Source organism: Rhinolophus ferrumequinum, chromosome 4 (genome assembly GCF_004115265.2).
Source record: "Rhinolophus ferrumequinum isolate MPI-CBG mRhiFer1 chromosome 4, mRhiFer1_v1.p, whole genome shotgun sequence".
Taxonomy (NCBI): domain Eukaryota; kingdom Metazoa; phylum Chordata; class Mammalia; order Chiroptera; family Rhinolophidae; genus Rhinolophus; species Rhinolophus ferrumequinum.
The window spans coordinates 69,992,503-70,064,591 of NC_046287.1; positions in this window are offsets into that span (position 1 = coordinate 69,992,503).

Sequence of the window (72,089 nt, forward strand, 5' to 3'; positions counted from 1 at the left end):
GACCTGAAACAATGAACTGCATAGAAGAAAACATAGGTACTAAACTTATGGACCTTGGGTTCAAAGAGCATTTTATGAATTTGACTCCAAAGGCAAGGGAAGTAAAAGGTAAAATAAATGAATAGGACTATATAAAACTTAAAAGCTTCTGCACAGCAGAAGAAGTCATCGACAAAATAGAGGGAAACAACTGAATGGGAGAAGATTTTTGCAAACAGTGCCTCCGATAGGGGCTAATATCCAAAATATACAAGGAACTCATGCAACTTAAGAACAAAAAAGCAACCAACCCAATTGAAAAATGGGCAGAGGACCTGAAGAGACATTTCTCCAAAGAGAACATACAAATGGCACATATGGAAAAATGCTCAACATCACACTAATCAAGAGAAATGCAAATAAAAACCACAATGAGATATAACCTCACCCCTGTTAGAATGGCTATCATCAACAAGACAAATAGTAACAAGTGTTGGAGAGGTAACAAGATTATCAATTACTATTAATAATAATAGTAACAAAAGGTGGAGAAAAAGGAACCCTCACACACTGTTGGTGGGAATGCAGACTGGTGCAGCCGCTATGGAAGGCAGTGTGGAGGTTCCTCAAACAATTATGAATAGAATTACCATATGACTCAGCAATCCCTCTCCTGGGTATCTACTCAAAAAATCTGAAAACATTTATACATAAAGACACGTGTGCTCCAATGTTCATTGCAGTTATGGTGGCCAAGACATGAAAACAACCAAAATGTCCTTCGATAGATGAATGGATAAAGAAGTTGTGGTATATATACACAATGGAATACTATTTGGTGGTAAGAAAAGATGAAATAGGACCATTTGTGACAACATGGATGGATCTTGAGATTATAATGCTAAGTGAAATAAGTCAGAAAAAGCAGAGAACCATATGATTTCACTGATATGTGGTATATGAACCAAAAACAACAAAAGAACAAGATAAACAAATGAGAAACAAAAGCTCATAGACACAGACAACAGTTTAGTGGTTACCAGAGGGTAAGGGGGGGGAGGGGGACGGTAGATGAGGGTAAAGGGGATCAAATATATGGTGATGGAAGAAGAACTGACTCCGGGTGGTGAACACACAATGTGATATATAGATAATTAATACAGAATCGTACACCAGAAATCTATGTAACTTTACTAACAATTGTCACCCCAATAAACTTTAATTAAAAAAAATAATAATGGTAGTTGAAATTTAAGGACTGAAAGAGTGTAAGTGAAATTAGCTTGGATAGAGTCTTTTTAAAGAAAACATTATAAATAGCATTTTTTGGGTCCATTATTTTCTTTTTAGTATGAACTGAAAAAATCAAATAATTTGAAACATACTTTTAAAATTTACTGTATTTCTCTCTTTATTTTTTAAATTTTTTATTTTAAATATAGCCAACATACAATGTTATATTAGTTTTAGGGGTACACCATATTATTTAACATTTATGTACCTAAAGAAGTGATCAACATGATAAGTCCAGCAACCATCTGACACCGTACCACACTTTCACAATATTATTGACTGTATTCCCTACGCTGTATATTACATTGCCATGACATTTATTTTATACCTGGAAATTTGGACGTCTTATTTCCCTTCACTTTGCCCCCTGCAACTTTTTAAATTTGTCAATTATAGTTGACATTCAATATTATTTTATATTAATTTCAGATGTACAGCATAGTGGTTAGACATTTATATAATTTAAGAAATGATCACCCTGGCTAGTCTAGTACCCACCTGATACTATACATAGTTATTACCATATTATTGACTATATTCTCTATGCTTTACATCCTTATGACTATTTTGTAACTACCAATTTTGGTTCTTAATATTCACCTTTTTCACCTTACCCATAAACTCTCTTCCCATCTATCACACTGATAAATCTAGTGATAAACCTGATAAACCTATCTGACATCTCACATAGTTAGGACGGTATCATTGACTACATTCCTCATTCTATACCTTACATCTCCATGACTACTTTGTAACAACAATTTGTACTTCTTAATCCCTTTCCCTTTCTCACCTCCCTCAAACCATCAAAAGTTTCTCTGTATCTATGAATTTGTTTCTGTTTTGTTTCTTTATTTTGTTCTTTAGATTCCACATATAAGTGAAATCACATTGCATCATCTTTCTCTGTCTGACATACTCTACTCAGCACAATACCGTCCAGGTACATCAATGCCACCCCAGATGGCAAGAACCTATTCCCTTCAATGACTGAGCAATATTCCATTATATATTTGTACCACCTCCTCTTTATCTATTCATCCATCGATGGATACCCAGGCTGCCTCCACATCTTGGCCATTGTAAACAATGATGCAATGAACATATGGATACACACATTCCTTTGAAGTAGTGTTTTGGTTTCTTCAGATAAGTATCAGGAAGTGGGAGTACTGGGTCATTCTTTGTCTCTTGTTAAAGCCTTTGTTTTAAAGTCAATTTTGTCTCATGTAAGAATTGCTACTCTAGCTTTTTGTTTGCTTGTTTCTCTTTTCATGAAGTATCTTTTTCCATCCCTTTACTTTCAGTCTGTGTGTGTCTTTAGATCTGAAGTGAGTCTCTTTTAAGCAGCATATGTTTTCTTAACCATTCAGCCACCCTATGTTTTTGATTGGATCATTTAATCCATTTACATTGAAAGTAGTTTTGGACAGATATTTAGGTATTGATATTTTATTATTTGTATTTTTTATTTTTTTCTTTCATCTTAAAGATGTCTCTCTAAGATTCCTTGTAATACTGATTTGGTGGTGATAAACTCCTTTAGCTTTTTCTTGTCTGGGAAGCTTTTTTTCTGTCTTTCAATTTTAGATAATAGCCTTACTGGGTAGAGTAATCTTGGTTGTAGGCGCTGGTTTTTCATCACTTTGAATATTTCCTGCCAATCCCTTCAGGCCTGCAAAGTTTATGTTGAGAAATCAGCTGACAAATTTATGGGAGTTCCCTTAAAGTAACTAGTTACATTTCTCTTGCTTGCTTTTTTTTGTCTTTAACCTTTGCCATTTTAATTATAGTGTGTCTTGGTGTAGGCCTGTTTGAGTTAATCGTCTTTGAGACTCTTTGCATTTCCTGGGCTTATATAACTATTTCCTTTGCCAGATTAGGAAATATTTTAGTCATTATTTCTTTAAATATGTTCTCAACCCCTTGCTTACTCTCTTCTTCTTCTGGCCTCCCTATGATGTGAATGTTGATATGCTTAATGTCCCAGAAGTCTCTTAGACTATTCTCATTTTTAAAAATTCCTTTTTCTTTTTGCTGCTCTGAGTGGATGTTTTATGCTATCTGGTTTTCCAAATTGCTGATTTGATCCTCTTTTGTTGGTAATTCCTTCTAGTGTATTCTTCATTTCCATTATTATATTCTTCACTCTGACTGGTTCTTTTTCATGATTTCCATGTCCTTTTTTATGATTGCTATCTCTTTGTTGAAGTTCTCACTAACTTCCTTGACCATCCTTATAACCATTGTTTTGAACTTTGCATTTGGTAAGTTGCTTGCCTCCATTTTGTTTAGTTCTTTTTCTGGAGTATTCTCCTGTTCTTTTATTTGGGATGTATTTCTTTGTTTCCTCATTTTGGTTGCCTCTCTGTGTTTGTTTCTATGTATTAGGTAGTTCTGCTATGTCTCCCAGTCTTAGGCAGGTGGCCTTATGTAGTAGGTCCCCTGTGGGGCCCAGTGGCATAATCTTCCTTGTCACCTGTGCTGGGTTCTCCAGGAGTGTCCTTAGTGTAGGTTGTGTGTCATCCTGTTATAGTTGAGCATTATTGGCACATCAGTAGGAAGGACTGACCTTCAGACTGACTGTCTGTGGGGTTTGGTCATGTCCACAGTTTAGGGGCTGCTGTGTGGGGGCCTCACCCCACTGAGTGGGATTTGCCTCAGTGGGCTCTGGTGCATGTTGAGACCACCTCTTGGGTGTGCCACTTATGGGGTTAATGGGTGATCTTTGTTGTAGTCTGAAGCCAGCTTGCAAGTATGTTTGTTCTCCGGTATCTTGGGAGGGCCTCTGGTGCAGGCCCAGGTCACCTATTGCCTGTTACCAGCTGAGGACTATCTGATAGGAGCTACAAAGCAATCCGTAGTTGGTCACTGCCTGTAGCAGACCTGGGAGGCCACTCTACAAACTAAGGATGGCTGCCACCAGTACCAGGCCTGAGGTAGCTCTGCAAAAAGCCAGGACACTCTGAGGCCTGCTGCCACCTACCGGCTCCTGTGTTTCAGCTGCTGAAAAGACCTCATGCTGTGTGCTAGTTGTACAAGGCAAGGTCTCAGAGAATCATCAGGGCAGGATGAGTTGTGTTTACCAGGTTAATGTAGATTTTGGTTTGGTGCCAGTGCTGAGCCTGGAGCTACTCAACAAAAGTCTCAGAGCACACTGAAGCCTGCTGTTGCCCACTTGGGGAGTGTGGACATTCAATAATTGTCCAAGAAAGAGTGCAATGTGGGCAGGACTGGCTGCTCACCAAGAAAGTACCTCTGGCATTGTGAAAATTGTATAGGGCAGGGTCCAAGGAAGTTAGCAGTATAGAGCAATGGAGCTCACCAGACCCATTCAGATTTAGATTTGGCTCTTTGAGGTAGGGCTCAACACAGGAAAGATGGCATCTACTTGCCGGGTGTATGGGAGGAGGGTTCTACACAAGAAAAATGGCAACTGTCCCTCCAGTCCTTGCTCTGAAGCCACACAGCTCAGTCTTTGCCCATAAGTCTCTGACATCTCCCGAGTCACTGTTCCTACCCGGAGCCCGGGTTGAGTATCTGCGAGCCACTGAGTTGTGAGTAGGCCCTTTAAGAAGACATCTTGGTTTCCCACAGCCTTTTGTCCCACCCGGATGGTTGAAATACCCACTGTTTTTCACAGTCAGATGTTGTGTGGGCTACTCTTCCTGGTACCAGTACTCTGGTACCAATAGGCTGGGGAGCCCATTGTGGGGGTGTGGGGTACCTAGCTCCTCTGGGGGGATATCCAGGACTGAGATATCCCTCTCAATTTCCATCCACTATACACAAGTGTGGGCTCAACAAGTTCCCCATCTCTGCCTCTCCTACCTGTCTCACTGTGACTTCTTTTTTATATCCTTAGTTATAGAACTTTTCCTTAGGTAGACTTCAGATGGTTCTCCAGATTGATTGTTCTATAATTTAGTTGTAATTTTAATGTGTTCATGGGAGGGGGCAAACACAGTGTTTATCTACTCCTCCATCTTTGATCTGTCTCTTTCTTGTTTTATTTCTTATATTCAATATGATTATATTAAAATCTCTTTCCCAGCCCTCTCCTCTTCTAAGCTTTGATATATCCCTAGCTTTTGACTTGATTATTCCACTCAAATTTCAATGTGTCTAAATATAGGCAAATAATATTTCCCTCAAATATGTGTTCTTCTCATTCCTATCTGTTTGGGTTGAAATTTTAGATTTCCTTTGACTTCTCATCACTTTCATCCACTCATTTCCAAAAAGTCAGTATGTCTTACTACTTCTAATATATCTTCTTGGCTGTCCTCATAGTCTTCATCAACTCACCTGAATCCTGACCAGATATTCTAATACTTTCTCTGCCCTTACTCTGCCATTTTAGTCCATCTTTATGCTACTGAGAAACTTATTTTAAAAACATGATTTGAATAAGATCATGCTTAGAATAAAATCTTCAAATAACTAGATTTTGAACATGAATCCTGGAGTTTTCTAAATTTACCTCTGCTCACACATATAAAATTCCACCAGTGCATCATTTTTCTCAGAAATCCTTGATAGTCATCTCCGTTCTTGCACCACGTCTCAAATGAATACTCTGCCTTACTTTCTTACTTTCAAGACCTTATACTGTGCTCTTCAACTCTAGTGTTATAAGAGCAGATTTCTGGTGGTGAAGCTGGAGATGACAAAGGGAGAGGGGAGGGAGGAGAGAGAGAGAGAGAGAGAGAGAGAGAGAGAGAGAGAGAATGAATTGCATCATCAAAGCTATATCTCACCACATTTTCTACATGTAATCATGTCACTACATATAATCATGTCTCTACATATAATCACATGCTACATATAATCATGTCACTCTCCAAATCCAGGAAACCCATTTGCATACAAAAATAAAATATCTTCCTTCCTGTAAAAGGATGAGGTATTAATAACATTCACAAATGGGGTACGTGTGTTCTTAGGGCTACCCAAGAACTTTCTAAGGAGTTCCAGGTATGGTGAGGAACATGAGATGAGCAACCCATATCTCCAATCAAGGAAAATCTTGTTGCCCTAATCTTCTTGGGAGTACTTTCAACAGAATGACTTTAGCTGTCAGCTTCCTTACTCAATTTTCCTATCAGAGTCATGCCTTTCCCAGGATTGACAAGAATTTTGACTCCATCTGAGACTGCTGTCTGACGTGAATTGCATTGAATGTCTCCCTCGCTCCAGTGTGGTTTCCTTCTGTGGTACTGATATTTTGATGAGGACACCAGTCATATTGGATTAGAGGCAAACCATATTTCAATATGACATAATTTTAACTAAATAAATATACAATGAAACTTTCTAAATAAGGTCACATCCTGGGGTACTGAGGGTTTGAGGGACATAATTCAACCTGTAACAATAAGCATAGCAATTGTACTTTCTTACATAAAGTTGTGCTATAATAAGGTAGCTTTGGCTCCCTGGGCCTCTTTCATGGCTGTGTGATCCTCACTTCTTCCTGAGGACCAACTTGGGAAGCTGTATCCAACCCCCTATTTTGCTCCCTCACTCTTCTCTGGGTCATTGCTTTCCTTCAGAGTACTGAATAGAATATAATAGGATATTGTCCTGGGTGTTAGCTCTGATGTTACCCTGGGTTTCATTTTATTCTCTGTAAAATTGCATTATGGAGCTAACTGAGCTCTAACATACCTTCCAAATCTGATATTCTATGATTTCCAAGCAAATGTTATAATTTACTGCACTCTGAATATGTTCCTGGTCTTGCGTCCTTGAATATATTGCATAATGTTTATGTCATAATGTGTATAGAATGTTAGGTTAAAATCTGTATTGCTGCTAATGGAGAAATATGAATTGTATAAGAGAGAATACCTGTAGCCTCTCAAGTTGCTTTACATAAAGAAATTTTGAAAGGTTGCTATTACTTTGCAATTATTATGAATCCTTTTATACTACCATGCAGGGTTTAATTGGAAATGTCATGGAAGGTTGTGCAAGCATATTCTTATGTATAGCAATTATCTAAACCATATAAATAGTAATGAGGATATTTCTAAGAAATTTAGGTTTTTAAGAAATTTTTTATGAAGAAAAAATATTTGCAACTGTATATAAAGACACTATTATGAAAAAATAAATAATTTATTTGTATATATAACCTGTAGGTTAAGGCAGCTTATTCTATGCTTGAGTTATATGATTTTGAAGGGGAAGATGCAAATATTGTTTTATTTTCTATTCCACGGGAAGATATTTGTAGTAGATACCCTTTGTATTTTCTTCCTAGTTCATAGTCACCCTCTCTTCTTTAACTGTGCCTTTTGAGCCACAAGGGTACTGTGGTATGTATGTGCATACGTGTGTGTTGGTCCCAAAATACATTTTATTCACCATGTCTCTGCCTCAATCACTGGCCACAGCTGACTGTAACAAGGGTGGGCACTTGACCCAATTCTTTCATCAGAATTTGGGAATTTACAGTGAGCATAAAATAGGAGAAATTGAGAAGAGAGAGAGAGAGAGAGGAGAGACGAGAGAGAGAGAAGAGAGGAGAGAGACGAGGAGAGAGGAGAGAGAGGAGAGAGAGAGAGAGAGAGAGAGAGAGAGAGAGAGAGAGAGAGGAGAGAGCGAGAGAGAGAGAGAGAGAGAGAGAGAGAGAGAGAGAGAGAGAGGAGGGGTGGAGAGAGAGAGAGAGAGGAGGGGGGAGAGAGAAAGGAGAGGGAAAGAGCGAGAGAGAGAGAGAGAGAGAGAGAGAGAGAGAGAGAGGAGGGGGGAGAGAGAGAGAGAGAGAGATAGTAAGAGAGAGAGACATAAAGACAGAGACAGAGAGACTTACCTTTTGGGGTGGTAACCTTTGGCTCAGGAACTAAGGGGGTAGTTATGTCTCATCTATTATGTGTAGTAGATAATCAGAGTGTTCTTGAGTGAGTCCTGATGCCTGTAAGAGAAATCTCACTTAATTCTAGATTAATCAATACAAATATTTACTATATCACATACTGGGACATTCAGGAAGTGTCCCCCCAAAAATGAACATCAGGATTGTTTAACTGTACATATTAACAATATCTTGAAGGACCCAGTTCTTTTTCTCTCTCTGGTTTACCATCTTCAATGTTGCCTTTATCCTTGGGTTCTTGAAAATATGACTGCAGCAATATCAGTTATGGTACCACCCAGAGTGGTACCACCTAAAAAAAAGATATGGTACCACCCAAATCTTTTCCCAGAATCCCTCAGGCAGATTATCCTGGCACCTCATTAGCTACAACTGGGTGATATGACTCTCCCTGGGCAATTATTGTGGAGGGGAATGAGATTACTTTTGGTGCCATACAGCCCATGTTTGGTTGTAAAGGTGGCCCAGCTTCTCCTGAGACAAATTGCTATATAGGGAAGAGGAAGATTTGAACAAAAAGAGGTATGTTAAGGAAGAAGAGTGTTGGTTACACAACAAAAGAAGCTGGCTCACACAGAATCAAAATAAAGACAGAAAAAAAAATGAATGATATGGAGAAAAGTCAGATCACTTTTGGCTTAACTAGCTAATGTGGGTCTCAATTATTTTCTATCAAGAGTCCTCACTAAAATAAAATCTTAAAAGTTAAAATTTAGAAACCTTTCAAAGTCTTTGGAGAGAAGGCTGTTGTTTAGTTTCACTCAATCTAGTTTTAGAATGGTTTGCAGGTAACCAATGTTGGTATTTTTATGCTATATATTAAGTTAGTCAAGGCTCTTCATCCAGGGACCATTAAAAACTCTCCTGTAGTTGAGCAAATTGGGCTTATTACTAGATTGCAGCAAGGGAAACAGATACCATGGGGAACTGTGGGGGCACCTTAATCAGAGGTGTTATAGAATTTGAGGTTGTGTTATGTGAATTTAAAGAAGGATGGCTTTGTTCTGAACAGGCTATTGTCAGGAAGCAGGGCATCTTAACAAATCTTTTCTAGAAGACACACTATACATGCTATATTCTAATACACACACACATACACATGCGAAAGCTATACATTTTTTAAATTGTGGGACTAATAAGCACAAATACCTATGTAGTGGAGGTAAGCGTAGAAATGGGGGAAGAATGCCTAGATAGAAAAGATTTTGTCAAATATTCTAGACTCCATGTGGATGTTTATTCTGTTATTGAATATATGCATTAATTTTGTTATTAAAAATAAATGAATATTCCCATGTATTCATGCACATATAATTTTAATATATTCATATATGCATATATAAAAAGAAACTCATTCATGAACTATGACAAGCATGTGTCATGAAAAAAACAGAGCTTGCTTATAAAAGGATTTCCTCATTTTGGTCATTTTAACTTCAGCATTTTCTACTTTGCTTTCTGCTTGATGATTTCCTGAATCAGATCCATAAGATCATTTGCCATTAATCTTTTACAACTATATTTGTTTCATTCATTGTCTTATCAATATTGTTGGTTAAAGCATTTAGACATTTTATTAAAACTAATGCTTACAGGAATAAACAAGGCATTAAATTAGGATCATTTTATATGTAGGTTTTATACTGTGGTCCTAAAATGAGCTTTTAAGCATTTTATCGCATAGAAGAGAATTACTAGTCCATATCTAAATAAGACACTTAATCAATGCATAATAAGTCACATATAGAGCTTAAAGAGTGATCATTTAAATTTTCCTAAAAGCAATACGTAAGTGAAACATTTGACTTTATTCACAAGTCCCTGCCCCCTCCCCCCAATTTTATCAAATTAGAGAGAATTTTGTCATATTGATTATTTGTAAATGAGAGGCAACAAGAATAAAAGTACTCCTGTAGATGGCAGTCAAACTCTAAATAATGAATTAAAATTTGTACTTGTTACAATTGATTGTTATCCTTGCAAAGGACTTTGAATTTTAGAAAACCAACACAGTTTGCAATTTTCTCTTTAACATTATTTTGCAATATGTCTGAATTATTAATTTTTTTGTACACAGTCATTTAAAATGCATTGTATAAAACCTTTGGAAAACTAAAAATAAGAAATAGGAGATATAATAGGATAGTACTTCTAAATCAATTGGATTAGAAATAAATGTTACATTTCTAATTTATAAGATCATAAGCATTTAAAGTAATATAAGAAATACAGTACAAAAAGGATGTAGTTTTCTTAATATGTATTAAGTATAAAATGTCATTTCTTTTTACAGTACTAAGTAAAAGTTACCATTATAATGCTGCTTTGGAGAGGTATTGACTTAACTTTCAACCTTATGTGTCTGTATGAGGATAGTTATTGTTTTCAGATACTCAGAGCAATATGATCATTTTCTTCCAATCTTCATGTCTTAAAGAAAAAATATAAATACAATTTGCATTTGCAAGTATATTGACAGCTTGATATATGTTGTATATTATATAGTAATAGTGACTGAAAGGAGGGAATTAAGTATTGAAACTTTATAGACACAATCTTCTTACTTTCTCAAATATCCTATATTAATAGATATCATAAAGATTGCCTCAAAATATTTAATAAAGTAAACGTCATGAGCACCAACCAATCAGAAGTGATGCTGGCTAGAAAACAATACGTATGGGTATATTGGTGTGTACTAGACTTAGCTCACCAGGTATTGTTACATCTTTTGGGGATTCTGAAAATAAGGCTCAGAGAGTGTAGCCTATTGGTCACATAACCATTAAAGCTAGACTCTAGGCTGATCTGACTTAGTCCTATTGTGTTTCTATGAAAATTTAGAGGTGTAACATAATACCAAGTACATATATGCAGCAGTAAACTTTTTGGTTGTTGTTGTGATTGCAAAAGTAGAACTAAATTAACCAAGGGAAGTTAAAAACAAATCAAATGACTAATTTTAATCTCTCATGGCTTTAGTCCATTTCCTCAGGTCCATTGAGACAACTTCTGAAATCACAGGGCATTGTATAATAATAGTTAAGAGCCCAGTATTGTTCAAATTATATATATCATGTCGGTTTCTGTTCTCAGATAAAGTTCATAAATTGCAAATATTATTATCATAGTGATGTAGATTGTGATGCAGCAACTGATAAAAATTGAATTTTAGAAAAGAAGAGAAGAAACTAGATTTATTTTGGTAACAACAGCAACAACAACATCAAACTGTGATCCAGGTCGTTAGTGATGATGGTGAGGAAGCAGTTGGAATATTCCGTTGTTACTACAAGAAGGTATGTGTCAGAGAATGTTACACACCTACCTAATGTTCATCGTCTCCTTATTTTCTAACTGAACTCCATTTTTAGCGGGAGTGTTAATATGTAGTCATAATGACACATTTCCGGTTTTCTTTGCAGCTAAAGGGGGCCTTTTGTCCCTTCAAAATAGGAAAGGAATAATTCTGATAGACTTGGACTTCATTTAATATCTACTGACCCTTTAATGTGCTAGTCATTATCTATCTCAGGTATGGTATGTCAGGCTAGATATTAAAGATGTGAATACATTTCCATTGATTTTCTAGAAAATTTTATACTTTCAAGAGATAACAGAGAGTGGGAAAACCCATCTAGTGGTGCAGTGCAGTGACATTTTAGAGGTTTGCCCTTCAGTACTTAAACAATTCATCATTTGAATTATGTTATTCCAGTAAATATGTATTCTGGAAAATATCATCACAATTTGATTCCTATTATTGAGGTTATTGCTGTGTATATCCAGGGGACATAATAATTTAGACTTACAGATATTTTGAGGGCATACCGTGATGTAATATTTCTGGCTAAATGTGTACACTTGTATATGTTTCTTGTTTTTTATTTTCAAATTTCCACAATATACTGTATGACACAAGGAAGAGACAGTAAGCTCTTTAATAATTGCTTCTTACATATACTCTGTATTTTCCATTCTTTTATAGCTGTTCTATTGTGTTGTCTTTGATGATAAAGGGATATTATTAATTCATCCTCTGTGTAAAACTGAGGACTGTAGTGTTCTATTTAAGCTGAATAATCTCCTTAGGTTTAATCATTTTTATAGGTATGATTTTATACTATTTAAGTTGTTGAATCTTCTTCAAATTCCTCATCAGCCTCTTCAGTTTTAGCTCTCAGAAATAAACATTGACCCATTTGTCCATTTTTTGAAAAGATATTGAACAGTAATCATGCTTCCTTATTGGACATTTTCAGGTACTCCCCATACATGCCATGCCCAAAATAAAATGCAATGATTTACATTTATCTGTTAGACTTTTCCCAGAATAATATTATGATCTTTTCTAATCTATAAGCACTTTTATAAGCCACGATAAACATCTAAAAAAATGGCACTTCAATGATTTTTTCTTTAAGTACATTAGGGTATATCTACAATAGACTGACATTTAGCTTTCTACTATTTATTTATTATTCATTTATTTATTTTTATTAAAGTTTATTGGGGTGACAGTGGTTAGTAAAGTTACATAGGTTTTAGGTGTACAATTCTGTAATACATCATCTATATATCACATTGTGTGTTCACCACCCAGAGTCAGTTCTCCTTTCATCACCATATATTTGATCCCATTTATCCTCACCTACCACCCCCTCCTTCCTTATCCTCTGGTAACCACTAAACTATTGTCTGTGTCTATGAGGTTTTTTTTTCATTTGTTTATCTTGTTTCTTTGTTGTTTTCAGTTTTATATACACGTCAGTGAAATCCAGTGGTTCTTGATTTTTTTCTGTATAACTTATTTTGCTTAGCATAATAATCTCAAGATCCATCCATGTTGTTGCAAATAGTACTAGTTCATCTTTTCTCATGGCAAAATATTGTCTTTCCCAAAAAATAAGACCTAGCCGGACAATCATCTCTAATGCATCTTTTGGAGCAAAAATTAATATAAGACCCAGTCTTATTTTACTATAATATAAGACTGGGTATAATTTAATATAACCTAATCTAACCTAACATAACATAACGTAATATAATGTAATATAATATCCTGGGTCATATATTAATTTTTGCTCTTAAAGACGCATTAGAGCTGATTGTCCGGCTAGGTTTTATTTTTGGGGAAACATGGTAGTATTCCATTGTGTATATATACCACAACTTCTTTATGCAATCTTCTATCGAAGGATACTTTGGTTGTTTCTATGTCTTTGCCATTGTATATAAAGCTGCAATGAACTTCGGAGCACATATATCTTTATGGATAAATGTTTTCAGATTTTTTGGGGTAAATATCCAGGAGAGGGATTGCTGGGTCACAATCCAATTAAAAAATGGGCAGAGGACCCGGATAGACATTTCTCTAAAGAGGACATACAGATAGCCAATAAACATATGAAAAGATGCTCAACATCACTAATCGTCAGAGAAATGCAAATAAAAACCACAATGAGGTATCACCTCACACCAGTTAGAATGTCTATCATCAACAAGACAAATAATAACTAGTGTTGGAGAGGCTGTGGAGAAAAAGGAACCCTCATACACTGTTATTGGGAATGCAGATTTGTGCAGCTGCTATGAAAGGTAGTGTGGAGGTTCCCCCCAAAATTAAGAATAGAATCACCATATGACACAGGTTTTCATTTTTACATGTTTTCTTTCCTTAAACTTTTGCCTACACCCTTTCAAGTGCATTAATTTTTTTTTCTTTCTTTTTTATTTTATTTTATTACCTTTTCTAGAACTACAGGTTCAGAAGAATCTCAAATAATGTACTTGGAGCACTAGTCAGCTTTTTAGGCTACAATTTCTTTATCTAGAAGTCTAAAAAGTTGGATTAGATGAGCTTTCAGAATCCTTTCAGGTTTATGTTAGAAAGTGTTAAAAATTAAGAAAACTCATTTTATTTTTTCTGATATGTTAAATTTATTTTTCTCTTTTTTGTCCACATTATACCACATTAATTTTCTTTTTGGCTTTTTGGGACTTCCTTTGTAGTCCTCCTCACTAGTCTTTTTCTAACTTAAAGGCATTCCCTTTTGTACTACAGCTCCTTATATAGTTTTTATGTTCATTGTAACCTTGATACCTTATTCTGTGCAGGATAGCTTTAGGTATGACCCCTGGGCAATGATGAGGAAAAATCAGAGGGTCTCACTTGAAAGAATTGGAATGTTACATTTTATTTCTGAGAGGCAATGATTTTGCCAGAGGGAAGGAGTCATTCTACTTTGGCAGGTTCCTTTTTTTTTTTTTTTTTTAATGTTTTTATTTTTGCATTGTTACCCTTGGATTCTAGTGCCTGAACCTACAAGTCGGCTAAATCCTTCCATGACTTTTTATCACACTACATACAGTATTCTTTCAAATGCAAGGTCAGGGTGTAAGTCTCCTTTGATACCATGGTTGTAAAATGAGAAGTGCTGCTTATTTCAGATAAAACCTCTTTTTAACTTTCCATAAAAGCTTTATTCTTCCACACATAATATCTGAGTTTTTTAGATTTCAGTAAAAAGTAGAATAAAACTGAGGAAATGGAGCAATAATGTTTGTGGCTATTGAAATAATAGAAGTGCATGGCTGGAGGACACATCCACAGATCATTTTTTTCACCCCTCCATCGTCAAATAAATTTGCTGTTAAATCAGCCTGGGAAATGGGTCTGAAATTTTTTCATGTTGCTCTGTGGCATCAAAGTCTAACACTTTTTTTTTTTCAACACACAGAATTGTTAAATTATCAATTTAGGCTTTTAATTATACTTAAGTCATTGAAACTTCAGCATGTAGGAGTTTTTAAAAAGACTGGCAAATATTAACTGGGTGTGGCTCCTTAACATTCAGATTGTGATTTCCTTCATGCATTGAGAACAAATGGAAGAGACTGGACATTTTTTCTGAATCCTCATCTCTCCGAGTTGGTCCTGCTTTATTAAGATATAGGTCTGACTTCCTGCTAAGTGACTCAGATTCATAGTTCAAAGCTTATACAAAATATGGTTTATTTTTGAAATCTGGAGAAATATAAAAGTGGTAAAGACCTTATTTCTTCTTTTCTTAACTGATTTAAAAATAAATTGTATAAAATGTTGTATGTATAATTATATTGCTTGATCTATAACATATAAAAATGTTATTTGCCAATAACAGCACAAAGGAGGTGAGTGGGAGCAAAGTTGTATTGAGCTATGGAAATTATATCATATGGTAACTTGAATCCACAGGGACAAATAAAGAGAACCAGACATGGTATATAAGAAGATATAAATACTAGACTATAAATGCTATAAATATATACTTGCTCTCATTTCTTCTCTCAGTTTCTTTAAATAAAATTATATAAAATAATAACTATAACACTGAATTGTTCAACTTATATCATATGTAGATGTAATATGTATAACAATAATACCACAAATTAGGGGGAAATAATCAAGCTATATAAAAATAATGTTTCTATGTCTCAATGGAATTAATCTAATATAAATCTGAATTAGGTTATAGTAAGTTAATATGCACCTAAAAATCCCTAGAGCAACTACTAAGGAAAGAACTTTTAAAAAGTGAAAAAAAACATAAAAGAAATTAGAAATTACATTGAAATATTAATTAATGGAAAATATTTACTTAGTGTAAAGGAGGAATTGAGAAACAAAAAAGACATAAAACATACAAAAAATAATATGGCAGATGTAGTTTAACTCTATCAATAAAATCATTATATGTGAGTGAATTAAGCAATTCAATCAAAAGGCAAAATTTCCTTTAATATAATAATATAATTTAATATAAAATATCTGCTTCTTTTTGGCCTTAAAAGAATCCTTAAGCTTTGAGAACAAAAATGTTAACAGGAGGAAATTCAGATGGAGTTTATGCGAAACTTCAGATGGAGTTTATGCAACACTTTTGGACATCACTCCTTCTGGTTGGATATGAGGCAAAGTGCTGGCTGCTACTAAACTGAAATCTTCCATAGATGATATCAAAAAACGATAATTAGTTATTCCATGAGCCAAGGGATGCAGCTTGATTGAGTGAAGTTTGGGTAGTTTATGAGCCCAGTTTCTACTCCTGGGGAACCACTTGACCCTTGAACGTCTCTCACGGTAGTCATTGGTTGGTTGCATGCCATCCCTGTAGTATGGAGAGCTCACTACTGCTATGCTGGCATCTTGCTAGATGTGTACCCAATAACCATTTCCTCTAGACTTTCTTGCTATCTATAATTTGTGGTCTAGCATTCTCGTTTTCATTCTTTCTTTTCTTTTTATCCCCAACTCACTGCCCCGCCCTCCCCCAGCCCAGCAAAAAAAAAAAAAAAAAAAAAAAAAAAAAAAAAAGAAGCAAGGACAAATATTTTATAGCCTAGAAAACTCTTTTCTCTTGAATTTACTCCCTTTGGTCAAAACCAAAATTCTTCCAGTTCTCCAAAGTGTTTGGAGTTTGAGGAAAAGAGCCAGAAATGGAAATATTTGGAAGTTACTTTTCTTTTTCTGTATTACCACAGCTCTCCTTTAAGACGGGAAATGCAAACTCAATTTCCAGTTTGCATTGTCGGGAAAGAAAAGGGAAGATATCAGGAGGAAAAAAAAAAACCACAAGTTTTATAATGCTAAATTATATCCCATATAGCTTGGTATTTCAGGTATTGTTTGTGTGTTTCTAATTAGGCTGAAAACTTCATGAAAGGAGGCAGAATGCAAAATAAATATTTCTTTTTAATATTCGATTAAATGTATTCCAAAAGCAACTTTTGCAATTTCTGGGGGCATATGTGCCCCCTTTAAAAGACTCATTGATTCTAAAAGATTATTATAGAAGCAAAGGGATATAATGCAGTTTTGGGAGACTTAAAGACTGCTCTCCTTTGAAAGATTTTGCTATCAACTCATGATATCAGATGTTAATAGGCCATGCTGGAATCATATAGTAATTTTTTACCTTTTTTCCATTGTGATTTTACTTAGAAACCTTTCATGTAATAAAGGTTTGGGATAGCTGCTATGTAATTGGAAATGTAGACATTTAAGCTTTTTGAGTGTTATAGAACTTTAATTTGTAGTTTGTGAAATAGTGCTTGTAATTATCATTAATGTTTTATAACTTGAGGAGTTATAAACTAGAAACTGCAAGATTCAGTATAGCATAATTAAAGACCTGCAGCGTTTTTCATTTAATGGAGTTAAAAATGGTAAAGAAATCTTGTTTCTAAGAAATATTCTGCAAAATAATAAACTTACCAAAATTTAGTATTTCCATTTTTACAGATTGTCTAATGATTGACAAAGTTAACATTATATTTTTATAGTCCATAATATTTTCTTCCTAGTTTTTGATTTTCAATATTACTTTACCATTTCCTGAATCTTCAAACATGTTGCTTTGATTATTTTACAGAATTGTCAGCCTATGAATATTTAGACAAATCTTATGCAGTCCATGTAAGTGAAGAAGTGATATCATTATTTAGATGATTTATTCTACAATTTGTACCATTTAAGACAAAAAAGAAAGAAAAAAGAAAATTCTTAAGAAATAAAGGCTTTCCCAAGAGATATCAAACCAAAATAGTTCTCTTGCCATTCTACCTATCTCATGTCACTGTCTAAAAATGATATAGACTGTCATAGTATAAATAGATTAAACTTTTGTTCTAATTTGTACAATTTCTATCACCAGAAAAGAAACATATATAGACAACAGAGTCATTTATATACAACATTTATCAGTAAGAAGGGAATGTGAGTTATGAAGCTGAATATTTTGTACTAATGTAAATCTATTCACTTTTCTTAATAAGTGCTGTAACTTGGTCACTTCACTCAGATTACCTTCAGAATATATTTGTTTGAAGTTCCCTGTCTGCCTTTAAGCAATTTGAAAATAATCATGCATCAAGTATATAAATACAGAGGGTGCCAAAAAAACGTATACACATTTTAAGAAAGGAAAAACTATTAAAATTGTAATACTTAATATATACCAACAACAAAAGATGTCTACAAGTCACGTTTGACTTCTGCAATTAAAAGAAGTGCTCCAGTGGTTGCCATCAGCATAACTTTAATACAGTTTTTCTTAAAATGTGTATACATTTTTTTGGCACCCTATGTATTTCACAGTGACTGTCCTTCATTTTAGTATCAACTGTTTCCAAACTATATATATATATATATATATGTATATATATATACATATATATATATATACACACACACATATATATGTGTATATATATATATATGCGTATATATATATGCATTTTCAAGCTAATCATTTTTAAGTTCTATTTTTAAACTGAGAAAAGATAAAATAAATTTTAAAAACATATTTTAGTGACATTCAAGAATAACTGTGTAAGTTCTTCTTTCTATGAGGAAAAAAATAAAAGCACTTTGAGAATTTCCTACACATTGAAGTCACTATAGTATTTTAATACAATTTCTGTTAAAATAAAGCATGGCTTTATATAACTGTTGTAGCTTAAATTTAGGAGTTTCTAATAAATATAAAAGACATCACAAAGACAGGTCAGAAAACTATGAAAATTTGCATTCTGGTATTGAAAAACACTATAACCCTATCTTAGATTGTTTTGACACTGGTTAGAAACAAAAAATATCCTATTTAAATATTTAAATTATAGGGCTAGAACACCTTCAGTGAGTCGTAGTAAGCACATTAAAACTTACCCATTTTTTTTTAAAGAAAAGAGGTTTTTTTTATTTTAAACTTTCAATTTATGTCATCTTCACTCTTTCATTTTAATAAAGTTTGAAATTTCACGCATAAAAAATGGAAAGTAAACACATAATGTATATTTCAATTATAGTTCAATAATGCTGGAAAAAAGAAAAATACTATTAATTTTAAAAGATTTCCAGAGGACACATCTTCACTTCTCTGGCCAATCCGGACAAGTGCAGATGAAGCAGCCCTAATCACACCACATACACCCTTTGGCCATTGTTCCTACTCCCTATGGCTGTGGCTACTCCACCTAGAACGAAGCTGTCCAAAAGACAGCTGACCAGGCCAGATCCTTTATGCTTCTTAAACTTTGTGTTACAATAGTGAAGCAAGTATAATAGTCCATGGCTGGGATAGCTCCAGGTAGAACTGTGATGTAGGGGAATTCCCCTCTACTTCCCTTTTTGAAATGTCTTATGCCCTTGAAGTCTCTGTGGCCTCATTTGGTAACCTCATTGCTCAGACCACCCTCCATTCTCTTTCCCTCCCAAACTTTTCATTCTGAAAAATCTTGTTAGCCTTAAAAGCCTTCCTAGGTAGCTGAGTATTTAATAGAGAAACCAATAAAAGCAATGGTGGTGACTGAATGGGTTAAACATTCCCAGTAGTACATATTTTTGAGCTACCAGTGTTACATCCTTGTGCAGTTGGGAAGAAATACACATAATCGACTCTCTTGAATTGGTGCAAACTGGCTCCTTTAAATCTCTGATAGATGTCTGTAGGAAAAGCAGAGAGTCAGGAGACATGGCAATTAGGAATTACAAACAATGCACGTACAAAATCCTTTAGAGTCATTGATGATAAAAGGATGAGAGAGATAGGGTGTGCAGGATAAATTTCGTTTTGCTTTTGGTTGGAGGAGGAACGGAGTAGGTTCAAATGCAAATAATAAGTAGCCAGTAGAGAGGAGAGGGGACGAGTGGTGGAAAAGGGAAGTTTCTAAGGAGCTGAATATGTGTTTAGGGAGTTGTGGGAAATGGGGTCATAAATATAACATGAAAGTTTTGGACAGGAAGTGGGTAAGGTCTTCTCTTATAGAAGCAGAGAGGTAGGAAGGGATAGATGCAGATGCAGAGGGGTTTGTATGCTTGTTGCAAGAATTATAGAAGTAATTCTATGATGTATTGCATGTTTTGCAGCATAACTCTGATAAAATTTGAGGTGATGAGTATTGGAACTTTATAGAGATTCCAGTTAAGATGCAAGAATTGTTGGGAAGTGTTCCTTTGTTAACATCAGTAACTATATATGTATAGAGGTAACAATCTATATGGTAGTGAGATATTCTCCCTCAGCTCTCAGAAATGCAGATGTACAAAGAGAAATCAGACAATTAGACTTAAACCAGGTTGGCTTTTGTGAAGTAGAGTGGTAGAGGTCCATAGGGGTAAGGAAGTTGAGGAAATTGTTCAGAGATAGCTTAAATGGATAGGGTGTGGAATCTTTGCTCTATAGGAAAAGAGGTAACAATAGGTAAGGGCTACTGAATTAAAAAAGGAGATTAAGAGAACTAACCAGGTCAAAAAAACAGCATAAACTAAGAATAACTGATTTAAAATACTGGGAAGAATGGAAATTGTGATCAGAAAGGTGGAGATCTAGATTCTAGTTGTAGAGTTAATTTGAAAGCCATAACTAGAAGGTGGCCATATGTGTGTAGATGACTGAATGGAGTACAGTTGAAGATCGTAGGAGATGAAATCACAGGATTACAAGGTCAGGATTAGGTATTGGTCATTAATTTGGATATTGAAGTCACCGATTATGATATTAGAAATTAATTTACGAGAAAGACCATTTGTTTTCAATGATATGGATGACCGTGGTAAGAAGTATAAAGGGTGTTGTATGAGTAATATGAGACTAAAAGTAGCAAGCATTTGACTTGGGTTGGAAAGGAATGACTCTGGAAGCATCAGTGGCTGACAAGGGATTGGTTTTCTTGTTATGAATGGGAGTAATGAAGCTTCAAGACAATTGATATTTCGGGGGTGGGAATAAGAATGGGAATGGATTCTGGTCTACAAAGTGAAGGGAATGTTTAGTGGAGTGCGATGCTAACTGCTATTTTCTGAAATGCAAATCTTAGAATTTTTCTCTCTATCTGAAGACTTACCTTGTAATTTTAGGTTTGGAACAATCTCAATGGATATATTTTATAACTTAACAAACTGAAAACACCTATATGAAGGGGAAAGATACATATACATTGCATTGTTACTTATTTTATCCTTTGAATAAATAAATGATTCTATTGCTTTTGTGATGAGACTCTGGCTGGAAGAGCAGAGCTAAGTGTTCAAAGACATTAGGCAGCTGTGTGGAAAAGGACAGGCTCGGATTGCAGAAACCAACAGAAGGAGGCACAGGAATTGCTAAAAGGCACATTTAGGTATAATATAATTTTCCTTCGAAACTTAGACTTCCTATATAAGTCTTAGGTCTGAGAGAATGAGCAGAGGTGCTCAAAGATTGAACGCTCTCTCTTAGTTATTTCTAAATTTTAGCCTTTGAGCCTTGTAGCAGTTAATAACTCTACTTTTAGTTGGCCTAAATGATACATTGTTTTTATTAAAGCTGTAATCTATTTGTCTCTTGAAAAGCATGCCTCCTCCTTTTATTATTGCCTATTATCACCTCCCTATAGAAAAACTGGCACCTGCTTTAACACCAAATTCATTCATGCTGCATAAAGCTATTGCCAACTTAGTAAGTTAATATTGATTGCAAAAGGTGTTACCTTTACAAAGTATATGTTTGAGAAGATTGTCAATGCACTTATACATTTATTTAAAGTTAATGGGTGCTTTATTTAATACACCATAGTGAAGAAATAAATGAACTATTAAGTAAAATTAATTATGTAAGGAAGTTCTTAACTTTCACCTGCTGAAATGATTTTTAGAGTACATATGATCCTTTAGATTATTCCTACTTAAGATAGCTTTGTGCATTTTGTGATAATTCATAAAGTCCTACTAATGATGGAGACAACCTAGAGATAATGGGGAGCATGCTATTTGTACTGATTTTTAGGTTTATATGTACAGGCGCACATCCAGAATATGATGGCTGTGAAAGGGGAAGATTTTGATACCATAGGAGAGAAAAAGCATGAAAGGTGTTCAGGAAACATGAACAAATGAGAAAGGAGAATTAAATTTAATGAACATTGTATTTTAAATGAATTATTTTCATTAATCTTAGAAAGCACAAGAAACAAAATTTTATTTAGCCCTGATAAATTATACCTCTATGAGTTAGGGTTATATTTATTTAATGATTGATCAATTTTAATTTTTTAAGGTTGAAAATGAGCTCCAGGTTAAAAATAATCTGAGTTCATAATTTAAAACATGCAGCACTCAGAAGTACGTATGTCTAACACAAAAAAAGCAATGTCAGCTATTATTATTATTGTTGATAACATGAAACAAATATTCATAGAACTTTGTTCCAAATGGCACAACTGAATGTTGAACAATGGGAAAGTTAAAATAATATATTTTTAAAAACTTTCAATATTCTAATATATTTAGAGCAATCCTATCACGTTCACATATTGACCTTTGAACTACACAAGTTTAATTTTCACTTGCGTTTTTAATACATGTGCCTTCCTGCCCAAATAACATAGTAAATCCGTCAAAGACAAAAATGTGTGCTTTATTCTTACTTCCGAACTCATATCTTCTCTAACATATTACACATAAGTGAGAGTCAATACACTTAGCTTATTATCAATATTTGGTTGGATGAAGGTCCTCCCAATAAAGGGAAATTTGGAAGGAGTGATTTGAAATTAGACCCTGAAGTATTTGCTATCATTTAAAAATATAAATCTGTAATTTTTATTTGAATCTTAGAGATATACACAATAATCACAAGACTCCTGTCCTTTCTTTATTTCCTTCTGTTAGAGCAGTTCTCTGCCTTTGAAATCTCTTTTAAAGCAGTCCCTTTGGTTATCTTTTCATATAAATCAGGGTTCTTAGTTGCAAATGACAGTATCCATTCTGACTACCTTAAATAGAAAAGCAGTTTATTGAAAGCATGTTATATGCTTCACAGAAGTGGCATCCTTAATGTATTTGATATTCCTTCTACAATATAACATAATTATTTCTAATAATAATTATGAAATGAAGTAAATAATAATTATGGCCAGTAAAATGCAGACAGTCAAAACTTTTGTATTGACTTTTCAGAATCAATAATGCCAGTAAATTCTTTTTAAAAATCAAAATTAAAAATTAAATATATATTACAGTAAAAAAGGAAAAGTGATAAGTTGGTATCTTTAAAATACATTAATACATTTCTTTAAAAGTTGAAAATTTATGCTTATATATTAATCTGTCATAATAGTGAATAATAACATTACAGTTTCTGTTTTCAAAACTTAACTTTGGAAAAGTTGTCGATGGCTTCATCAACAGGGAGTTTTCTTCGCATATTCATCTTGAATTAGTAGTGTATCACATTTTACAATCCAACTTCACTCGTTATTGATTGAGAAACAACTTGTATCATTTTAATTTTAAAATTTTCAAATAAGACAATAGATGTACAAATGATATACAGAGGGTGCCAAAAAATGTATACACAATTTAAGAAAGGAAAAAACTCTATTAAAATTGTAATACTCAATATATACCGATAACAAAATATGAATACAAGTCATGTGCATACATTTTTTGGTATACATGTACATATATCATATGAATACATGTATATGTATATGTGTATACATATACACATATAAAGTATATATATATATATATATATACTTTAAGTGTGAAGTTTCAGAACTTTGGTACCAGGCTATGTAAGGTCATTTTCACCTCCGATAGAAAAACTACAAGCTATTAAATTTTTATAGAGAAGAATTAAGTGAGGGTCCATGGACCTAGGAGTACTGATTATGTAAATAAACTATTTCACATTTAAAGAGATTATTGATAAAACTTTTTTTAGATATTTTGTTTCATTTTTGTGGATTGGCACAAAAGGATTTTACTGTATCCATTACTGAATATTAAAATTACTTTGTAGTTTAATTTGATACTAAGATCAGAAATAGTTAGGTTCAAATCATTCTCTTTTTTTTGCACCACATCATTGTTATACAATCAAGGACAAATCACTTAATCTCTGTGAGCCTCAGTTTCCTTATCTGCAAAATGAGGGTTTTCAGGATTGATTGAGCTTTATCTAAAATATTTAGTCCAATATCAGTACTAAATAAATACCAATACGAAACAAATGCCAGTTAACATGCCAGTTGTTTTTATGATTTGTATATTTAATGTTTGCTCATAAAAAATAATAAAATATTAGAAATGTTTACATCTTATGACCATGTTCATATTGAGCAGATAACACATTGAAAGGAGAATTCAGGGGACTGCACTGACACCTGCTTAACAAGACACAACACACACACACACACACAGACACACACACCTGAAAATTCCAGCCTGTATGCCTGTATGTTGTGGCTCAAGGTATTGACTGTCCCCATCTGAGAGGAGTCTGTTGAATTCGTGGTCTCTGGCCTCTCAGTACTGTGCTTGGAGTCACTGCTACCATTGGAGAACCTTTTACACTATTTCAAAGAAGCAAAGATTTTAGGATTTAGATTTATTACAGGCCTTTATATTATTACCAGACAAAAAATTATGAATGCAACAAGAAATAATCTACTTTAAAGAAAGATTTAGTTGGATGTTTAGATGATGAAAATAATAACACAGTTGCTTAGATAAACAGGAAAGGTGTTTTCAATCTAACTGACTAGCACCTACTTAACATCAAGGACAATAATTTAATGCTATTCTTCACTTTTGGAATTTTGTCATCCTAAAGAAAGGCAGAGTGCGTATAGTCAAATTTTTGGAAGTTTAAAAAGCCTGGACCAAGTGTCAAATGTGGTTTAGGATATTTTTCTATCACAATTTTAGGATAACACTAATTTGTATATTTCAACAATCTATTCTCGTTAAGTATTAAAAATATGAACTGTGTAATTGTTTTTAATTGCCTCGTTTTAACAGGTATGGGAAGGTGGAATAATTACCTCTTTCTGTTTACCTTTGTATTTTATTTTTTTTAATTCAGTCAAGTTACAGCTATTCCGATGTAGTAATTCCCAAGAGAAGCCTTCCTTGGTGAGTTGCTAAACATATAGAAGTGCCCATGATTAAATTAATAGTGCGTGGCAAAAAGTATTAAACGAAAATGTCACTTCCATCTCTAATCCTGTTTAGATAAACATACCTATTTAGCATTAAACAAACTACGCAATAGAGTATCAGCTCTTAGAAAGACTTTTTGCTTGGATTCCTCTTCAAGTTTTCCTCTGGAGGTTGTCAAAGGGCCCTGGCCAATGTTTCATTCCAGATTGTGTTTTGTTAATACTTTTGTTCTATCAATAATTAGCCATATTAGAATTTTAAAAATATTGTTTCTTTATTGTTAACTGCATTCTTGATAAAATCTCAGAAAATACCTTGATCAACAGGGAAAGGTACATACCAACACAGGACTAAGCCATGTGACTCCAAAGTAAAATTTAATGCATAAAAGTTAATGTGAATAAAGTTAATGTGGATATTTCAACCTGAGCACTTGCCCATAGTTTCTCTGGTGGATTGGGCTTTTTCACAGTATGGCAGCATCAAGGTAGTCCTTATTTGGTGTCTTATGGCTCCAAGTGTGAATACTCCAGTGAGCAAAGAAGCAGCAGCATCTTTTATGACCCAGCTTTGGAAGTCACACAGTGTCACTTCTGCTATATTCTATTGATTCTATTCTACTGAGTCACTAAGACCAGTCTAGATTCAAAGGGAGAGGTTGTAGATACCACCTCTTAATAGAATGAGTTGTCAAAGAGTTTGTGTTTTAAAACCACTACAGGCTATATATACTAGAGATGCCAAAAAAATGTATACAAGTGGACACTTCGGTCAATGTTGCTCAAACAGTAGTTCACCGTAATCAGAAGTGTCTGGACACTGATCGTAACCACTTTGAGCACCTCTTGTAATTGTAGAAGTCAAACGTGACATGTATTCATCTTTTGTTATTGTTATATATTATTATAATTTTAATACAGTTTTCCTTTCTTAAAATATGTATACATTTTTTGGCACCATGTATATGTATATGTATATGTATCAGCAAATGGTCATAAGGCATAATAAATTAACTTACATTATCAATATTATAATTTGATTAAGAAACCAAATGGAATTGCAGTATAGATATACAGAACGGTACACACAGAGCTAAACCTCCGATTAATTCATCACTTATTAGATTCTTACTGATACTAGAAGTCAGAGAAGAGGATAAAAACTCTGAATATGGTTAAATTATATGGTCTGTCGACCAAGTTTTAAGGGATGTTGACATTTTCAACATGAAAAAAGTTTCCAAAGAATTTTAATAGGGTAAGTAAAGCTGGAGAATTGAATCCTTATCCAACTCACAGTGGGGTAGCCCAGTTACCCTCTAAATTACCTGCTCTAGAAGAGTATAATATTTAAGTTACAACTAGCAATTCAGAGACCATTGTAACATTAACTTGGTTAATTGAAATTATGTCAGTTTTGTTCATTTTTAAAATTTTAGGTTTTATAATTGTATGAAAGCTCAAAAACTTATTAGGTTTATGCTTTAACTTGTCTTTATAATAAACAATTTACATTAAAAAGAGAAAGATTGAGGAATGAAGATTATCTAAATTGAATACAAGTGTGCTGAACCATTATAATAAACATTGTTGCCTTCAATGTGGTCTGTGGAAAATTGTTATTAAGAATGGTTCTTATATAGTAAGTAGAAAAAATAAAAATAAATAATTAAAAAATAGTGTCAGGTTTTAAAAGCCTGGCTGGTTATTGAATACGTTTCCTATCTTTTAGCAGGTGTTCATCTAAATCATGCCAACAGAATAAAAATATTTTCAAAAAGATCTCCACTGAAATATATTCTTTAGTTATATAAGTTAAAAACATCCTTATGCACTAATATTTAAAATTTGTCATAGAAACTATGTAATTAGAAATTGCATGATAGAGATATCTTTAGGTTAATGAAAATTTCCTAGAATATATCAGATTCTTCCTGATATTTAACTTTGAATCATTTTTAAAAGATGCATTCTATGATTAGTTAAAAATCATTTAACAACTCCTAAATCAAGTATTCTGCAATATCCCCCTATAATTTTTCTTATTAAAAATTACCAAGACTGATGGATTTGCCTTAATGGAAAACACGAAGTCATTTTTAAATTTATTTTTATCTCTTCAAGCTTGCTCGGATATTGAAATTAATATGACATTCCATGGATACATTGTGAATTACTACAGGGCTGAAACTAAGCTAGATATACACTTGGCAAAAAATGATAATGCGGGTATAAAGTAAAATTTTTACATGGATCCTCAAAAATAACCATGTAGCTTTGGACAGATATGTAAAGAAAACAGCCTTTGTGAAAGTACTATGATATAATTCAGTGATTTTTCAAATTTCGGTTGGGACCATGTTCAAATGATAGCAAAACTACAAAGTCTTGAGATAGTCTCTTGACTCCTTAATTTAAAAGTTCCCCAAATGAATCTTTTTATAAACATAAAAAATTTTGAGTATTTTAGTTTTATAAGGTAAATATATTTAGTTTCTCAGAATCAAATGGAAGGATATAATTGCTTATGTCTAATGGTTCCTTTGATTGTTAATACAGGTTGTTTGACTATATTTTCTGGAAGCCTATGGTACAGCTACTATAGAAAAGAGTATGGAGGTTCCTCAAAATATTAAGAATAGAATTAATATATGACCCAGCAATTACTCTTCTGGGTATCTACCCCAAAAAATCTGAAAACATTTATTCGTAAAGATATATGCATCCCTATGTTCATTGCAACATTATTCATGGAGGCCAAGACATGGAAATAACCAAAGTGTCCTTTGATAGATGATTGGATAAAGGAGATGTGGTACATATATACAATAGAATATTACTCGGCCATAAGAAAAGATGAAACACTGCCGTTTATGTGAACATGGTTGGATCTTGAGATTATCATTCTAAGTGAAATAAGTCAGACAGAAAAAGTTGAAAACCATATGATTTCACTCATGTGGAATATAAAACTGAAAGCAACAAACAAACAAGACAAACAAACAAAAACTCATAGACACAGACAATAGTTTAGTGGTTACCAGAGGGTAAGTGGTGGTGGTGGGGTAGTAGAAGAACATAAAAAGGGTCAAATATATGGCAATGGAAGGAAAACTGGATTCTGGGTGGTGAACACAGAATGCAATAGATAGATGCTGTATTATAGAATTATACTCTTGCAACTTATATAATTTTATTAACCAATGTCACTTCAATACATTTGATAAAAATTAATTACTTAATTAAAAAAATTAGTAACACCTTGCTTTTATTTTTTTATTTTTTAATTAAAACTTATTAGGGTGACAATGGTTAGTAAAATTACATAGGTTTTAAGTGTACAATTCTGTAATACATCATCTCTATATCATGTTCTGTGTTCACCACCCAGTGTCAGTTCTCCTTCCATCACCATATATTTGACCCTGTTTAGTGATGTTCTGTTGTTAGGGAAATAGCCACCAAAGTGCAGTAAATGTTCCTATAATAGGAACTAGCCAATTAAGGTTTTATGTCTCAAGTATTTAACCGATCATGATAACTATTTAGATCATCATAACTTTAAAACATTAACACAAAAATAATATTGAACCAAATGTACCACTAATATGTATACATATATATCATATAGTATATGTATAGTTTTTTTTCCTTTGCAGAAACCATTGTATCATATCCTTCATTATCTTTATAAACTAAAAGTGCTCATTTTTCCAAATTTTACTTTCTGTCACAACTCCAAAAGGATTAGGTGACTTGATTTTCTCAAAACGTTTTCAAGCATACAGCTTCTAAGTATTAATATATAATAAACCTAATATTATGCTCATGTTCATCTCCTTTTCCCCCTAAAAATAAACAGTGATTTTGCTGACAATTGTCACTCCAATAAATTAAAAAATAAAATTAAAAAAAAAATTTGGCTTAAAGATATTTGTCTTTTATTAACCTTACTAAAGTCTCAGTTTCCTCCACTCTGATTTGGCTATAATAATGGTTCCACCTAATAGATTTGTTGTGAAGCTTAAAAGAAGCTACTATCTATGGAAACTATATAGCCTCATACCCAGTGCCTAAGAGATTGATCAATAAATACTAGTTCTTATTTTTATTATCAATATCACATACACTTTTGATCATAACCTATAATAATCATATTTGCATAAAATTATTAAATAATATAAAATATTTAAAATCAACTTGAAATACAAGCCATACGTTAACTATACAATAAATCTAGTAATCTGGTTATTCTCCATTAGTCTCCCTTACTCAATTTAATAATTATTGCAATTCATGATATTTATGCAAAAATAACCTATAGAAATTCAAATCTTGAAGTCAGCACTTTCAGACACAAAAATTGACTTAAAAAATTATAATGAATTAGAATAGACAGTATTCAATCTGAATAATTGGTGCCTCATACAATGTTGAAGTTACACATTAGTTTAATGCATATTTGAGATAATTTTTATTATCTGGGGTCTTATGGACGAGGAAAATTCTCCTATTAGACAGTATTTCCTTACTTTCCATTTACTAGTAAGTGCCTACAGCATATTGAGCTCAAGAGATGAATTGTTCATTTAAAGTTCATTTAAAGATGTCAGCCAGTACAGTAATTTAGCACTTTTTCCCCCAGACTGCCAACTGCGACTTGGCACCATGCATCAGGATGAATGACACTGGTTTTTGGAGATTGCAATTTGGTTTCTGCATGTCTCATGGGCATGAATAACAACGTTTCAAGAGCACTGTTATCCCCAGAGGGTGTATACAAAAGACTACCTAATTTGAATTGCTTAAAAATAGCTTATTACAAACATCTCTGCTTTATTCTACCTGTTCATTTAGTTATTAATACTCTTAGCAATAGAAAATCACAGTTGTTGACTATTCTTTTTCATTTCCTAATCAGTAATATTGAACATTAATTAAGAAGCGATTTTTCTTTGTATGGTCAGCAATCAATTTTAGAACTGTAGAGGATTTGAAAAGCAAAAGACAAAGAAATAAAAGTAACAATTTCCCCGGAGAAAATCTTGTTTATATTTAAAAAAATCAAAACCTCAAACAATACCCCAAGTATGAGTGCTCATTCTAAACATCTACAGTTTTTTTAGCCCTTGCTGTATGTTAGGCAGAAAAATGTGGCTGGGCAATTCAATAAATTAGTTATATGAGTTGCTGATCATCAGAGGTAGAATCAATTCTAGGATTGTCTAACAACAAAGCTTACGCACCCAGACACAGCACCATTCTGCTCTCTTGAAATGCTTTCTGTTTAGAATATCAGCCTCTTTGTGGATGGCAGGACAGACGTTAAAAGATAATGGCAATGACTGACCAGCAACTCTGAAAGTTATGTAATTTTCCTTTTACTATTTAAATTACAAGAAAGATTTTTTCCTATAACAGAGACCCTAAATGATACAGACTTAAACTATTACAAATTGGTTTTAATTACCTTGTACCTCACTGTCTAGGAAAATGTTGCCCAAAATGGCTTGGTTTTCTTTGTGGTAACAGACACAAAACTTTTTCTATCTTAGTCTCTCCTTAGTAAATTGCCTTCATTTACATTCCAAGACAAATCCTTACTACCATGTTTGTATCCCAGCCAGGAGCAGAAGGAAAGAGAAAAAGAGGACACACCCCTTCTGAAAGTTGCTGTAATTACTTTTTTTTTTTCAATTGAGGTAAATTCACATAACATAAAATTCACACTTAAAAATTTTAGAGTGTACAGCTGGTGGTTTTCAATATCTTCACAGAATTGTGCGAGCGTTACCAGTACCCAATTTCAGAATGTTTCCACCATCCTAAAAACAAACACTTATCATATCTTCTTTATCCAATCATCTGTCTAAGGACACTTTGGTTGTTTCCATGTCTTGGCCACTGTAAATAATGCTTTAATGAACATCGGAGTACATATATCATTACAGATAAATATTTTCAGATTTTTTGAATAGATACCCAGCAGAGGGATTGCTGGGTTATATGGTAATGCTATTCTTAGTTTTTTGAGGACCCTCCATACTGTTTTCTATAGGCTATACCAATTTTTATTCCCACCAAGAGTGCATGATGGTTCCTTTTTCTCCACAGCCTCTCCAACACTTGTTATTATTTGTCTTGTTGATGATAGCCATTGTAACACATATAAGATGATATTGTGGTTTTGATTTGCATTTCCCTGATAGCTAGTGAAGTTGAGAATTTTTTTTATATACCTTGTGGCCGTTTGTATATCTTCTTGGGAGAAGTGTCAGTTCATGTCCTCTGCCCATTTTTTTAAATTGGGTTATTTGGTTTTTGTTGTTGAGTTGTACAAGTTCTTTATATATGTTGGATATTAGCCCTTTATCAGAGATGTTGTTTGCAAATATCTTCTTCCATTCACAATGGAATGTTACTCTGCCATAAGAAAAGATGAAATAGTGCCATTTGTGACAACATGGGTGGATCTTGAGATTATTATGCTAAGCAAAATAAGTCAGACAGAAAAAGTCAAGAACCATATGACTTTACTCATATGTGGGATATAAAACTCGAAGCATCAAAGGAACAAGACAAGCAAATAAAGAAAAAAAATCTCATAGACATAGACAACAGTTTACTGGTTACCAGAAAGTAAGGGGGTAGGGAGGTGGCAGAAGTGGGTAAAAGGGGTTTAATATATGGTGATGGAAGAACTGACTCTGGGTGTTGAATACACAATGTGATATATAGATGATGTGTTATAGAAATGTACACTTGAAACCTATGTAACTTTGCTAACCATTGTCACCCCAATAAAATTAATTAAAAATAAATAAATAAATAAGGAAAAGAAAAAGAAAAAGAAATACCTTGCAGTTCCCCACCTCCTCTTCATCCCCTGGTGACCGTTAATTAACTTTCTTTTTCTTTAAATTTGTCTATTTTGGACATTTCATATCAATAGAGTCATACAATCTGAGACCTTTTGTGACTTCCTTCTTTCATTTAGCAAAATCTTTGGAGGTTCATCTGTGTTGTAGAATGTATCAGTATCTTATTTCTTTTTATTGCAGGGGAATATTCATTGTATGGATTTGCCTTCATTTTATTAATCTAATTGTTAGTTGACAGGTATCTGGATTGCTTCCACTTTTTTGGCCATTATGAATAATTTTGCTATGAATAAATCTGTACAATGTGTACAAAATGTGTGCAAGTTTTTGTGTGGACAGATATTTTCAGTTTCTCAGATACATACATTCCATTCAACAGAAATTGAGGATGCGGCCACACCTAGACACAAGATAGTTTGGGAAATATAGCTTTTATTCTGAGTGATGATGCACTCAAATACAAAGCAGGTTTTTTTGTTTCTTTATTTTGTTTCTTAATTGAAAGGAGAAAATAGATTTTGGGGAAAATCTTCCAGTCTGTTCCCTAGTTTCTTACCTGTTAATGAGAGAAATTATGGTAAGAATCAGCAGTAGCTTGAAAACTGTTTATACTGCAAATCAAATTATATATTTTTATTATAATATTTATCTCTACACTTGATTTTGCTTATTCCAAATTCACTTCATTTGGACTTTAATCCTATAGTATCGTGCAAATACAATATTTGGTGTAATAATACCAATTTCAGGGGTAATATTTAAAATTAGATACTGACAATTTAATGTTATACTTTCACTTATTCTTTCAGATTTTACTTTCATGCTCTTTTTAAAAAGATGTTCCAAGAACAAAAAATAATAAATATTCTGTACCTACATATTTCTCTTTGACTTTTTGGGCATGTTAGAAATGAATGAAGAGGATAAAAACAATAGCAGCAACAATAATAAAGCAAGTAGCTCTCACAGAGTTTATTATAATCCATACACTGATTAATAAATAACACAAGTCTCAGATCCAGAAATGTCAATCCAACTAAGGTCTAAAATAATATCTATAAGTAAATCTTTTATCTTCTAGCTACAGAAATTTTATTCACTCAGTTTGTCCTTTTTGGCTGGTAATATTAACTCAAATGGTTTCCCTGTCCTTCCCCATTAGCTTATAAAGCCTAATATTAAAAATAGAACAATTGTATCAGTGTGAACATAGATATCATACTTTATGATTTCCTTCCACTTGACTATTTGATAATTTGCAATGTCCAATGTTTTGAATGTACTTAAGATATCTTATGGTAACTTTCAATAGGGTGCTAATTTCACTTCAAAATCTAAATCTAACTTTCCAATTCTTTGTGGAAATGAAAATTGAAATTATATGTCAGGTTATCTGGATGATTATAGGCCTTATGTCACTCTTTCAACAAATTGCAATGATGAATCATACAAAAAATCAACTTACTTTCATTATCCTAACAGTTTTGGGAAATAGTGTATCCTACAAAACCCTACAAGGTATAGGCTCCTCAAAGTTTATCATAAGATCTACTAAAAAAGGAAACAGATTATCTTAACACATTCTGACTTGGAATAGATGTATTTTTATATTACATATTAGAATTTGGACCAGCATACAAATCCCTAATTGGCTGCCCATGGACCACAAATAGTTTGCAGATGCATTTTCTTTGGCCGATACAGTATTTTAAAAATAATAGTGAATTGATTGTCAACATTTCAAAATTAATATTCTACATAAAAATTCATATTTGCAGCTTTTCTTTAAAAATAAAAGCTATGGTTTGGCCATGTGGGGTCCCCATCATCACAGCTGAGTAGTGGCTGCCCTCTGAGCTGCGATACACTCTCTCTGGTTCAGTTCACTAATACTGATCCTGATTGTTTTGGGATATTCCACATCTGAATAGACGGAGAACCAGTTGATGGAATTTCAGTGGAGTCAGAAAGAAGACTGGAGAGTGGAGGGCTAGCAATATCAACAGCTAAGCCTGCTCTTTACTGAGATTTCCAGCTCAATCTCGTCTTCCAGCCCATTCTTCTTTAACACTAAGAGCTTCCACTTCCCATTACCCTTTCACCGAAAATGCCTCTGAAGCAGGTGCTGTGGTCACAGGAGATGAAACAGAGCTAATCTCTGAATGCTTTTGGATTTCTACTACTGCTTGAGTCACCCCCAGGAATTGTTGTTCTCTTGTTCTCTTTCTCATTGAATGGACAAAAAAATATTTTATTTTTTAGCAGAAGTAGCTTTGGCATATAGACGGAATTAGACATGGCATGGTTGTAACAGGTGCCATGAAAAATTATAAGGGGATTTTTTAATTATAGCAAGTGTTAAAATCTTAAGGAAGCTATTAAATCTGATTGAAATGTTAATTCTACTTACTGAATACTGGTAGAAATGTTAATTCCACTTACGGAATACAAGTACAAAAATAATGTTCATTATAGTTACACTGTAGACCTATATCATTTACACGGTAGACATTTGGGATAAATGTAAGCCTCCCTGTAGCATGAATTAGATATCCATATTGTAGAAGACATCCCCTTATTACTGCCTTATACGAGCAGGTTCTTGCTCTATAAAGACATGTGGAATGATATTCATGCAGTCTTGAAAGTTTCAGAGATTGATAGGACCAAAGTGACTATAAAATCCGTTTTGTAAATTTACAGAAAATTGATATTGAGCCTCAATTTCCTCCACCTATGAAGCAAAGCTGTTGGACTTGATAAATTCTAATTTTCTTAAATTGTAAATATCTATGATTTTAAAAAAGCACACAAAATATTGTACATGTGAAAGGAGAGAGCAGGCAAAATAAATAAAATAATCTGCAAAAATAAAGCAAGGAACCTCTGAAATATGCAATGGAGTTACAGAACCATGGCCCTTTTTATTCCACAGCCCAAAGAGTTAAGCATCAACGATGCTGCTCTTAGTCAGTGATCCCGGGCCCGAACTGGTTACCGTGTTTCCCTGAAAATAAGATCGGGTCTTATATTAATTTTTGCTCCAAAAGATGCATTAGGGCTTATGTTCAGGGGATGTCATCCTGAAAAATCATGATAGGGCTTATTTTCCGGTTAGGTCTTATTTTGGGGAAAACACGGTAGTATAATGCGTGATCCTTGGGTACCTGAAAACCTCAGAGGATACACATTCTGCATGTCATTGCTGTGTCTTGCTTGTTTTGCTTTATTTGTCACTAGCCTTATTATTTTATATGTATTTACTCATGTTGAGTTATATTAGTTCGTAAATTATTTCCCTGGGCTCCTATTTTGTCAAACTTATTCTGAATTTAGTTATGTTCTCCTAACTTATCCCAAGTCTTCAGGAATTGTTTCTTTTTTCTTTCTTTCTTTCTTTTTTTTTTTTAGCATTTGCAAGCTTCATTGTTTGAACTGCTTGCTTCCTCCCCAGCCTTAGAAATAAAAAGTGAACCAAATTGATCTTTATATTGATTCCCATGGCACCTCGCTTGTCACTGCTCTTATTCTTGAATAACTCCCTTTCCCGGAGATATTTGTTTCTGGACTCACTCTCTTATGTTGCAAACAGTGCTTGTTTACCTTGGGGATTAATCTTTGGTTGGTGATATATTTTTAAAAACTCACGGAAGTTAAGGAACTGTAATTTATTACTGTGGTTTACTTCAGTCGAATATGGGATATTATTCCTTCATAAAAATGCTAGCAATATGTGTTGCAAATTGGTCTGTCTGAACAGAATTATTTACCTCTTAAGCATCTTTTGCTTTTTCAGGACAACTCCATTTTGGTTATAGCATCACAGGGCATTTATTCTCTCTACCATTCATTATTCTTTCTGTAAGCAATAAAAAGAGTTTTGCTGTCCATTTTTGTTGTTGCTATTCTGAAATCCTAAATTGGAATAAAAAACTTTGGATTCTAGCTTGGTTCAGTCATTTATTGATTATCCAACATTAGGTAAATCCGTTGCCCTCACTTTACCTCAGTTTCCTCATCAGTAAAATGGGTATAATATTAATTGGTCATTCTATTGCAGAGAATTTTTACAAGGAAGATGCCAGGTATGCAATAAAGGGATTTTAAAATTAGAATGCCATATACAAAATAGGTTAATAGTATATAGTCACAGGCTAGCATGGTGACTGGGACAGAGTGTGGGAATGAGATCAACATTAAATAAGTCACATATTCAAGTTATTATTCCTTTTCCTTGATTCATAGAGCAAAAGGCAATTTTCTACTATCCCTTCACATGTAAGGCCCAGCAAGTTTCATTTGCTAATTAAAAGCAAATCTGGAATAGGATTTAAAACTTCTGACTCCTGGCCTAGCTCACTTATCGCATAATTTTGGATGAACTTCTCTTTGGTGTGCACACGCTATGAATGTGTTTAGCTTTATTATCAAGCAATGCCGATTTTAATGCTCTTCAGGGGGAGAAGAGAAATATTTCTTCCTTACGCTAATTCTGGGAATAACGAATGTGGAGCAAGTTAAATCACTGTACTTATGTAACTTTCCAAGTAATCTGGATGTTTTCTTAAAGTTTAGCTTACTAGTTAGTGTTAATCTTCTCTCCTTTCCAATCTCATCATGCCTTCAGTCTAAAGCCCTTACTCAAACTTTTGCTGTTTCTTAGGATTGAATTGTGGTTATTCTCCAGATCCATGCCCCGTGGGCTCTGGCTTCTCCCTGTGAATCATTGCTTCTATACCACTTCAACTCGGAGGTGGGACTCATTTACAAAAATAAATCTGTGATACTAAGTATTCATCAGGTTAATGGACTTTAGTGTGTGTGTGTATATATATAGATATATAGATATATAGATATATAGATATATAGATATATATATATATATTTTGGCAGGGGCGTTGGGCTGTTGGTTGTAAGGGGTCAATTGCACAGCTCACAGCTTTCTGCAGTTTTGCCAACCATTATTATTTCTGTGTTCCCTTTCTTTTTGTTATCATTATCTCACATTATTTTAAGAACTCTAAATGCTTTTGTCTGTAATTGGCAGAGTTGTTTAGTTCTACAGGAAAAATTGGCAAAAGCCAACATAGACACACAGAGTAGGGTCTGGTTCATTTCATCAAGTTAATTTTCAACACAGTTGCTAAGAGAAATTCTGGTGCCACTTCTTTGAAAGTAACATTCCCCCATTTTGATTTATAAAGACTTGTTTTCTCATAATTATATCAGTGCATGTTTCTGAAGCTTTTTGGGTTAAATTGATTACTTTGGAATTTATTTTGTCAGTAACAAAATATCCAGCATAAGCTGTATTAAACAATACAACTTCAAGGTTGATTTAATCTAGTAGCTGAACAACGTCAAAAAATGATAATTTTCATGTATGGGACACCTCTCTCAAAAAGGTGGGTGTTAACATTGGCCAAAGCTACATTTTTATTGCCTATACTCAGAGGATAGAGAGGTTGTCTTTCCCTTAACTTTACAATTAAAATTCTGAATTATATGCTGAGTAGACTAATTTATTAACATGCCTGTTTCTGAATCAAATCAGTATGATCAAGTGGATAAGATTTTGCTGAGTGATTTAGACCAGTAAATGTGCACCACTGATTTGAGTAAAAACTGAATTTGCCCAAACCACATGATTCAGTAAGGGGGAGATTTAGTTCCCAACAAAAATGTTGGGGCTCATAAGATATTGAGCAAGAGACCAACAATTGTCAACTATCCCATATGGTAAAAAGTAGGCTAGTTCTGATACACACACACACTCACGCGAGCACGCGCGAGCACACGCGGTCTGGCACACGCAGTCTGACAATTAAGTTGCTGAAATCCTAGAAAAAGTGCTACATACCTCATTGCTGAATATCACTATGGTCACCTTCGAAGTACTCCCCTTGGGAAGCTATGTACCAACACCAGTGCCTAATCCACCCTTCAAAGCAATTTTGGAACGCTTTTTCTGGAATGGCCATCAGAGCTGTCATCGTATTACACTTGATGCCCTGAATGTCATCAAAATATCTTCCTTTCAACATTTCCTTTATATTCGGGTTAAGAAAGAAGTCATTGGGGGCCAGATCAGGTGAGTAGGGAGGGTGTTCCAATACAGTTATTTGTTTACTGGCTAAAAACTCCCCCACAGACAGTGCTGTGTAAGCTGGTGCATTGTTGTCATGATGCAAGAGCCATGAATTGTTGGTGGAAAGTTCAGGTCGTCTAACTTTTTCTCGTAGGCTTTTCAGCACTTCTAAATAGTAAACTTGGTTAACTGTTTGTCCAGTTGGTACAAATTTATAATAAATTATCAAAAAAGGTTGGTGGGAGATGAGGGTAAGGCGGATCAAATATATGGTGATGGAAGGAGAACTGACTCTGGGTGGTGAACACACAATGTAATTTATAGATGATGTGATACAGAATTTTACACCTGAAATCTATGTAATTTTACTAACAATTGTCACCCCAATAAATTAGAAAAAAAAAAGGTTCGCAACATCGGTGCAACAAGTTAACGAACTTAATTGTCAGACCTCGTGTGTGTGTGTGTGTGTGTGTGTGTGTGTGTGTGTGTGTGTGTCTGCCAGTAAACTTTTAATGGGAGTGATATATGTCACTATTGGGCTAGACCATGTGATGCCAATGAAAGACAGTTAAGATTTTTTTTTCTCTTGTCACAGCATCTTGCCTAGATCCATGAAGTAGCTGTACAGTCAGTGAGGATCTCAGAGTAGGAGCAAAGAGAAAATGTTGCACAGAGCTCCCAACTGACTGATGATGGACACGGAGAATGGGTGAGAAATAAAACTTTCTTCTTTTAAGCCACTGAGAGTTGAGGATTGACTATTATCACAGCATAACCTACCCTACCCTACCCTACACATATTTGTCAAGTTTTGGCCTGGCATACTGTCAGCTATAGGGCCAGGGCTTACACTTTGCAATCCACTCTTATGACCATGAGACTATGTTTTACCAAACAGAATGGGACAGGAATTGATGTTTGCAACTTCCATATTGCTTCTTTGAAAGGATATCTGTTTCCCTGGGCTACTGCTTATATGCTGACTGGAAATGGCAATGTCTGCAAAAGCACGAAAGCCTCATGTTGACACTGGCCGAGCTTACTCCATATCTTAACAGATCAAAGGCAGCCATCTAACTCAGTGCTTTATACAAAAGAGAAATAAACCTTCTATATTCTTTAAGTCCCTGCATTTTGGGGTATTCACTGAAATAGTGTTTCCTTTACCCTAACAAATATATCAACCTGAACACATAATGAGCCAGCAAGAATTTATAGGTATATTTATACTATATTCCTTCCACAGCGTATGTAAAATGAGCAAAAAAAATGTGGCCTTTACTTTTATTATTTCATTTATTCATTCATGTATATATTGAAAAGATATTACTAAACTGCTGTAATACGGATAGGATAATGTTAAATGCAAAGAGGGATATTAAGATTAAAATGCATGGTATATCTTGGGACTGTGTTTATCATTTAACAGGAAAATTAAGAAATGAAAATTAAGCCTTTGGAGAAAGCTGTGAAGCAGAATAGGATCAATGCATCGTGGTGAAAGCATCCTGCACTTTGAAGGCAGTCAGACACAAGTGAAATCTGAGTTTAGACTCCACTACCTGCTGATTATGTGATGTTGGGCAAGTGATTATAAAATGCACAATGATTATTGTTTTCTAGCGTTGATGTAGTTATTGTCAGTCCTGTAAGTTGTCTAGGAAAGTTCATGTCAGATAGTAGGAACTCAGTTGAAATAGCTATTTATAGCGTTATCTCAAATTAGTTTGCATAAGCAATGGGATTTCAAAGAAAGGATATGTTTTCAAGGAACAGCAAAATTAAAGAAAGGTGTATGTAGGTAATGGGAAGAAAACTGCGATTTGAAAGGTATAAAAGATTTGCCCCACGAGAGGAAGTTCAAGCCAAGTTAAACAGATACGTAGGAGCCCAGGGGTGAGATGTACACGCTACATGGGGCATGAGAGAGATCAGATAAAGTGCAGCCGAAAGGGGATATTGAAATTAAGAGAGAAGGATGGAAATGTATCTTATTTCCTCTTACTGCTTGCATACAGCAGAGCTAGGGATTGAGCCTTTTGGGAGGACTTGAAAGGTATCATTTGCCCTCCCCTACCCCTTTTCTTTTAAAGAATTCAAGATTACAAATATAAATTTTGGCTCTGTAGAATAAATAGTAAGCAGTGGGTCTGTAATCCATTCTATCCCCTTTCCAGAGAAGAAGGATGCTTCTAGGAGAGAAAGAAGGTGACATTATCAGATTTCATTGTAAACTTGCTAATGACAGATAGATTTCTTAGCAAGTAAACCAATAGTATTTGCTAGCAGAAGAGTTGCTGTCTTTGCAATGCTTTTCCAATAGCTAAAACCTGGTTCTCTAGGATTGCTTGTGGCTAAAAAACATGAAAGTTAGATTTTTATGAGGCGGCTTTTTGGAAAATGTCACATTAACTATGTAGCTATTTGGATGTAAAATGGAGATGTTTTCATAGCCAGAAAGCTCCTTTTTCAGTAAAGGATGTGACTGCACGCATCACTTGGAGATCTCATATATTAATATAGGCCCAGAACGCATCTGGAGAGTGGCATTGTAAGCTTTAGACTTTCTTTGCTTTGCCTGAGGCTTGGATGCTTTAAATTGTTAGTAAAGCTTGATACCAGGTAAGATCTTCAATTTGCCTAAGTCTGATTTGGCAATATGATCCTTTATGCTATTCCAGAATGGTGCATTGAGCAGGTTGTATTTCATATGCACAAATCGTGCGTGCTAAGACATTTATTATTATTGTTGTTGTTGTTATTTGTCAAGAAAAATGAGAAGATGACAAAATATGTTGAGGACTTGATGCCAAGTTAGCAGTCTACCAATCTTTATATGAAATGGTGAAAACCTTATATACGTTACTGGGATAATTCTTATCAGTGGGATTTGTAGGCAATCTATCTAGACCTGGGGAAAATGACTAGATAGACAGGAAGTGGTAGGAAAAATGGCAAATTAATTGAAAATACTATTTTCTGACTTGTTAGCAGCCTTGACAAAAGCTAGACTTCTAAAAGAAGAGTAGGTGGGAGTGGGAAAGATAAAATAAGTAAGATCAGATTTTCCAGTCCTAGAAAGCTTCTCATGCCTCTTTGCTAATCAGAAAAGATATTAGTTTCATTAACAAAGTAACTCAGCTATGGTCATTGATTACTCAGAAAATTACATAAGTAGCTGGAGACCAGATGCAGGTAACTATGGCATCCCAAGGGGATTTTTTCCATTCAAGTATTAGGACACTTAAAAGAAAAACATCAGAAAAGCCTGGAGAATAATTATTGTCATGATTTCTTAGAAATAGCAATCAGGAAGGTATACTGCTGACACCATATATTGCTCAGTGAAAGTGATTCTTTTGGTTGCTAGCCGATCCTCAAGTGGCTGAGAACTTTTATGAGCAAATGCATCTGGATGGTCTGCAACTAACAAACTGCAGTGGATGAAGGTAAGGGAGCTTCCTCAGCCTCGTTCTTACCTCTTAAAGGGCATGGTAAATTTCCTCTAACTGTCCTGTCTGGAAGAATTGACTTGCTCAGTTAAAGGTTAAGTCATAAAATCAAACAAACAAATGACTGAGAGGCCGAGATCTGCTTGCTTAATCTCTGGCAAGGGATCTTAGACGGTATTCAATGATTACACTGAGTGTCCTGGTAAGCAAAACTTTCTTAGGGTTGTTAGATGTAGGTTAATAGCGTAAAATAATTCCAACAGAGGTAGTGATGGTAGGAACTGTGCTGTTAATGGCATGAAGGTAACCCTCGGGTAGATTAGAGCGGCTGCTGGACAGAACCAATTAAGGGGTGGTGTTATAATTTGGAAAGTGTGACTAAATGAGGATAGTCTCTCCCCCTTTCCTTGAATGCATGCTTGGGATGGGTATTATCTACATAGGACACGATACTCTTGTTAAGGAAGATGTCTGCTAAATCCATCTTTCATGCAATTTTAATTAGCCATGATAAATGGGAACCTTTGCAAATAAGCCTTCCTCAGTAATAAACATTAAGCTATAGAGAATTGCAAGAGGGAAATGAAATTGCTGCTCTCATTATGAAATGGTTGAGGTGGGGGTTTTGATTTCTCTATCTCCCCTTTTAGTAGTCTTGTCTGGCCAGTATTTATGGAAAATAGTGTTTAGAGGTTAATACTAGACTATTGAGGGTTAGCCAATATGGTTCCTGTGATTGTTTCAGCTACACTTGATAAAATAGAGACCACACAGGAAGTGCAGCAGGCCAGTGGGTAATGGTATGTTACCTACTTGGCTGGCACATTCTTTATATACCGGAATTGGAGTCCAGCCAGGTACAGTTTGCAATCTTGTGGAATGGAAATCAGCATGCATTCACTGTTTTGATACAGGGAAATTTGAATTCTCTGGCATATGGCCACAATCTAATGAGGTGGGACTTGAACTTGATAACCATTAGAGTAAGTGAGTCTACTGTATTGATGACATGATTATCACAGATTCCTGAGAAGAAGAAGATGCTCTGAAGGACAAATAGAGGCTGGCTGACATATCCATCTAAAACTCAAGACTTAGCTCAGTTTGTGAAAAATCCAGGAATTATAGATTGGAACAACCAAGGCCATTTCCGAGAAATATATTCTCACAGACCCTGCCAATAAGAAAGACACTAGAAGGCCGTCAGAACTCTTCAGATGTTTGTGAAATTGTATTCCTCTTCTAGGAATTCTTATGGCCCCTATCACAAAGTCAATGGGGGGAGAAATGAATGTGTAGAGGGTCATGAGCAGATAAATGTACGTTAAAAGAATTAGAGAAGATGGTGATACAGGCGGTGACTTGGTTATTATGAACCATAACTGACTATGCATAGATGAAAGCCTCTGGGAGAAATCAGATAACGTGAAGACATCTTGGGTTTTGGATTTGTAAACTGTCTGAAGCAGATGCTCATTACACACCATTAGAAAGCAGTTGTCAGCTTATTGCTAGGCAGTGGTGAAAACCACCCACACCACAGAAATCTCAGGTGAGAAATACCAATTATGTTTTGGATGAGATCAAAGTAATTTGAATAGGGATGGAGAAGCCAGCAAAATTCAATCATAAAGTGTCAGTGGCATATTCAAAGCATGCTAAGGGGGAGAGCCCGGGAGTATTCACCACATACACAAGGAGGTTGTTTTCATAGAGTCCTTACAGTAAATAAGCCCAGAATGTATATATTTATTGGAAAATCTCTCATGAAATATGTAATGACCTATGTATAAAACGGAGATGTGTCAGGTTCAAAATGGCTTCCTCTGTAAGTGAGGTGACCGCACCCTTTGCTTAAAGATGTGTTGTGATAACTTAGGCCCAAAAGTGAGAAGAAAGTCCCTCAGGAAGTGCATTTGAGCTCCTGGCTCTTTTTTGCCTTATATCTCTGCCTCTAGTTATATGTACGAAATTACTGGAGAAGTAAGATATCTGAATTATAGGAGTCTTATTTGATGATTGGACATTATCTCAGTTATAAAAGGAAATATTTACTTGCATTAAGAAAAGTAATGAAAACACATCACATATCTGAACAGCTAATGAAAATGCAGAAAAGAATGATATAATGTTTTTATTATTTAATATTAGGCGGACGTCTCTGACACTCTTTTCCCCACATGATTTGGCCACATTCTCTATAATCACCTCTTCTTATAATCATTTTGAAGTATCATTTTGCATAGGAAGAATAGGAAGGTAGTTCTGCCTTTCCGATAGCATGAGCATTTTGGTTTTCATTATTGATGAGTTAGGCTAACAGCCCATGAGAATTAATTCTTCTGCTTACAGTTTTAAATTACCGAAGATTGGGAAACCCTTCACAAAATGTTCCTTGGCACATTTCAAACTTCGTTTTTCCTCCATTTCATTCCTATTTTGGTTGCTGGTCCTTTAGGATATCTATGTATTATCTTGCCCTGCACTTCTTATCATGACACTGGGTAAGTTGTTACAGTGGGTGGTGCAAGTATTCCCGGAGCCATTGTTATACATAGAGATAACGTAACCATGTATGATAGTGACTGTGAACTGTGCAAAGATACCCTACTAAGCACAAATTGAATGTCTTGTTCAGCTCCCCTTGCCTTTAGTGTGGATCCCTCAAATCCCTTCAGTCATTTCAATATCACCTGACGTGAGGGCAAGTGTGGTAAATGGGAAGTAGGAGTGAAAAGGGCAGTGATCTAACTATGATAAAAAAATAAAATAAAAGGCTTGATTTTTGTCATTTTCCCAAGTGAGGCTGTGAACACAGTGCTGGCGGGTGTGTGCGTGTGGGGAGTGGGTGGGCCCTTCTCAGGCCTTGGAAGAGAACAGTGCCAATGAGGAGCCCTGATGTTCAGCTTCATTAACTTCATGGTAAATCTGCCTCTGAATGGGGCCTCATCATGAAAGAATTTGAAAACTTGGCAGAGGAAGCTGGATTTGATTCAGGCTGCATCTAATATATACAAGGACATTATTTTGACCGGATAATTTAGAAATTCAGAGTTAGTCAAAGATATGTGAGACGGATAGGTAGTTTGCATATGCTAAAATTATCAACCCCGGGACTCAACAAATCATCTTGTTATAATATCAAAGCTCTTCAGAGGAAAAAAAAACTCTCACCTTTGCTCAAGTTTTCCTAACAATGGGATGAAAGGAAGCTGGGGGATGAAAGAGCTGTATTAAAAAAGTAGGGTTGTTTTCACAAGGAGTAAATATATTAGCAAAACATTAAATCATTCTCTGGCTACATCAAGTGGTTATCACTTTCCTAAAGCACCACCAAAGAGATTCTAGGTCAATTTTTTATCAAGGCCATCATACATTTCAGACTTTTAAAATCCAGTGCCCTCATTCTGATTTATTTTTTATCCTGTCTAAATAAATCATCAGCCATGAACATGCTTCTTCATATGAAAAACAGGGTGTGTTCTAAACATTATTAAAGTACTTGGCCTTTAGTTGGCATTATCTGAAAAATAAAGCTCCTGTGGCAGCCAAAACTGAAAGAATAATTCTGCAGTGTAGAAAGCAGCCTTAGATGTTAATTTGTCTGATGATATAAGACAGAGAAATTTGTGCTGCCAAATAAATGGAAACTGAGAAGCCAGTGGAATGCTGACTCCTTTGGTGTCAGCAGTAATCTGCCCCTTTGAAATGGAGACATGGCCAGAAATAGCAATCATTATTACATCTATTCCCCCATCTGGCTGGTTGACATGGTGTTAGAAGTGGCCAGCGCACATTTGGGGTGAGTTAGTGAATATTCCCTATTCTCATTCTAGACCTGCATGTTCAGTTGCTTCTTGTGGTTTTTTGATTTAGGTTATCATAGGCACTTCAAATTAACATGACTACCACAAAACTCTATGCTTTGTCCTGATCTAATGCTGTAAAATCTGACCCCCAATTTCCATTTCCTACATCGGTGAATGCTCCTGCCTCCAGCTGAGTACACAGTTTTGTGAACACTATTTTCTCTGCTTCTATCTTCCTGTAAATCCTTATTATTCTTCGTGTGTTTCCCATGGTACTTTCTCACAGGCTTCTCTGCCTTCAGCTTTTCTTTCTCAAATCCACATTTCGAAATAAAGTACAACTAGAATATCCTTAAAAGGCAAAATAAAAATAAATCTAACCATGCCAGTCATCAACTTGATTATTTAATGATTTCCTCTTGCTGTCAGTATAGCATCTAGTTTTCATAGTGGCATGCAAGGGTCTCTATGTCTGGTCCTTGCCAATTTTTCCAGCTTTATCAACTTCCCCAGTAAAGCTCTCCCCCTGCCCTATTCAACCTATATGAAGTACTTGTAATTACTCTTTGCCTCTCTGCCTTTGCAGAAGCCATTTCCCTCAATCTGGAATGTTTTTTCTCCCACTTTTCTGTTCAAGGCTAGCATTTCCTTATCCTATAACCTATCTCTTCTCTGTGCACTGAAGTACCTTGTGCTCTAAGTATTTTTATTTTTTTCTCTTTATGTAAGTTATCACACTATATTAAAACTATGTATTTCATTGTGTATTAGGGCAGGAACTATCTCATTCACTTTGTACTTTTAGTACCCAGAAATATGTTAATTCATCAAAAAGTAGAAATGACTTGATGAATGAATAAACGTAGACTGTAACTAACACAGACCAATCACTCACACACCAAGAGAGATATTACAATTTTTAATCCATCAGATATTTGTAAACCAGGTAAATGTTGCTGGAAAAAAACACACACACAAAAAAACACATTCTATATACCAAACATTAACATATGATTGGTCTTAATTAAAGAGATAAAAGATAATCATACCAAATATTAAATCCTCTTGTGTTTGATTTTTTTACTCACTGTAGAGAATAACTATTCTAGATTCATCTAGGGATGTTTGGGATTGTCACGCTAAACTGATGATAGGAGTGTTATATGAGAGGAAAACAAAGCAAGTAGAATCCATAAGCGAGATATACTGAGGGTCTTTTTTAGGGCAGAGCACATAGAAATGGAACATGAGGAATGGATTTGAGAGACATTTGTTCTTGTGCCCATCTGGTCATGGAAGAGAGTAAATAAAGTTTGTTACCATGGTCATGCACTTATGGGAGAAGATAATACGAGGCCTCAGTCTTATTATGATGTCCCTTTATTTGAGATTGTATGCTTTATAGTGGTTGACTTAGAGCGGTTGCCACCCCTTTTCTATAAAATTAAAAAAAAAAAGTTTTGTTAACCCTCCATGTGATGGTAAGGGCACTTTAGGACTCAAAAATCACTGTGCAGCAGAAGTAGTATTAACACACATATAGCAGAAGTAGTTTTAACACACATATAGCAGAAGTAGAAAGGAGAAGAAAAAAATAGAAACTAGCCTTTAGTGGAAGAAAAGTTTGCCTGATAATAGTGTACAAATGATGGTGGATGTTTATGGAGCAGAGGCCCATAGAAAGCAAGAGCTTTGGGTCAGAATTCTGGTGTTATAGTCTCCGCACTGTGTGATCTTGGGTACATCATGTGACTTCTTTGTTCCTTAGTATTATACTCAACAATAGAGTTATTATGAATCTCAAAATAAGTAATATGTGCAAAATGCATAGAACAGAGGTAGACATGTTTTAAGTGCTGAATACTTATCTGCTACTTTTTATCAAATCCTGTTGTAAAAATTTTGCATTTATAATCTCAGTAAGTCTTCAAAACATTTTTAAAAGATTATGATTTTTGGATAATAAATTTATTAAAATCTACTCCTCAGTATTAAAATTTAAAAAAAATATTTAATTAATTTGTATTATCATAGATAATTAAAAACTAATGGTACTATGTAAAAGTATACACGATATAATGGCTGATTTACGGACAATGCTCAGTGCTCTTTGGATTCATGCTCATAGTTCCTTGCAATGCCCAAAGATCTCTTGGTATTACCAATTGGAAAACTATTTCCTTTTTACAAATAATCATTTTTTAAACCCTTGAGGAAAGCAATACTAGTCCAATTCTGTAGCATATAATGAATGGTTTTGTCATTCATTATGAAGCATCATATGTTACTAAATATTTTCATCTGCTTTGAATCAAATTAAAAAACAGGTAATGTATTTAGCTTTTAATCTGCCTTCCCCAAACCTTTGTGATTTACTATGTAAAGCATAAAAATAAACTTTAAAGGAAGAATTTAAGATACACTGTATTTTATATAAAGGAAACACTAAAATGCATGGCTTATTGGCCTACTAAATGTCTAAAATAATTTTTTTTTAATTTTATTGTATTGAATACATACATCTATGTATTATTCCTATGTATAGTTCCTATGTATGTGTCCAGATTTCTTTTTTATAAGCTTATTGAATAATATGAGACCGGAAGTACAATGGGATTTTCATAATTACTTAAGCAATGTTTCTGCCTCTATATCAGGTTGCATCCAAGAGCCAATTGAGGGTGAAGGTTTATTAATTCATCACATATTGATAAGTTGAGAAACTAAATGTACTAGCAGACTGATTATTGTAATGTAACCACACATATTCCATAGAGCTAGAACTATTAGTTGGCAATCTTGATGTTTGTTTTTCTGTATTTTAAAGCATATACATTTAGACCAACGAGGGAAGAAACCAAACTGGTCTTAAATTGATTATGTTTGAGAAAAGCTTTGCCTCAGGAATTTTCATAAACCTGAGTCTGTAAAATTTTTAGTTAGAAGGATATAACCCAGGAGAATTTTAAGAACAATGGTTTCAGAGTGCAAATAGTCTACAGTGTCTCCTTATTATAAACTCGTAAAATCCAAATACCCATATCTAGTAATATTTTTTTTCAATAAGCCATCCATCCCATTTTTTAGTCTCATCTCTCTTCATTTTTAATGAATCTTTCTGTTCAACCAAAACGACAAGTTTGCTTACTTGAACATTAATTTTTACATTCTAATTTAATTATTTTGTAATTTTAAGACTCTATATGGATAAAGTAATAAAAATAAAACATTGATGTTTATGAAATTCTCACTCTCCTTTGTGCATTGGATCCATCCTTAGAACTTAGCTCCTGAAATTGCCTTTCCCTTCACCTTCATTTCTACATAATTAATTTTTTGTTCTTTTTGATTGATATTAGCTTAATATAAAGAAATGGTACTTAATAATTTTAGTATATATATACATGTATATATCATGTATATATATATGTATATACATGTATATATGTATATACCATGTTTCCCTGAAAATAAGACATAGCCGAACAATCGGCTCTAATGCGTCTTTTGGAGCAAAAATTAATAAAAGACCCAGTCTTATTTTACTATAATATAAGACCAGGTCATATAATATAATATAACATAAATATAATGCCAGGTCTTATATTAATTTTTGGTCCAAAGACGCATTAGAGCTGATGGTCTGGCTAGGTCATATTTTCAGGGAAACACAGTATATATACCATGTTTGCATATATATATATGTATATATATATATATATACACACACACACACACACACATATATATATACACACGTATATATATGTAAACAAACATGTTTTAGACTTTAGTTTTCATCCAAGATGGAGTAACAGAGGTTGAACACTTGATAGAGTTTATTAGCATTCCCACTTTTATTAATTTTATATTGCTGCTGTAAGAAGTTACCACAAATTTAGTGGCTTAAACATTAAAAAATATTATATTACAGTTATGAAGATCAGAAGTTGAAATAGGCATCACTGAGCTAAAATCAAGATAGCAGGGTCTCTATCTTTTATGGATGATCTAGGAGAGTATCCAGTTCCTTGTCTTTTCTAAAGGTTTCCCACACTACTTTGTTCAGGGTCTCCGTCCATCTTTAAAGCCAGTAATGGCTGGCCATCTTTCTCACTGTGCTATTTTTCTTGTACTTACTCTCTGCCTCCCTCTCCCCATTTAAGGATACTTGAGTGTACCCAGATATTCCAGGAAAGTTTCCGTATTTTAAGGTCAACTGATAATTTGATTTGAAACCCTGATTCTTTCTTGCTATGTAATATAAATATATACAAATTCTGGAAATTAGGATGTGGGCGCTTTCAGGGGGCCATTATTCTGCTTATCACACACTGGAATAAAATAATGCAGAGAAAAATATATAAAGCAATGATTTTAAAGTCACTGAACATCACGCAATGGATGACAAAGATCTCTGAGATAGCTTTGAGGTAAGCCCAAGTATTAGCCCAACTTAAGATATTGAGAGAGTTTCTAGGCCATGGAGCTGGGAGGGGAACCCCAGACAAAGCCTGAAAGATTCCCTGAGTTGAGGAGATTGGGTGGAGAGATCAGAGAGAGCAAGGTAGCTAGCATAGACAAGATAAAATAACCAGAGAAGAAAGAAATACATAGAGATAAAACTCCAGAGATATTCAGACATCTCCCTGGAGAATTCAGCTGAGTACTGATCAGTGCATATGGGAGAAAGCTACCCAAGACTAGGGAAAGAACCATTTAAAGGATTAGGGATAACAGTGCTTGGAGTGCCTGTTCCCAGCAGAGTAGCAGGTAAATCTGGTGATTCATGGAGAACTGCATAGAGAACACGTAAGGCTCTTGGTTCCATAGTGAGGAACAATTATCACTAGGCTGAAGTCTACCCCAGTCACACATAACAAATCTAAAACACAAAACCCCAAATTATAAAAAAATTTTCCAAGTAACTCAATTGTAACTGAGAACAAAACTCAAAAAAATTTATAGGAATACAAAATTATCTACCACCCAACAAGTTTACAATATTTAGCATCTAATAAAAAATGACCAGGCATACACAAAAGCAGGAAAATAAGAGCCATAAAAAGGAGAAACAAAAATCAATCAATTAAGAATTGCTCAGTGATACAAGGTGAGACAAAAAAATCAACTGGATGAAGACATTGCTGTAGAAACTCTCCTAAATGAAACAGAATAATTAGTCAATGAAGAGAGCAACATATTATGTTGGTGCAAAAGTAATTGTGGTTTTTGCAATTATTTTTAACATTTTAAGCCACAATTACTTTTGCACCAACATAATAATACATGTGTAATCGGAGTCCACAAAAGAAAGGGGGAGGTGAACAGAAAATATATTTGAAGAAATAAGTAATGACTAAAACATTTCTGAATTTGTTGAAAAGTATAAATTCACAAACCAAAAGGCTCAATGAAATCCTAGCACAAGAAACATGAAGAAAATAGCACCAATACATATAATAAACAAATTGCTCAAAATAAGTGAGAAAGAGAAATCCTAAAAGCAAACAGAGAAAAATGACACATTATGTGCAGAGGAACAGACTTAAGAATGTGACAGAATTTTTGTCAGGAACAATGCAAGTAAGAAGAGAGTTGAATAACATAGTACTAAAAAAAAATCTATTTTTGTAGAACTCTGTCTCTAGCAAAATACCTTACAAAAATGAAGGAAAAATAAAGAGGTTTCTTAGAAATTCAAAAGCTGAAATGAGTCATCACCAGCAGATCCACACTATAAGAAATGTTAAAAGAAATCCGTCAGGCAGAAGGAAAATGATACCAGATTGAAACATGGATCTACACAAAAGAATGAAGACCATGGGAAATGGCAATTAAATGAGTAAATGCATGTATCAATTTGCAAGGACTCCCATAATAAGTACCACAAAGTGAGTGGCTCAAAACAACATGAATATATTATTTCTCAGATCTGGAGGCTAGAAATCCAAAGTCCACATGTCTCAGTGCCATAGTCTTTCTGAAACCTGTAGGGAAGAATACTCCTTGCCTCTTCCTAGCTTCTGGTGGTTTGTAGATGCACCACTCCAATCTCTGCTGTTGCTTTCTCCCCTGTGCATCTGGGTCCCTGCATCTCTGCATCGCTGTTCTGTTATAAGAAGGACACTAGTCATATTGGTTAAGGGCTCACTCTACTCCAGTATGACCTCATCTTAACTGACTACATGTGCAGTGACCCTATTTCCAAATAAAGTCTCATTCTGACGTCCTGGACATTAGGACTTCAACATATGTTTGCCTAAGATACCAATGCCTAAGATTTTTTTCTTATTATTTAAATTCTTTTCAAAGATGACTGGCTATTACAAAAATTATAAAATGCAATTGAATTTATTCAGCTTAAGGACTCCAGGCATCCTTTAAAATGAATACAATCCTTTCCATGCCTAAGTTATTTCAATGTAAAAAGTATGTATTTATAGGTGTTATTTTTTTTTGTGTTAGTTAGTTTGAATTGAAACATGGGAAAAAAAATCTCCTGGCAAGTATATACCTTACCTCCGTGGATCCCTGCTTATTTTATACGAATACATTGTGGTCATAGTATTTTTAAGTTCCTTGAGAAGTAAGTTGGTAATTCAAAGATATGTAACTATGATGCTCTTCACCAATGGTAAATTAAGCAAGAAATTTAAAGGCATAAAGAAGGGAGGCCTGACAGAGAACACATGCTACTACTCAGGGGTAGGGAATGAAGTCAGGGTACAGTAAGATTGGTTGAGGTTTCCATTGAAGGCTTTGTGCTGGGACCCTTACTCTGAGTAAGATCATTGGAAACAATTCTCATATTTACCCCATATTCAGAATTACCTACCTGTCCAAACTTCTAATAGGCCAAATGCAGGAAGGCATTGAACTTCCATTTCTTGATTTGCACATTTCCTGTTCTTGATTTGCACATCTTGGAGAGTACTAATTTCATCTCTGCTGTATCAGTGTTGGCAGAACAATTTGGTTTTTACATTCTTGCATAATAAAAGCACCAAAATCCAGTTATCAACATAGAGGCAAGCAACGCGGCTCTTAGAAATCAAGGTTTCCTAGCTGTTGTTCCTTGTTTACTAAGGTTTTTAATGCCACACACATTTTGTCCTTCACACTACAAGTGTTTCTTTGGGTCTTATTCTGATCAATGTGTATTTTACTTACTATTCCCTACCATTACAAAAAGTGTAAAGTCACACTCACGAGTTTGGGCCTCGTCAAGTAGATGTGAGAATGAATATTTCAAGAGAATTTTTGAACAAAATTCTCAGTGCTTGCTGACTTAATTGTGGCCCTGCCCACAGCTTATTGCCCCTGTGACAACGTACAAGACCATTACCTTTATACCTCCTATTCGTTTGTTTCATTGTACTTACAGGGATGGAATATGAGGCTGATCATCTAGTGACCATCAGATTAAACATTACAGACTCCTTTCCCAAGTTGCTTCAATATCCACTGTGGCCAGATGGACAGGAAAACATTCAACTAGTACATCTAATTTTTATTGCAAAAAAGATATAGTTCTGATAAAGAGCCATTGCAATACCCATATCACTGATTAGAAAATATGTTTCTATTTCGACAGCACCTCTGAGCACTAAATGCAGTAATGTTGCCTGCTTTTCCACGTGTCTCTGATCTGGCTGTTATATTTGTTATGTATTTCACCAGATTCTTTCCCAATTGTTGATTTATGCTCTGTCTTTTGTTACGTTTCATCTCATCCACTAGCAAATTTTCATTTAATTTTTTTCATATCAAAGCTTCCAAGATACTTGCATTCCAAGACCACATGGAGAGTCCTTTATTCTCTCAAATCCTCAAAGAAACTTGGACAATATTGTGTTTGTTAGCTAATCTATCCGTATATAATATATTAATTAATCTTCCTTTAGCCTTTTTTCGAAAGAGGCTTATAAACAAGATGCCTTTATTTTACTTATTTTCTCTATCCCAAAAAGGTCATAAAGATTCTAAAGTGAAACTACACTTTTTAAAAATCCTGAGTGTGTGCCTTACAGCACAATATACCTTTTGTCTTTCAAAGGAAAGTCACAGGCCAACTATAAGTTCAACTATAAGCACACCGTTCTGCCCGTGGTAGCTATTGTCATTGACAGATCTTGAGACATACGTCATTTGTTAAGCCTCTTTTACTTTAATTAAGACTCTCACTCCAGAAAAAAAAAATCTTACTCATAAAAAAATAAATGAAGAAACTGTATTTTCCCAGAAAGATCAGGCCCCATGCTCAGAGTGTTTCTCAGGAACCGAAAGGAACTCTTTTGTACCAAATCACTTTTATGACCCTCTAAAAGACTGTATGAGGTCACCTAAGGATATTTTCCTTCTGTTCAGTCACAGAAGCTATTGTATGGCATACAAGGGCTAAGGAGAGATGATAGAAATTGTGGAATATAATTAGTATGCTTCCAATTTTCCAACCTGGCTCAATAGAATTATTATTTCAGTCCAATTTGTCAAGCCTCTAATGGAGGTTATTTTGTAAATAAAAGAAAGGCAGATAAATTTCTACTGTAATTGCATTTTCTAAATACGTACTTTGTTTCATCCAAAAGAAGAAAGGTTGTTCATATTAATCTGTTTTCATGAACTACATGAAAATTTTCAGAATAGAGTTTAGTTAGGAGCAAAGGCTAACATGGTCAATCCCAGAAAAATGCTTGAAATCTCCATATGCACTTATTTTATAGCTCAGTTTATAAAAGTAGTTTGTTATACCTTAGAGAGCCAACACACATTTACCACATACATTAGCCAGAATCAGCTGCAATAGTGGAATGACAACTTGTGATTTTGAAAAATGAACTGTTGTAACTTCTCTTCTCAAGAATGGCCAGATAGGTTATTCAGACCAAATGTCCTACTGAAAACAGCTAAACTCTTTGGGTAAAATACATTTTAAATGCCTCTTTTGAAGAAACAAAAACCTGAAAAGGTGGAATGGAGTTATCAGTTGAAATTAAAGGGGAAAATCAGAGTTCAGAGATAAAGGTAAGCAGAAAAGCCACCTTTCCTAAAGGGCATTTGCTGATTCAGGCAAATTTGAACTTTTGTTTTCAGAATTTCTAGACCTCCATTACTTCTTACTTCATATCCCACTGCTTTTCTCCTTGTTTTCTCTGTTCTAGGTACACTGGTCTTGAATATTTTGTGACGGTACTAGTAATCACTGTGCCAAAAGAGGATTAATTGACCATTTCCCATCATGCTAATAAACTTATAGCATTAAGACAGGGCACTCATGTTAGGAGTTAGTTCATAAAAGCAATCTACCAAATAATAAAACTGAGGTCTTCAAGGTATGAAAATAAGTGACTGGCATTAGCGGTTGAACGCTCTGGCATGGGTATTTGGTTTAGACTATAGAGCGAAGAAACATGTTAATTATGTTTTTCTGCTTCTATCACTTCCCCCTTTGCTCTTGTGTGCCATCCAAAGGCTTTCACAAGAAAGTATTTTTCAACATAAGCTGATTAAGATTGATCCTAGGGAGTATGATGAGTCCTAATGTAGTGACTGTTAATATACTTTGTACCCCAAAACAAAAAGAAAATATGTTTCTAGAATTTTCATATTGGTATGTCAAGCAGATGCTGTGGTTGGCAGGCCCTCATTGCCCTAGTAGACACTGATGACTGGCACATAACTTCTGCACCCAGGAATTGCCCTCAGACAAAGAAAGCTGCTTCATCCAAATTCATGTTCTTTGCCTTAGGATAGTTTACATCCAATAGTCAGTGAGTACAAAGACCTTGCCATAATCTGAAGGGTAGTACCAGGTTCAAATTGCCCCATGGAATCTTCTGTTGTAACTATAGCATACTTCAAATGTCCCCTTTGCCCAATTCTGCTATCACTGTGTTCTTACGTATGCTGTTCCTTAATGCACGTCCCAATTAACGTCTTACAGGCAAAACTTATCTTCAGATCTCTTTCCAGAGAAACTTATCGAAGATAATTGGTATCAGACGTTGTCTTAGGGAGAAAGTATAAAATGAGTTTTGGTAAAATGGATCACCCACTGGTTAGATGGTAGTAAAAACCTGGTCTCTGGTCTTTCCCTGGCACACTTTAGTGTATGATTGTTAAAGTTTTCACTAGTTAACTGAATGGAATGCACTTGCTCTCATTTGTTTGAGAAATAGGGGGGGAGAAATGATTCTAATGATTAAGACACCAATGGTGTTGCTGGGTAAAATCAATGTATTGGAGAAAGACAGTGAAACGCTGAGTATGATTAATCACCAATCTAAAGCAGTGTGAATGTCAGAGGGCTTTTGGGCACTTTATGTCTCAGAAGAGAAACTGATCTTTTACAGTCAGATGACAGAAAAAGCTAAGTATCAGGCCCAGGGCTTGATTTTTAAAGGTCATTTATTCCTAGAAAAGATTTAATTCTCAATTCCAGCATGTCTGTTATCCCATCATGACCTTAATTTGGACGGAGTAGGAAACTGAAATTTGGGATTGGGATATCTCAGTTAATACACTTGAGATCCTTGAAACCTCAGACTGCTGGACTTGCAGAAGTGGCATTTTTTTTATATCAAAGGTTAACACTCCCCCATTGCTCGAAAACGATGCAGAAACCTCTGACTTGTAAAGCATTGAGCCCTTACTCCCAGATCCTATTTCTAGCTTCCCTCCTAGTCACCAGAATGATGATTAAGGTAAAGTCACAGCATAACCTGGCTGAGGATGTACTGGTTTGGCTAAGGGAAGAAAGCAGCTATACACTAAAAGAGTTGTAGGACCTAGCCAACATGTATCAGCAAGAATTAGAAGACTAGCGTATGATAGTGGAATGTGAGGACGGTAGGCCAGGTGGGATTTGATATAAAGTTGGATAAGCAAGAGTTTATTGGTATGAAAACACTCAACTGGAGCACAGCATTTAATACCTAAGGATGGACCTCAAGGGAAAGTGATAACATGTTGCTCGGATGGCTCTTGAAAGCTTAGAAAAAGCAATGGCACACATGTAATGAAGTAGAAATGTAAAGCATATCACGGTAGATGGTGGGATAAGATATCAAAATCTCAGTGAAATCAGCAGACTAGAGTGGGATATACAACTTGAGACTAAAAAATATACTAGTTAACTATGGTCCATATGAAAGCTCAGAAAAACCTATAATGACCAAATGTTAAGTCACATGCTGGTGAGAGCAGTACCAGCATTGTCAAGAAGCTTAGTGGTGGCTAGCCTTTTTAGACCAGAACTGATGATAGGAGATGCTATTACAGAACTATGGCTGAGAGAATCTCAAAATAATAAAGTCTAGGCAGTGATACTTAACCACAAGGAAGGAGATAGGCACAAATGTCATATGAATGTCAAGGTCACAATCCAGGAGACTTCACCTGCAGAAAACTCTCAAGATAGATATCAGATCACAGTGTTCCTGGGAGCAAGAGAGATGAGCAGACAGTGTAAGAGTTGCTGAAACTGCACAATGCAAAAAAATAAAAAACAAATCTAGGATGAAAAATAAATCAAGGTCAGGATTCTTAAGGCTGCTGCTCCTGTACAAAGTCACAATCCGTTGGTTAGTTTCTGGACCTGAACTACTTTTCAGACCCAGAAACACTGACCTCAAGAAGGACCCTGCAACACCACAGCAAATGTATACTACAACAATTTCCACAATACACCCTCAAAGGAAATATAGCATTAACTTGGGTAACTGTAGCTGGGAAAGGGGGATACCCAACCATTTCAAAGACTTTCCGATACTGAGCTTGAGGTGTTATCTGGGGGAATTATGGGGAGCAGATAATAAATGACATCTTGTTGAAGTCAGGTTCACAGTGCGTCTATTGGATCCACGCATCTATGAAGTGGACATTCTTTGGTCCAAATATATAATTGGAATTGACATATATTGTGTACTTAATGGAGCATCACAACTGTTTTATGGCCTGTGAGGTAAGAGCTATTGTAGTAGGATAGTAAGTCTGGCCAAACTAGTACATCAAAAACATTAGTGCATCCCAGGTAGAATGGCAGATATTAGTGATCTTCCCTTTAATGATCGAAATGATGCAGAGATGATTGGTCTTCATTATATTCAAAAGGATGCAGAGATGATGGTCTTCATTTAATTTACCAGACTGGCTTCTGGATTCTAGGTGATGACCTGGACTAATGCAAAGGAAACCGAGCAGTGGCCTTATTTGTAACTGGGGCAACAGATGTGGTACCTTTGTTAGGTTGTATAACAAAGCCTTGAGTGCGTGGTGCAGGACTAAGAATTGAGCTGTGTATTCCATCTCACCAGGAAGGAGGATTTGAAGAGTTTTACATACTAGGACAACATTATACATTTATGATCTTGCTTAGAACCACGTTGATTCTCCTGCTCTTTTCCAAAATTCTAGTCTGAAAGGAACTGACCCAATTAGATATTCATATTCTGTATAATATCATGGTAGTCTAGTGTATCAATGACATTCCATTAATCTAGGATCAGCAAGGAGTAGAAAGTATGCTGGAGGCCTCCACATTTCAGAGGTTGACCTATGAAAATATGGTTGTCCTCCATAACAAGTTATTCTTTGGTAGGCCACTCAGCTCCATTTCTCCCTCTATTCAATCCTGATTTCTTCATGGCCTTATAGTTGCTCCTGAGTTCACTCCCCAGTAAAAATCCTTGCATGAATTCTCTGTCTCATAATCTGTTTCTTTAAAAGAGAATCCAAAACACTTACATGTTTGTCAATAGTGCTTTCTTTCATATACTTCAAAGCTCTAAATTGGAAAACTCCAGGATACCAGAAATTTCCCATAGTTGTTCATAATAAAATGAAACACAACCTGCATAGCACAGCTGTGTTTGATCAGTTTCTGGCTATAACTTTCCCAACACATAAAATGACCCAATTAATTTTAGAAAATAGATATTTGGCTAACATTTTAGCACCAGTTAAAATTAGCACAATAAACATTCTCTTACAAATTACAAGGTGTATTTGACTAACAGAACTATGGTTTTATAGAATCCATGGATTCTTGGTTTTATTCTGATCAGGAAAAAATGTGTAGTCTCATTGGAAATAAATCCTATACATGCATTGGGAAAAATACTGCGATATATTTCAGATTATTTTAGTATATGTGCTGCCAAAGCGAGCACATATTTCAGATAATTTAAAATCTAATATGACGTGATTATTCATTAAATATAAAAATCCTAAAATGCATATGACTGTGGACTGGACCTGTAATCATGGACTAGGAGCACACTAGCAATTAAATGGCTATAATGCTGATAAGATGCTGCTTCAGCTACATTGTTAATAAAATGAAAAGAGGCTTATCTCATTAAGAGTCTGGAGAAGTATCATATAACATGTACTTGGAAAGAGAGTTGAAAAGAGGGTCAAAGTAGAATGAAATTATATCCCTCTTACAGATTTAATTCTGAAGAAAGGTGGTGTTGAAATATCACCGGAGGAGGATCATAGAACAAGAGATTATGTCTTCATTTTGTAAGGAAAGGGTAAAATAAAATTTAAATAGTGTTTCCCCCAGTTCTCCTCAACTATGATTAAAAGTGAAAAAGTAGAAAAAACATTTCACAAAAAAGAAGAAGTTTTCTGAGAACCTAAATACTTTACAGCTGGTATACTTTGAAAGGTCTCACTATGAGCTGTTAAGAAATCTGTAGTTGAATAAAGGAGTTTGCTTAGTTGATTAATCAAGTAGAAGTAAGTTTCCAACTGAGATTATGTTTAACTATTCTCTATTTCATTATATAAACAACTGTAAGATTACTGTGAGTTCTTTCAGAAAAGAAATGAAGACTCATTTCATTTAGTAAAGCTATTTCATGCCTCTAAATTTAATCTTTTTTGCTTTGTTTTGTTTTGGGGCTTTCTAAAATATATTTTTATAGTGCAATAGAAATCATATCATGGTGCATATCTAAAAGATGCATATATATATGTATATGTATATGTATGTGTATATATGTATATGTATGTGTATATATACATATATATATATATGTATCCTTACATATATAATTTGTTTATACAAGTTAGTGTAACACACATTGAAGCTAAACAATTAAATTACCACTTGTGAAACTGCCACCAAGCCTTATCCTTCTCTATGTACCCAATGTTGTCTCTAGCCCTGACAACCCCCATCTATTTCTTTCTCCTCAGAGGTAATGCTTAAGTTAAATTTTGTATCCTTCGTCATTTTGCTTTACTTTATGGTTTTCCTCAAATGGATATATCCTTAAATAAAATATTATGTATTTTATTTTAGTTTAATTTATAGAAATAGTATCATACTCTAGTTTTCTGCAACTTTTCTTTCATTCATCATTTGACATTATGGTCTAAGACTCACCCATGTTGATTTGTGTGGCTGTAATTAAATCATTTTAATTACTCTATAAGACTTAATCATAAGAACTTTTTAAAAAGTCTAGTTTTTAAAAGCAGTTTTAGGTTCACAGCAAAATTGACAGGAAGGCACAGAGATTTCCTATGTAAGCCCTGCCTCCACACCTTGATTATTTGTATCTGTTTTCTTTTTCCTGTGTAAATGTTTTTCTCATCTCGGTTATGTTATTTATTTCATGGTTTTTTTTTTTTCAAGTGGTTATTGAAAATAAGCTATCTACAAATTTATTTTACGAAAATCCTTTTCAAAGTCAATTCAGCATAGGAATTCATTAAATTTTTCACATCTAAGTTTATTATGATGTTTATATGGTCTGTGCTTAGGTTCAGTTCATCTGTTTAGGGAAAAAGCTCACGGAATCAGTTGTCGACTTTTTCTACATTTTTTCAAATAACAATTTTGTAAGCATAACTTGAACTGTAGCACTGAGAGAGATTAATTAGAAAAGCCAGTTTTACTAATGATGCTACATCTGTACAAAATGTCATTCTGATGGCTCATACAAAATATGGTTCTAACTGACAATGTGCTGTTAAAATATAGAAATATTTTATATGAATTAAGAAGATCGATTACAAGGGGACTGTTAATGTATATTTGTCTTTTTAGGGAAGGAAATTTTCTTTACCATCTGCCTCTTCAACCCATATTTGCTACTCTTGTCACACTATGGGATAATTATTCACTGATGCTATTTTGTCCAGACCTTGAACCCATAGTAAGTTCAAGAGCACTCTTTCCTAGTATTTCTATCTGCGCTTGTGATTTCTTCTATCCTCTTCTTGCTCAAAAGAAAATTAGAGTGATAGTACCCTAAGTTACAGGACTGTTGTGAGAATTAACTGTAGAGGTACACACAATGCAATACATAGATGATATGTTATAGAAATGTACACTTGAAAGCTATATAATTTTACTAACCAATGTCATCTCAGTAAATTTAATAAAGATTAAAAATGTAAAGATACATAATAAATATTCAAAAATGTATTGCCTTCTTCCTTCCTTCTTAAACTGCATCACAGTTCTGTGGAGCAGCTTCACTATCCTTCATCTTTAGAGAATCATTCAAAAGTCCCCTCTGATGCCAATCCCTTCACATTGCAGGAATCAATCTGCTAAATACATATTCACTCTCCCTTTTTAATTCTGTTGACTCATAGACTGAGACTTTCATAACTCACAAATGTCTTCTTTGGCACCATTTGCTGTGAGGATTTGGGACATTGAGGGTTTATATGCACAACATTGATTTATGTGTTTGTTTTTTGCTTTATTTTTAGTCACTCTCTATGGCCACTTGTCCTTGTACGAGGCATAGTCGTAGAGCTACAGTTTTCCAAAAACTTTCCTATAGGTCATAGAATGAAACCTACCTACTCTGAAATTTGGAAATTCCCTCCATCTCGCAGGTTTAGTTCGTAGCTAATGGGCATTGGAGTACTACTTCTTACTCTTCAATTCTTGAGTTTACTTTTCTCCACTCCAGGTCTTTCTTTAGTCCAGGGAAAGGTGTGTGCAGAGATGGACTAAAAATGGAATTCATTGTGTAGTATTTCCTTGTAAATATTTTATGCCTCATGTAGGGGTGAGAGAGAATACTGGTCCATACAGGTTCCTTTCCACACAGGAAAGGAACACAGCATTTGAACTATTAATTTAACAAATTATTCACAAATTTCCTGCTACAGTCTTTCTTCATTCTCCATTTTATTTGTTCTCCTTCTCCCTTCCCTGCTTTTTTTCTTACTTTTTCTATTGTCTTCCTTTCTTTCTTCTTATCTCCTATAGTTTTTCTATATTACATTTTTTCTCCCTTTCTCTATTCTTACATCTTGTTTCTTCTTTTTCTATCCCTTCTACATGATAAGCAAATCTATACATTTATATCAGGTCTACAGTTATATTTCTATAAAATATCGGATGCAAAATTCCATATATCTCTAGATTTATCAGATAAATTGAGAGCTTCCTACCCTAAAACAAGACTGAACTTGGGCCTGAAAATCACAGAGCAGTCTGCAGTCCTTTCTGTTCGGCTGTGTCAAGGTTTTATTCTTCTTTTTATACATTGTTTTGTCTGTGCTTATGTAATTCTACTGTTACTCTAATGTTACTGCATGTGAAGCCATGCCAAGAAGTGCAATAGGCTAAAGACTAGGTTAATTCAATCTAAAATGTGCGATTGAAAAGTAGCACCAAAAAACTACAAATTTTCTTCAGCAATTGCCAGATCTTTTCTCCAAAATGCTGTTTAAAAACTCTCTTAGTGTACTGTCAAACACATGGTAGGATAGGTGAAAAATGAGCTGGTCTTAAAGGAATACTGTGTGTGTGTGTGTGTGTGTGTGTGTGTGTGTGGCTAAATGATTGTTACACTGTCTTTGGCTATAAACAACTCCTGCCCTTCCCCACTGTGACAGGTAGAGGCTGGTGCTTTATTAATTTACATCTAAAACCTTGTGTGCCTGGGGATAACACATGTATTTCCTCCGGCTGCAAAAGCAACCTGGAGAGATACACCAGGGATGGCAGCAATTTTCTGAGGCTGTGATATCATCACTGAATGCCCAATACTGGTGCATGAAGTAAGGCTATATGGGAAATACGCAACAACCTCTATATAAAGTAGAATGATCCCAGCGATAACCAGGGAGATTAATAAATAGCTTTCACAACAGAAACACAGGAACGCAGAAAGGGAGGTCACTATTTTGATGCCCTCATGATATTCTGAAATGAGAAAAACGGCAAGTAATTTTGTAGGTCCTTATCACGGAAATCAGATTTCACGGGAATGGTTCATGGTCTCAAATGGAGGCCATATAATTATTTCTTCCTTTATTGCAGTCTTCTCTTTCACTTTTCGTTTTTACAAACAGTATTAACTTATGGAGGCATCTTTTTAAAATAATGTGTAGGGTTTTCAAGGCTGACACCTTGCTTTGAATATGTAAACACAGGTATCATAAGTGCTAGAATCAAGAAAGAAGGGTGGTCACACCTTCCCCAATATCACACACTAAGGACATTCTCATAGCTTCAGAAAGTTTGTTATTAGAATAGATTTCTTTTTTCTTTCTAAGAAACTTAAAAAAAAATAAACTAAAGGAGTTCCATTTCAGACATTACTCCTACTATTTAGGAGAATCTCTTATCAGTCAAGTTTCAGTTCAAGCAACAGAAAACACATGAATAATTTTGAACAAGAAGAAATAAGAAATGTAATGCAGAGAAGTGAGTATTGACTAAATAGGAAAAAAGGACTGAAGGAAAGGACTCTAAACAGGATCCAAAGGGATGGTTTCTAGAACCATTCAGGACAGACCCATCAGGAAAGCCACTTCTAAGGTTGTCACTGAAGCTATGCAGGGATCAGAAGCCCACTCTCTCCGCCTCTGAACAACCCAAGAGCTAGAGAACCCAAATCCAGGAACTAGACAGATGCATAGAAAAGCCGCATAACTGCTTCACCCCATAACTTTCTCTCTACACACAGGAACTTGGAGCAGCACTGTTCAGTAGAATGTAACGACAGGCACATTTGTGATTTCAAATTTTCTAGTAACTGCTTTTTCAAAAAGTAAAAGGAAATAGCAAAATTAATTTCAATATGTTTCATTTAACCAAACTTGAAGTACTTCAAAATATAATTTGTGTAAAATGGAGGTAATACTTTATTATTATTATTATTATTATTGTTGTTGTTGTTATTTGTACAAGGACTTCAAAATCCACTGTGTATTTTACACTTTGAAAATATCTTCATATGGACTAGCCATGTTTCCTATGCTAGTAGCCACCTGGGGCTACAGACTGTATACTGGGCAGTGCAGTGTGAGGAAACAATGCTGCTCCACTGCTGTGGAGAAATCTTTGTTTCCCCCATGAGGATCCAAGCAGAAGCAGACAAAATATGATAGGAAGGTCACTTCTGCCTCAGTTTTGCCTTTCTAACCTCATGCCATGCATATGATTGGCAGATCTAATTTGCCTCTAGAACCCTTGCTTCAAAGGAATCTGGAAAGTATGTTTTTTTTGTTTTGATTTCTAAGCTCCTCAGTTAGAAGAAAGGTGCCTTGTGAGTTGAGTAAAAACCAATCTATAGTATCCAGTAGTCCTTTTTAAAAAGGGGAAAGACAATCGCTATGGGAACCTGTACATCCTAGAAATACTTTAGTATATATTGCTTAAAGAAAAACTACCCATTTATTTTCCTTCTATTTTGGAATACTTGTAGTTAACCAAGACCCTATTTCATAAAGTTAATTGTGTTTTTGTGAGCAAGACGACAATGGGGTATCTCTAAAATTGTTTCCTTTAACTTGTTTTGTCTTAAAGTTATCCCCAACATACAATTTCTGAGGCTTTGATCACAACTCAGTAGAAAGGTTTTCCTTAGAATTTCTAGACAAAAAAGCATCCTCTTGAAAAAGAAATCTTCTTTTAAAAAGTTTATATCATTTACAAGATGTAAACATCGGTGGAAATTGCATGGGTCTCACTGACTGGGTAATTCAACCTGACTTTGCAGCCAGCATGACGCATTATCATGCACAGTAGCAAGGGAGAAACAAGGAAATCAGACAGGCTTCTGGAAAAGATTCACATTATGAGAATAAAAGAGCTTTTAGAGATTATTTATAACAAAAGAAATGAAATGTTAGTGAAGTTTAGGGCACATTTTCCAAGAAAAATATAGTGTGATAGTAAAGGAGTCTAAAGTTCCATCTGCCTAAAATTCAATCGATGAGACATTGCATCCTGCATCTTTACTCCCACACTCACTGCTTAGATTTATCACCTCTGTTCACTGTAGGAATGAGCCAGTAACTCGAAAACCTACCTACCTAATTTGTTCCTGGAGTTTAATAAAACTTCAGGGTTGTCTCCAAGAAATAAATGGTAAGATTATATCGTCTAGCACTGTCTTATACATTCTAGTGGTACTGTGTACCCCTAGTGGGTAAATAGTCAAATTTGTAAAATTTGTGTACAATTTGTTAAAGTGAATACATACTGGTTTTAAAAAATATTAAACTGAAACTTAATGCCAAATGGATATTATTAGATATTTGAGAAGAGGTGAGCTGAGGACATGCTGAGCTGGCGCTTTCAGAGGACTCATTAGTGCTTTTTCTTCTCTCACTTAAAATTGGCACCTCCAAGATTTCATCATCACTTTCATTTGTGTTTCTTGCTGAGTGACCTTCTCTCCATGACTATAGTTGCAATTATCACTCCTAAGCAGGTGGACTCTAAAATCTATGTTTTTAACTTGACTGCTCTTTTAGAATTCTCTTTTACATTCCAGATGCATATTTCCAAGTGATTGGCGATGATCTCCAGAGGACATTTTGGCAGGCAAAATATTAAGTCCAGAATCATCTTTTTCCTTACACCCATTGAAACCATCTCTCTGAGTTCACTATTGTTCATATTAACATCACAAAAAATACTTATCCATCTGTCCAGTGTTAAACCTCTGAAAAATCTTTGATTACTTTCTCTCTCCTTCCTTTATGCTAAACTATTAGTTTAATCCAGCAAATTCTTTTCAGGTACTGTATTCGCATTCATTTTTATTTTTTTTTTTATGAAAATCACCATCCTAATTCACACTTTGAGTAATTTTATTTTTTTAATATCATATAATAGACATTTTTTTCCCTTTTGGTATAAATTTCTGCAAATTTTAACACATGTATAGATTTAGATAAACACCATAATAATAAGGATTCAGAACAGTTCCATTGACTCCCCAAATTCTCTATGCTATATTTTTGTAGTCAGATCATCCCCTCATTTCTAACCCATCAAAATCATTGATCTGTTTTCTGCCCAAAGCCCTCCTAGATTTTTGTCTTGTTTAGAATGTCATATAACTGAATCTGATAGTCTGCAATCATTTGAGCCTGGCTTCTTTCCTTTACCAAAATGTCTCTGAGATACATTCAGGGTGTCGCATGTATTAATAGTTTCTTTTGAGTGCTGAATTGTATTTCACTGAATGGATGTACCATCTTTTGCTTCACTGTCTTCCAAAATACGTTACCTTTTGTTTTTTTCCCTGCTGTTCAAGGACCCTTATAATATGATCTCCACCTGAGGCCTGGCTCCCTCTATTCTCTTACTTTGCAATTTTGTTCAGGAAGCTATGCTCAGTGAGGTTATATATGCAATACTTCCTTTTTCTTTTTGTTTTATGGGGTTTCTTTCAGTTGAAAATAACTTGTTTCTCAATCTCCATTCTATTAAAATCTTATGCATTCTTCTAGGAATGCGTAAGACCATTTTTCCAGGAATCTTTTTTTCTGGATCTTTGAATAGAGTTTGTCTCTCTGAAAACTTTATGTAACACTTTGATTTTATGACACTAATGTGGATTTATAGTCATGCTTGTTTTATAGATTGTACATGCATGTAAGAAATTAATCCTAAAAGTAAAAATGATGACTGAGGGTAAATACTGGAAATCAATATATAGTGGATCATCATAAATATACAAAATCCCTTTAACTCAAGGTTTCTAAAGGTTTTTATAGTGTAGAGCGAATGTAGCTGCAGAGTATGTATTTAACCTTTGGCAAACACTAACATTTTTGATGTCTTTTTGAAGGAATTCTACTTGAAGGTTCATACTGTCTAACAGGATAAGCTCTATGCTTTTCCTATGAGAGAATTCTCATCTTTGTACTGCGGGACAGGTATATCCTCACCGGAGAAATGTCACCAACTCATAGAACTTGAATCCATTACAACTTTGACTCATACATCTAATTATATATTTCTAATTTTTGTTTTTGTATTACTTTGCTAGGGTTGTTATAACAAAACCATAGACTTGGTGATTTAAACCACAAACATTTATTTTTTCACAGTTCTGGAGGCTAGGAGTCCAAGATCAAAGTGTCAGCAAGTTCGGTTTCTTCTGAGGTCTCTCTCTCTCATTTGCTTGCAAACACCACCATCCTGCTGTGTCCTCCCATGTTCTTTCTTCTGTATCGCCTCATCCCTAGTGTCTCTCTGTGTGTCCATTCCTCCTCTTATAAGCACACTAGTCACATTAGATCAGGACTAACCCTAAAGCCCAATGTTGACTTAATTACCACGTCAAAGGCTTTATGTCCAAATACAATCACATTCTGAGGTACTGGGAGTTAGGACTTCAATTTATGGATTGGAGACAGGGACCCAGGTCAGCCTATAACACTTGCTTACCAAGCAACTTCTTGAAAACTTGTCTTCTATATAACTTACTTATGGGGAAAAACAAATCGGTCTGGCTCTCTCAATTAGAAAGTGTTGGCAGATATATTTCTCATGAAAAATTAATAAATTGACCTAACAAATTGACTTTCTAAAAAAATCTCTTGTGAGCTTTGGTTACATCAATCAGCATTTACTTGCCAATCAACTCTTGAAATAAAGATAAAATAAAATAAAAATTTTTTATTTTTATTTAAAAATAAATAAAATAAAATAAGTAAAATAAAATAAAATTTTTGAACTCTTATGGCAGATGTTGGACACAGAACTGTGGTACATTCTGGAAGGTAAATTCTGGGCATCTGTTTAGGAAGACAGCCCACTTCTCCAGCTATAGTCCTTTGCATTGTCTTGTAGTGCATTACTTTCCTTTTGATATTTAACCTTGAACAAGGTACTTTATTTCATTGATTGTAAAGTAAACATCTTTTCACATTTTACCACATCATTAATTAGGATGTGGAAAAGAATCATCAGTGTTTTTGTAGACTTTCCCCCTCATTGATAGGCAAAATTAATGATACAATTTAAAATTTATAGCATATTTTTAAATTAAATTTATTGGGGTGACAATGGTTAGTAAAATTACATAGGTTTGAAGTGTACATTTCTATAATACCTCATCTATATATCACATTGTGATATATAGCACATATATCACATGCTCACCACCCAGAGTATAGCATCTTAAGCTTATTGAAATAGGGTATCCCTTTTTTACTTCTCTAGCTCCCTGTTCAGAATTGGGAATATAAAATGACCCACCTCATTTAGTCCTTTAGTTCTAAGGACTAAATAAGTAATTGATTGTTTGCTGTAGCTCTTGGCACATGATATGCACTGGATAGATATTGTTGTCATTATTATAATATAAATTTTTTGATAATTATTTTTTGCTTGCACGAAGTCTTATGTAGGAAATGCTTAATTAATATTTATTTTATTGAAGAGAAATTAGGATTGGAAGAAAGGTTACTACTTATGACTCTTACTTCGATGATGGCCACCTATAAATACAGGGAGAAGATTTCTTTATGGAAGTCCATTTCCCTGGATTCAGAGTTTGTTAGCCAGAAAGGTGGAAATAAGGATCAACACTTACTTTTGATTAGGTGCTTAACGAGTAACCCCAGACACCTACTTATTTCTGTGTCATGTTAAGACTTTACACTTATCAAGTACACTTGGCTAAGTGTACTTGATGTAGGAAAAATTAAGTACACTTGATATAGAGAAAGAGGGCAATATAACGTGAATTGGATGAATGTTTTTTGGAGCTCAGGGTAGATCCCTTTCAGGATATCTTGTTCTTGGAGGAAAGGGACTGGAATGGAGCTGAGTTTACAAAATGTCTTTCTCTGATGCTCCTGAATTCAGTTTTTGAGTGCTGTAAAGGCTAGGAAGTATATGGAAACTTTCTTTTGAAAATGGCCACTCTGTAATGTGAGCAAACTAAGCACTGGATTCTTCATAGCTGGGGATGTGAGCCAAGTGAACACTGGGTTCTCTATAGTTCCATGTCCAGGTGGGTCAGGAGGTGGCTGAAGGTTGGGGGCAGCAGAGGTGCATGGTTGCTATTGCCATGGTGACACAGAAATCGAGGCACGTGGCCGAAGATACTCCCAAATCTGTATAGTTCTGTGAAGAAAATATTTACTAGACATACAAATAATTTAAAAAGTCTTGACAACATCCTCTTTACCTCTTCTATGTCTGAAATTAAAAAAAATAATAAAGCGATGTTTCTCATCTACTCGTGACTAAAGCAATATAATTTTTCTATATTTCAACTGTCTTCAATCTTTCTCTTTGGTTTTCTTAGGTTAAGGCTTAGTGAAACTCTAAGGCTTCCACTGATAAAAACCCTCTAACAGATTCTACTTATAACCCTATATTTATGTTTTCTCCTTCTTTGTCAGCTGACCTGAAGGAAACCATTCTTGATAAACTATTTCTTATAGTCATGATGCTAAAGAACCACAAGTAAAACTGGACAGCGTTGAACTTTTGTCTTTGAATTCCTCATATATTCCTATATCCAGGTCTCCCAATTGTCCTGATTCGTTAGTTCCCAACAAACCAATTTGATGCAGCTTATTTAACACTCCTTGGACCCTCCTTGTGTATAATGTCTGCTTATGCATAAAATAAGAAATCAGACATTTTGGTGAAGCAATTTTAAGATTTAGAATATTATAGCATAATCCCAGATGTGACTTGGGCCTGAAAAACAAATGGGTCTGGTGGCTTTGCAAAGCCATACAAAATAACTTTTATCTTATTAAGAAAATTGGCTACTAATCTCAATATTAATAAAATTATCTTGAGAGGGTGTCTTAGTCTGCTTAAGCTGCTGTAACAAATTACCATAGACTGGGTGGATTAAACAACAAACATTTATTTCTCACAGTTCTAGAGGCTGGAAAATCCAAGATTAATTTATCGATAGATCTGGTGTCTGGTGAGAGCCCACTTCCTGGATGTAGACAATTGCCTTCTTAATGTGTTCAAATGGTAGAGAGCTCTGGTGTCTCTTCCTCTTCTTATAGGGGCACTAAATCCACCATGAGGGCGCCACCTTTATGACCTCATCCAAACCTAATTTTGTCTGAAAGGCCAAATCTCATCACATTGGGGATTAGGGTTTCAACATATGAATAGGGGAGGGAGACACAAACTTGCAGCCCATAACGGAGGGATCCTAGTTGGTACCTTGCAGATGCTTAGAACATATTTTAAAACTTTGTGATAATTATTACAAGATGCCTCTGCTTCAGCCACATATTTTTCCAGATTTCCTGGCCTTCCAATGAAAAGGAAAACCTAACTAACTGTGTGTTTCTGACCAGTTCTACTCAGAAATTTTCTTTTTTTCTTTTCCTATTCTGTCTCATTTTCTCCTGGACATTATTGTCAGTAAATCCCACTCATTAGGAGTGGTATAAACAGTAAGGAAATGCATAGTCCCTTCTCAGAGAAAAGCTAGGACCCATGATCCCAAGGATAATACAAGAATGTTATTCTCCTCCCAACCATGTTACTTTAATCCTGTTTTTCCAATAGTGGGAGAATAGAGTTGTCGTGCGGGACATCATGCGGGGTCTCAGCTCCCGCTCCCCACATAAGAATACAGGACGTGGTGAGGCCAAAAAGGAACACCCAGGGAGCCATAGATAAGGGAGTCATAACACTATAGTCTCGCTGGCAACTGGGTTGGAGACCAGGAAACAGGAGCCACACTGTCTGCAACCTACTATCTACTTCTCTGCAATCTGCAACCCGCACTCCGCCGTGCTAGCTGCAATCCATGCTTGCTAGCTCAGCCACCATCTTCTTGCTAGCCCCCCATTTGCTGCTAGCGTAGTCACAGCAGTTATATTAGTGGCCAATGGCTCACTGGTTACAGCTGACAGCCAACTAGCCACAGCTGATGACCATCCAATCACAGTTGATGGCCATTTACTACCTGAGCCAGCACCTTTCCACGGGAGGCCGAGAGCCTGGAAACTGCACTCCTGGCTCTGTCCCCACAAGAGTTAATTTTTTTTAATAATCAAATCTTACTTTCTTCCAGTTAAGAAATTTATCTAGAGAACAATAAAGTAAGAAAGAATTGTCATCACAGTTTTGCCCTTTGGTTCACACATGTGTCTTTAGAGTCACTTGGAATACTCCTGAATTGCATTCTCTATGATGCAGAAACTACATAGGGTGCCACGTGCTGCATGACCCAAACACCTTCCTTATTTCTGAGTCTTGTACTTACTAAAAGTTGATTTTCACTCAGGGTTTCCAGTTTAGAGTTGTGTGGCACCCTGTTCTTGAACTCCTCAACATTATATCTGAATTATTACTTGAGCAATTATATGTAAAATACTTGTGTTCTATATTTGATGGTAAGCTCCAGGACAGCAAGTACCAAGGAGAGAGGATAGTTTATCTTCAGGGGATAATAAATATATGATTTGTTTGGCATTATCATATACATTCAATAGATATTTATTAGAAAAAATTGAATAAATGAGTGACTAAAGAAATGAATGAAGAAATGTTGCCAGATGGTCATTAATTCAAGAAAAACTCATAATTAAAACAATTAAATTATTACTAAGGTCGGAAATACAGCAAATCACTTGACTTAATTTACTCATAAAACACTGACACATCTAAGGACTGCTTTTTCTAAACTTTCCTGTCAAGGGATGTACACAAACCAAGTCAGTTTCATGTTCTTTTGTGTCTATACATTAATGTGACCTGCAGGCCTTCCCTGTTAACTGCAATAGCCTCCTGGAGCCTACTTTCTCTGATTCTTTAAAACCAGGGCCATCTGGCAGCCTAACCCCTGCCCAATTTACTCAATATGTCTGTCTCCACTGATCAATGGATCTCGCCTTCAGAGGGCATCCTCTCCTTCCCCTAACACCCAGCTGTAAGTAGCTCATGTAGATGAGAAAGAAGCTCTTCCATTCCGAGATGATTTGCCAACCAGTGATTTACGTTTATTTAACTATAACCTAGAAATAGTCCCAGAAAATAGCTATTTAAGGGTTTTTTTTGCACATTTAATTTATAACCACAATGATCACCTTCAAAATTTTATTCTGATGGGCATTTGGAAATAAAGACCACTATTATTCTTGAGATTTTATTAATATTTAGCAAAAGAGCATTTAGCTGTCAAACAAGTCATTTATGTGAACATTGTAAAGGATAAATGATATTTGCTTTCCCATCTGAAGTTAATTTTATAATTGACAGATTTTCCCATATATTTTTATAGTTTTATTAGCATTTTATAGCATGTTTTATATTGAGAAAACTGCTTTACACTCATTTTAATTAGTTATTTCTCATATATATCAATTAGTTTCAGTAATGGAAAGAGTAAAGTCAAAAAGATTTGAAAAGCAGGATGTCACATACGCATACAAATTAAACTTTAATGACTTCCATCTGGAATTATTACCCAGCATCACAAGTGGTTTTAGAGAAAAATTGTATGAATGACAAAT